Source organism: Cannabis sativa, chromosome 9 (genome assembly GCF_029168945.1).
Source record: "Cannabis sativa cultivar Pink pepper isolate KNU-18-1 chromosome 9, ASM2916894v1, whole genome shotgun sequence".
Classification (NCBI taxonomy): Eukaryota; Viridiplantae; Streptophyta; class Magnoliopsida; order Rosales; family Cannabaceae; genus Cannabis; species Cannabis sativa.
In genome coordinates, this window is record NC_083609.1 from 48,795,702 (window position 1) to 48,867,790 (window position 72,089).

A 72,089-nucleotide genomic window follows, 5' to 3' on the forward strand; every position below is an offset into this window, starting at 1 on the left:
ATGGCTCGTTGAGTATTCCATTATGGACATGCCAGCGAGGCATCCTGCTCGGCATGTTGATCCAACCAGGTGCTTTAAGTAGATGCCACGTCTCACCATTCTTGTGATGCCACATCAGAGTGCCAATTTTGGGATAACATTTGCCCCCCAAGTCTGTGCGGGACCTCCGAGGTTGCGTATAGACTTATTCCGAGTTGGCTCTGCCCTTGAAAGGGGACACGTGTCGAGCATGACCGTTCGAGACTCGATGTGAAGCTGACTAGGCGTCCCTTCGATTTTTGGCTAATTAATGCTCTGACAATTAATATTTTGAAAATCCAAATTTCTCTCTCTACGGGTGACAGTTGCACTCGATTATTTTGATTTCCCATATTTGCTTTCAAGGCGGGAAGTCGAGGCGTCTAAGGTTCCTTTACGTACAGTTACCCTTTTTCCTATAAATACTTGGAGTACTGGCACATTATCTCATTTTATCACCCTTCGTTGTTAAGCAAACATCAGAGCAAAAAGAGAGAGCTTTTTGGCTTCAAAGTTGCTGAAGAGTTTACAGACGATTTCTGGCTTGCTTGAACCCGGACACTTGAATCTTTGAGTAAGTTTCTGATTCCCTTTATGTTTTTCCTTTGCATGCTTGTGCTTTGAATGTAACTTTGCTGTAGAAAGAACACTGTAGGAAACCCTAGGGTTTAAAACCTCTGCGACTCTTCTTTTCCATGTCCTTGCGTTAGCTTTCAGCCGTAAGGCTTGTTTTAGAACTACATTGCGTCTGTTTCCCATTCAGCTTTTTTCAAGCTTCATGAACTTTTTTGCCCTAACTCAAGAAAAACTTTATGGCTTCTTGAGTTTAGACTTTTCTCTGAACATGATCGTTCTTTAATCTGTTGGGTACTCCTGGTCGGCATATTTGCTTGTTTTTTCGCTTGATACTCCGTCCAACACTCATCTTGCGTGTTGTCTTTTGTAGATGAACCCAGGTGAGTCTTGGGAGCCCGAGCATCAAATCGACCAGGAACTGCTTCAACTTCTGGACGAAGTCCACCCTCGTCTTCGTGATAATCCTCCTTCAAGAGAAGGATATTCTTCTGATTCCGTACCCAGCCATAGAATGATGGCTCGTACTAAGAAAACTACGCGTCTGGCTGACGCTTCTGACCCCCAGGTGGCTTGGCTTGCCACTCTGCCCGATGCCGAACAGGATTTGGTGGTCCCAATGGAGGAGGACTGTGAGGGGGATGCTGAGGTCCAAGAGGTTGAGGAACTGGACGAGGCGCGTCCGGGTAGCCCTCTGTTGGAAATCATTTTACCAGGATCTTAGATCTACTCACAAGTATGTTGATTAACACCCTAAATATGAACTTCTAAAACGATTATAAATTAAACACATATAAAGTATGAGAAACCTTACATTGGGTGCAGCGGAATAAAATGTCTCCTTCTGTTCAGATCTCTAACCCTTGTATCCTTTCTGTCGCAGAGTATTATCAAGATCTGAACCTGGATCTCTTTCTCTCCTTTCTTTAGTGCTGAATCTCCTTCTTGTTGAATGTCTTTCTTCACGATCTTCATCACAATGATTGAGGTATCACTTGCTGTGTGTGGGCACTACTCTATCACTAAGAGGTTCGAAATTTACAAGAGAGAAGAAGAGAGTGAATGTGGCGGCTAGGTTTAGAGAGAGAAGGCTCAGGTTTTTCTCTGAAGGAAACAAGATGTGAAAATTGTGTCAATTTCCTGAAGCCTTCACTATCTATTTATAGCATTCCACATAGGGTTAGGTTTGAATTATTTGGCATTAAAATAATGAAAATATCATATGATAAAGCCTATAAAAGTGGCCGGCCACGGCTATATGGATTTGGGCCTCACTTTTTGCAATTTTGCAGTTTTATCATTTCTGCATCTCATTTTCTCAAAAACGCCAATTTTCAAATTCAACCATTTAAATGCCAATTCTAACTATTTCATAACTATAAATAATTATTAAATAATATTATCATTTATCATATTTATTAATTGAATCATACAAAGTATCTTAATTAACAAATATGCCCTAAAAACTCTTTCTTTACAATTTCGCCCTTACTTAGTGAAAAATTCACAAATAGACATAGTCTAATTTGAGAATTATAATTGATTAATCAAAACCAATTAAATGAGTCTTACAAGTAATATTATCTCAACTAGTGGGGGGACCATGGGTCTATATAACCGAGCTTCCAATAAGCAGATCAAGAATTTATAACCTAAATTCACTGAGTTATTAATTCTTCGTTGAATCCACGTATAGAACTTAGAATTGCACTCTCAGTATATAGAACGTTCTATATGTTCCACCATATAGACATGTCATTAGTTATCCATTGTTATAATCCTAATTTGATCAATGATCCTCTATATGAATGATCTACACTGTAAAGGGATTAGATTACCGTAACACCCTACAATGTATTTTATCCTTAAAACACTTAACCCCGTATAAATGATATTTCAACTATGTGAAATGAGTACTCCATCATTTATTTTCGTTTGGTCAAGGTCGAAGGAGATCATCCTTTACTTTCTATTCGCCAGATAGAAGCTATAGATTCTATATTTATGTTAGCGCTCCCACTCAATTGCACTACTGTGTTCCCAAAATGTACGTATCACCCTGACCCAAAAGTAGGCTTAACTAACAAATCAAAGAACATGAATAACACTCTTAAGATTGAACCTAATCATATCAGGATTTAGATCATTTGATCTAGGATCAACTAGGCGATATTGACTTGAATAGATATTACGGTAAGTTTGATAAATCTATGTCAAAGTTCAATATCGGTCCCTTCCGATGCATACTCCATACACCCAACCTGAGCTTTACTTTAACCAATGCTCTGGAAAGAACATAGCATTATACCAAATGCAAGTAAACTCTGTTGTACATTATCATATCAGTAAAACCCTGTGTCTGATAAATCTAGGAATCTTTATTCACCTAGTCATGTTTACTTTCCAATGTGTTGACAACACAATAAACAGGATCAAGTATGTGAAAAGGGTTTCAGATGAATTTATAAATCAAATAGACAAGCAATTGATAACATGAACTAAAACATACACAAATGAATGAAAGATACTTCTGTTTCTTTATTGATGTAGAATAAAATGGATTACATTAAAATAGAGTTTTATTTAGGGCATAAAACCCAACACCCTCCCGCTGCTGAGGGAGAGGAAGAGATTGAACCCCCTAACTTTGGGGAGTACAATGAGGCTGGGCAACCAGTTGATGCTGACGTGGACATCCTGGTTGCGGGCGTTGATTACGTCACTGAGGAGCTTGCTGAGGCGGTTCCTCACAGGAGGCAGGGTGCCTTGGGCGCTAGATGGGTGAGTCCTCCGTCCAAGATTTCGGAGGCACGCCTCCGCACTCTCGACCAGGACGGATACCTGGGCGAGCTGGACTGCTACATTCCCGCCCACGACAACCGCGCTACAAACCCTGATAAGGGGATGTGCGCCTGGTCGGGGGCTCACGACCAGCAAGGGACGCTGATGCCCTTGCACAAATACTTCCGGGATGTGGCGGACTTCTTTGGCCTTTGTCCGGCTCAGATTACTCCCAAGGGCATTAAGTATTTGTCCGCTCTCTTTGTCCTCTATGCTTCCTAGGGATGGGATGCTCCTTCTCCCCACGAGGTTGCTTGGTTCTTCGACCTGAAGTCTACCCCCAAGCAAGGCAGGTCGGGGTATTTTTACTTCTCTCAGCCAGGCTTCAAATGGTTGAGCAGGACGGACCACAAGGCCATCAGCAAAATAGGGCATTTTGTTGATGAGTACTTCATGGTGAAGGATCCGAACATCACCCGGACTCGGTTTCAGCACATTCCGACATATCACCGTCCTCCCCTCACCCTTAGTCTTAGGGATTTGGCTCAAAAGCTTGCCCGGTTGCCGGTGGAAGATAGGGATTGTTGGGTTTTGTGCCCTAAATAAAACCCATTTCAATATAATCAGATTTACTTATTAATAAAGATCAGAAATAACATTTTATGTTGCATGGTTCACATAATTTATTTCATGATTATATGTATATAATGTATGAATTCTTTTAAAATCCAAAACATATGAATTTGTTAAAGATTATAGTGTTGTCAGCACAGTGGAATATAATCTTAATTATATGTTCAAAAGTTTATTCCCTGATTTGTCAGAACACTGGATTTAGACTGACATGGTATAATCAACGATAGGTATTCTTACACCTTGTAAAAGTGTTATGTCCTTTCCAGGACATTGGCAAAGCTTACCTATCGGATGTATGGAGTATACATCGGAAGAGACCGATATTGAACTTTGATTAGATATATTAAAACTTACCGTAATATCTATTCAATTCAATATCACCTGTTGATCCTAGATCGAATGACCTTAATCCTGATATGGTTAGGTTCGATCTCAAGAGTACTATACATGTTCTTTGATTTGTTAGTTAAGCCTACTTTTGGGTCAGGGTGATACGTACATTTTAGGAACATGATAGTATAATTGAGTGGGAGCGCTACCATAAATATGGAATCTATAACTTCTATAGGAACTTAGAAGTGAAACGATGATATACTTCGAGCTTGGCTAAACAGAGATAAATGGTGGAGATCTCATTTCACTTTGTTGAAATATCATTTATACGGAGCTAAGTGTTATAAGGATAAAATACATTGAAGGTGTAACGGTAGCTTAGTGCCTTTTCAATGTAGATCATCTATTAGAGGGTCATTGATCACATTATGGTTATAACAATGGATAACTAATGACGTGTCTATATCATGGAACATATAGAGCGTTCTATATGACTGAGAGTGCAATTCCAAGTTCTAAGTGTGGATTCAACAAAGAATTAATAAGTTAGGGAATTTACTTGGTAAATTCAGTTCGACTTATTGGAAGCTCGGTTATATAGACCCATGATCCCCATACTAGTTGAGACCATACTGCTTGTAAGACTCAGTTAATTGATTTTAATTAATCAATTATAATTCTAAAAGTTAGACTATGTCTACTTTATGAATTTTCACTAAGCAAGGGCGAAATTGTAAAAAAAAAAAGAGATTCTAGGTTTATTTATTAATTATGAGACTTTACATGTCTAAATTAATAAATATATTAAATGGAAATATTATTTAATAATTATTTTTAAGTTATTAAATAATTAGAATTGGCATTTAAAAGGTTAAATTGGAAAATTGGCATTTTTGAGAAAATAGGAATGGAAAATAATAAAATGGAAAAATTGCAAAGTGAGGCCCAATTCCCTTTGTATGCCCGGCTACTATGCACAAGAAATACCATTTGTAGTTTCCATTATTTTAATGCCATACAATTCTAACCTAAGCCTAGAGGGTATTCATATAAATAGAAAGTGTTGGCTTCAGGAAACATACAACTTACACAACTTTGAACATTGGTTTGTCTCAGAAAAGCCTCACGCCTCTCTCTCTCTCTCTCTCTCTCTCTCTCTCTTTTCTTCTCTCTAAATTTCGAAATTCCTTGAGTGATGAGTAGTGCCCACACACATCAAGTGGTATCTCAATCATAGTATGTAAGACTATGGAAAATCTGCATCAAAGAAGGAGAAAAGAAGATCCAAATTCAAATCTTGATTATGCTCTGCTACAGAAAGGAATCAAGGGCTAGAGATCTGAATGGAAGGAGTCATATTATTCCGCTGCACCCACTGTAAGGTTTTCTAAACTTTATATGTGTTTATTTTCATTGTTTTATAATTCATATTAGGATGTTAATCAAACATACTTGGTAGTAAATCTAGATCCTAGTAAAATAATTCCAACAACTGGCACCAGAGCCATGGTAATGATTTACTTTCATGATATATGAATTAAAACAATGTTTATATGTTTTTGTGTTGATTTGGATGGCTTCATGTGGTTTATGTGTTAGTTGATGAATGTATATGCTGTACAATACCTTTTTCCATGAAAAATATTTTTTTTCTTTTTTTGAAAATATTTTATTTGGATTCCTTGTGAAAAATTAAGCAATTTTATTTTTTACAGAACTCGATTCTGATGAAAAACGAAAAAGTTATGATTTTTGGAAAAAATCAAATTTCGGGTGTCCATGGGTGCTCAATCGCACGTGTGAGCTGTGCATCCAGCCCGTGTGCACCCTGCACCTCCGCCCAGTCGCACCCTGCAGCTGACCAAGTTTTCTCGGTCAAGCATCCTGTAGGCGCCAAAGATTCTCGGCGTGAACACCTCCTCCGCGCGCGTATGGGCTGCTAGCAGCCTACTGGGCAGCCAAACCCAAAATTGCGATTTTTGGGATTTTTTCCCAAAAATCCAAATCCAATTTTTTCATGGGATTGTTTCCCAAAATTCATTTTTCCAATTTTAAATATTTCTAAATTGAAATATTTCTAATTTTAAATATTTTCAATTTGAAATTTTTTTCCAATTTTAAATATTTCCATTTTAGAATATTTCTAATTTTAAATATTTCCTATTATTGTCAGATTTAAAAATATGTTAACTTCCTTAATATTTATTTATTATTTAATTATAAGATTAGATATTTTGATATTTAACATATTTTAAATTAGAAGATAACTTTGTCTTTTTATTTAAAATATTATATTAAAATTATCTTATATGACAAATTAAATAATTAATAAATTTGAAATTAACATAGATATTTTTATAGATATACTTACCATAATATTTTCAAATTCAAAATTTGTTATTTTGTTAAATATTTAATTATTTATAAATTATAAGTTTAAAAATGATATTTTTTCTATATATATCATTTTTTTCCTTATTGGAAATTTATAAATCATATCTTAAATATTTAAATAACTTAGATATTTTTGTAGAAATTTGAATATTGCTTAATTTGAGATATTTTGACATATAATTATGGTAATTATTATTCATTTATTATTTTATTCCTAAAATAATAATTATCTAACCAAATCTATTTTAAATTAGTTTATTTTATTAAATTATAAGATCTGAAAGTGATCTTGAAGATTCTTTCTTTCAAATCATTGATCTTATTTGATATTTAATTTAATTTGATTCAAATAAACCTAGATATTTCAAAATTAGTTTCCTTTATTTTTAAATTTTTAAGGTTTGTTTTAACAACCCTAAATTTTTAGAATTTAGTTGGTTAGTTTAAGAATAATAATTTAATTATATTAATATCTTATTTTCCCATCTGTTACATGGACAATGTTTGTTTAATTTTATATTGTTTATTCAAAACTTTTTAACAAACCTATTATTTATCTGATCTAAATTGCTATGATTAACTTGTTGACAGATCCAATGATCTGATTTTAATCATAGTCCAATTGTCAATAGATCTTATAAATAATTTGTAACAAGTAAATTTTGTACTTCTTTCATCTGTGTAAACCTAGTAACATGATAGGGTCCATCCAAATCATTTAACCTGTGTGAGCCTATATGTTCGCTATTGGGCTTAGATGCATATAGGAAGCCCATTTAAGTTTTTACTAAGTAAATGGACTAGGTTGCTAAAATAAAATTTGACATAAGTAATTTTATTTAGGCCCAATTAGATTTGGGCTTATTCAATGAATAACAATTGTTTATTTAAAGGTTAAATTCCTCTCTTTTGGGCCTTGTGTGAGAGTTGGGGGCCAATAGAAGTGGGTACGACATACTGAACCCAGCTCCCCCTCACATGAACTACCCCAATTGTGAAGGCCCATTTGCCTTATTTAAATAATTGTATTAGGTTAATTATATTAGTATAACCTAATTAAAATTGAATTAGCAACATAATTAACTTTTAAAATATATGAAATTTATTTTTCATTTTAATATTTTAAAGTTAATTTTACAAAAACACTTAGTTAATGATATATATTCTAGATAGTTATTTCTGTACTAGTTATTATTTCTAATATTAAATAGGAAAATATCATTGATTGTGAAATTAATTGTTTAATAATTAATTTTGGTACAATCTAAGTTTAGTATATTTTCCTAGTATTAAACTAGAATTAATAATTAAGTTTCCTCTATACTTAATTATTTATTTCTTGAATTTAATACATTTAATTAAATTTAAAATTTCAATACCTAAGTTGATTTTCATCATGATACTTAAATATTGTTATTTTCATGTTATTTAATTAAAATTGGAAATTATTTTAAGTTTGGAATCTTAATTCAGAATAACTTAAGTTTGAATAATTTTCAAAATATATTTTATTTTATTTTATTAATCTTTTACCCACAATTTTGAAATTGCATTTCTTTAATGCAGAAATTTCGAATTTTATTTGAAAAATAGATTAAAGTTGAAAATTATTTATTTTAATTTTGGACCAACTTAAATCAATGATTTTTTCATTTAATGATTAATTAAAATAAATGAACTAAAATATATTATAATTAGAAATTGAATTAATTAGTCAATGAAAGTCTAGATAGTTATTATCTATTTTGCTTGAAGTATTTTTCTAGTGTATTTAATTAAATAGAAAATTAATATTTAAGTTGATTTTTAATCATGATACTAAAATATTTGAAATTTTTCTTGGATATTTAATTAAATAGGAAAATTATATTTTTGTGGAAAATTAATTTTTATTAATTTTGGGCCAACATAAAATTAGAGTAATTTCCCAGGATTTATTTTTATTTTATTTTAAAGCATTTTCAAAAGTAGTATTCCTATACACTTCATTTTTTGAAATGCAATATATATTTATAGAAAATTAAATTTGAGTTGTAAATTAATTTAAATTAATTTTGAAACAACTTAAATTGAATAATTTTCTAAATATTTATGGAAATTATTACTAAGATGGAAATAATTCATATTATTTTCATATCCATCTAAGTATAATTTATAAATATTACATTAAAATTTATATTTAGAATATTTTATTCTAAATTGAAAATTTTAATTACATAAATATATATTTAAAATAAATATTAGGAGAAAATACAACCTTCATTAAATAATGAGCTTATTATTATTAGGATATTCGATCTCCATTGTTGGTTTTACATAGCTATTGTTTTAGTGAGTAATCCTCCCTAATGGAGGAACGTTCATTAGCAAGTTAGCACCATTTAATCTCGAAAGATAAGTAATCTTGTAAGTTTTTTTATATAGTTTTGATCACCCTAATGGTGGCGATTGTATAAGACTTGCAAGATTATGAAACAATGGTGGAAGCTCATAAGATAGAATAGCCTTGACTATCGCCTAAACGGGACAACGCGAATTCCAATCTTGATCGAATAAAAGGTTGCTAGAATGTTTATCATTTTAGATGAGCTGACAACTCTATTCAATGGATGGTAGCTTTGACTCTCGCCTAAACGGGACACTGATATCAGTCTGTTGAAGACCTTAGAAATTATTTAGGATTGTATGTTTTAGTATTTTCACTTGTCATTCCTACTTCCTCTATGTGATTAATAATTTCTAAATTGTGTATGAATTTATATTGAACCATGTTATTTTCTGTTATTAAATTGTAGTTTAATTTCGAATCTTCATTGTTGGTCTAACTTGGTTTGTTTTTCTAATGAGTTGAATCCCTAATGGATTTCACCATTAGACTAACATAATAGTGTTAGATCTCGAAAGATAAATATTGTATATGCAACATCTAGCTGTTCACCAATTGATGACACCTTAGACTAGTATTTTACAATATGAAACAAGAAGATTGTATAAATAAGATTACTTTGATTCTCGCTAATCGGAGCATCGTTGGATTCTTATTTAAAACGAAATTATCCTAATTCCTCTTAGCTTATTCATTTCGAATCAGCTTAATAACATATAATTGGGTGAATGGTCTATAAATCATTTTATGTCAGTCTATATTAAATGACGCATATGATTATATTACCGGAATTCTATCCCAAAATGATATAAATCCTCAATCTTAGAAATCTTTTACTTGTATAGGCAAATCATAGAGTTAGATTAGTGGTGGTGGTCCAAGAAAGAATTACTAATTATACAGTTACACTTTCACAAGTGTTTCATAACCTTTTTCTTTCAATGGATTTAAACTGTATGAGTTTAGTATTATGTGACCAGAATCCACTTGCACTATTCTAAGAACTCTTTGTTGTAACTAAAAGATACAACCACATTTTATAAATCTATGGCATTTGTATCTTGTTCATAGTGGTTTTGACAAGATCATTCTTTGCAAAGAGTTAATATGCCTATATCCACATAAATTAAGTTCATCTCATTCGCAGATGGATGTACATTCAGGGGTGGATATGAGTTTTTGTTGTATTCTTAAAAAGATTACTCTAGATTTTACCTTATGCGAAAAGAAATTTGAAATGTTTGAAAAATTTAATGAATTTCTAGCAATGGTAAGTGGTTAAAGATCTTGCGAACTGATAGGGGTGGAGAAAAAGTTAGTAGATATGCAGTTCAAAGATCATTAATTTGATTTTTGAATTATATCCAAACTTACCTCCCCAGAAATTTGAGTTGCATATTGATGATTAGTTACTAGTTGTTGCCTAAATCCTTCTATGGTAATATAATTTCAGAATGATGCAATGGTTGTATACTTAATGTAAATAATTACTAGATTCATGGATGACCTAATCGAAATCTTAAGAAAAGCTAGAACTGCTAACCTTGGTTTGCATGTTTGTTAGCTATTCTAAGTGATTAGGGGTGGACCATCCCATAGTCATTAGATAAGAAAGTGTTTGTTAAAACAAATACTACTTTTCTAAGAAAATGACTAAGTTTGAAAATAAAGTAGCAAATAAAGGAGATATTTTTTCTTGATTCCATAAGTGTTCTATCATCTTATTCGTTACAAGATGATCCCACTGCCTCTGTTGTCTTAACACAGCCAAAGAGGTCAATACCATTTAGTTTTCTTAGACATAATTCACGGTACCTTGTCGTAGTGGGAGAGTTTCAAGGAACTTTACCTTCTTATGACTTGGAAGACACTAGTGATTAAAATCCATTGTCAGTTTAAACAAGTAATGGATTGTCAAGATAAGAAACTAAGAAGAAAGCCAAGAGAACTATGGTTTAATCCATCCACATGGAGTAACCTAAAGTTTTCAATTACAAGGACATAAAAGGAAATGTTCATTAATAAGTCTATTCAATGGACTTGACAAAACTTTCTGTTCCTAGTATTATAGGTTTGAGTTTATCTAAACCTATGGCTTGTGGTATACCTGGTAATTACTTACTTTAATGCAAGCAACTTACTTTAATAAGATGCTGATGCATTTTCTTTCCAACGGAAATCTATAGAAGCTTCACAACTTCTTAGATATAGATTTTATTTATCTAAGGAAAAGTCTCAACTATGCCAGAAAAGATAAAGCCATGAAAGAATTCTTAAATCAACAGTGAGAGGTCTCAGATATGCTTTAGTATGCCTTGGACCAGACACCTGTTGTTGAGTGGGAGTAATGAGTATGTATAAGATTAATCTAGGAGAGGAACATTGGAAGACAATCAAGTAAATTCTTAAGATTAAGAAGAGGAAATATATGTTAGTCAATAAGGGTGTGTTTAAAACTCATAGACTACACCACATCAGATTCCAAGACTTGCCTTTGTGCTAGAAAGTCTGCTGATAAGATGGTGATTACTTTGAGGGTGGAGTAGTGATTTTGGAGAAGTTTAAAAACCTATCTGAAGTCTCTTAGTCTACAAGAGAGAGACTGAATGTTAAAAGTTGCAGGAAAGATACTTATTCAGTCTAAGGAAAGTTCTATACAATTGTGGCACCGTTCCAACCTGTCTTAACTACTAGTGTTATTTCCTGAATAACCAAAAGTAGTTGCCAAAGGTATAGAATCCAGTATCCCAAAAGAGTAGACATATAGAGAGGAATTTCACAATATCAAGAATTTTCTGATTAAGGGAAAGTAATGGTGGAGAAAAGGTTGTTGTTAATTCAACATGTCAAATCCTATTACGAGGAGTTTACTACTACTACACTTGATTTGTATATCAAGGTGTTAATGATAATTTGAAATGCACATTTTGTTTTATATTAGTGCAAGGGGAGTTGTTGGGTATTGTGCCCTAAATAAAACTCATTTCAATATAATCAGATTTACTTATTAATAAAGATCATAAATAACATTTTATGTTGCATGGTGCACATGATTTATTTCATGATTATATGTATATAATGTATGAATTCTTTTTAAGTCTAGAACATATGAATTTGTTAAAGATTATACTGTTGTCAACACAGTGGAATATAATCTTAATTATATGTTCAAAAGTTTATTCCCTGATTTGTCAGAACACTAGATTTAGACTGACATGGTATAATCAGCGATAGGTATTCTTACACCTTGGAAAAGTGTTATGTCCTTTCCAGGACATTGGCAAAGTTTACCAGTATTGGATGTATGGAGTATACATCGGAAGGGACTGATATTGAACTTTGATTAGATATATTAAAACTTACCGTAATATCTATTCAATTCAATATCACCTGTTGATCCTAGATCAAATGACCTTAATCCTGATATGGTTAGGTTCGATCTCAAGAGTACTATACATGTTCTTTGATTTGTTAGTTAAGCCTACTTTTGGGTCAGGGTGATACGTACATTTTAGGAAAATGATAGTATAATTGAGTGGGAGCGCTACCATAAATATGGAATCTATAACTTCTATAGGAACTTAGAAGTGAAACGATGATATCCTTCGAGCTTAGCTAAACAGAGATAAATGGTGGAGATTGTTGGGTTTTATGCCCAAAATAAAAATCATTTCAATATAATCAAATTTACTTATTAATATAGATCAGAAATAACATTTAATGTTGCATGGTTCACATGATTTATTTCATGATTATATGTACATAATGTATAAATTCATCTGAAACCCTTTTCACGTACTTGATCCTGTTTGTTGTGCCATCAACACATTGGAAAGTAAACATGACTATGTGAATAAAGTTTCCTAGATTTATCAGACATAGGGTTTTACTGATATGATAATCTACAACAGAGTTTACTTGCATTTGGAGAAGTGCTATGTTCTTTCCAGAGCATTGGGTAAAGTAAAGCTCAGGTTGGATGCATGGAGTATGCATCGGAAGGGACCGATATTGAACTTTGATTTAGATTTATTTAACTTACCGTAATATCTATTCAAGTCAATATCGCCTAGTTGATCCTAGATCACATGATCTTAATCCTGTTATGATTAGGTTCAATCTGAAGAGGCTATTCGTGTTCTTTGATTTGTTAGTTAAGCCTACTTTTAGGTCAGGGTGATACGTACATTTTGGGAACACGGTAGTGCAATTGAGTGGGAGCGCTATCATAAACATGGAATCTATAGCCTCTATCTGGCGAATAGTAAGTAAAGGATGATCTCCTTCGAGCTTGACCAAACGAAAATAAATGGTGGAGATCTCATTTCACATAAGCTGAAATATCATTTATACGGGGTTAAGTGTTTTAAGGATTAAATACATTGTAGGGTGTAACGGTAATCTAATCCCTTTACAGTGTAGATCATTCATATAGAGGATCATTGATCAAATTAGGATTATAACAATGGATAACTAATGATGTGTCTATATGGTGGAACATATAGAGCATTCTATATACTGAGAGTGCAATTCTAAGTCCTATGCGTGGATTCAACGAAGAATTAATAAGTTAGTGAATTTTAGTAATAAATTCTTGATCTACTTATTGGAAGCTCGGTTATATAGACCCATGGTCCCCGCACTAGTTGAGATAATATTTCTTGTAAGACTCATATAATTGGTTTTTATTAATCAATTATAATTATCAATTTAGACTATGTCTATTTGTGAACTTTTCACTAAGTAAGGGCGAAATTGTAAAGAAAGAGTTTATAGGGGCATATTTGCTAATTTTGATACTTTGTATGGTTCAATTAATAAATATGATAAATGACAATATTATTTAATAATTATTTATAGTTATTAAATAGTTAGAATTGGCATTTAAATGGTTGAATTAGAAAATTGGCGTTTTTGAGAAAATCAGATGCAGATAAGATAAAACTGCAAAATTGCAAAAAGTGTGGCCCAAATCCACTATGCATGGCCGGCCACTTTTGTAGGGAATTTAAGCTGATATTTTCATTATTTTAATGCCAAATAATTCAAATCTAACCCTAGTGGAATGCTATAAATAGATAGTGAAGGCTTCAGGAAAATTACACTTAAATTTTCTACTTTTTCATTCAGAAAAAACTGAGCCTCTCTCTCTCCCTATCTTTGGCCGACCCCACTCTCTCTCTCTTCTTCCTTGAATTTCGAAATTCTTAGTGTTAGAGTAGTGCCCACACACAGCAAGTGATACCTCAACCATAGTGAGGAAGATCGTGAAGAAAGACTTTCAGCAAGAAGGAGTTTCAGCACTAAAGAATCAGAGAAAGAGATCCAGGTTCAGATATTGATAATGCTCTGCTACAGAAAGGAATCAAGGGCTAGATATCTGAACAGAAGGAGTCATATTATTCCGCTGCACCCAATGTAAGGTTTCCTAAACTTTATATGTGTTTATTTCATCGTTTTAGAAAGTTCATATTTAGGGTGTTAATCAACATACTTGTGAGTAGATCTAAGATCCTGGGAAAATAATTTCCAACAATTGGCCTCAGAGCCATGGTAATTGATTTTCTTGCAAGAAATTTTGACTTTAAAATGATTGTTTGATGTTTTGGATGGTATCATGTTGTATTGAGTGTTATTTGATGATTGATTGATGTTTGTGAATTTTCGTGAAAAATAATTGAATATCTGTTTCTGGAATTATTTTTATTGGATAGTATGGAAAAAATTAAGCAAGTTGCTTTTTTACAGAACCCAATTTCGATTTAATTTGAATTAGTTATGATTTTTTGAAGTTTTGAAAAAATCGGGGTTGAGAAACAAGGCACGTGCGCGCGCGGAGAGGCTGCTAGCAGCCCCCTGCGCCGAGGTTACACGCCCATGCAGTTCCTTGCGCGCCCATGGACAGTATGCTTGGCATACTGTCCGTACAGCTCGTAATTTTTTCGTTTTTCTTCTATTTTTCATGCTTTTTCATGGAATTAACTTCCGATTTTTTGTGTAATTCTATATTTATACATTTACTATTCCTAATTCAATTCTAATTATCATAATTAAATTTATTAATATTTTTTAAATTTAATTCATGATATTAGTGTAATTTGAATTTAAAAATAGTAAGTATCTATCTTTTTTGCTTAATTATCTATCTTATTTTTAAATTTGATTATATCTTATCTTATTTTTAAATTTAAGGTGAGAGTTTAAATTTTTTAAATTAATTTTTTTTAAAATAATTTGACCTTATTTATATTTAAAATAAGATAACTATAATCATATAATTTTAAATAGATGTAAGATATTTTGCTAACTTTTAAATTTTGTTATTTTATTTATTTAAATTACATTTAAAATCTGAAAAAGATATTCATTTATCTTTTTTAATTTTTTATTTAATTTTTATTTATAAAATAACATTAAATTTTTGAAAGTAGTTAGCAAATTTTGAAATGATATTTAGGTTGGTTGAAACCTAATTTTTCAAAATTGTAGGTTTAATTTTAAAATTTTTTTTTAATTTAAATTTCGATTTTTTTTTTAAATTTTTAAATTTTCAAAAATAAATTATTTATTTATTTAATTAATTATTTTTCTAAATTATTTATTTAAAATTAAATAAATCCTACATCCAACTATCCAGTTAACCTTGTTGCAGGAGTATGTGTTTTAGCTTGTTTGTAAGTTTTCAAAACCTATTATTGCTTGATTGCAAATAGCCATGGTTAACTTTTTGCCAGATCTAATGATCTGATGGCTCCCTTGGTCAAGTAAATAATTTGTAACAGGTATATTTACAATCTTCTTTCATCTGTGTATGACCTAGCAACATGATAGGACCCATCCAAAGTGTGCCTGTGAGAGCCTATGTGTTTAATTTCATTATAGATGCATATAGGTTGTTGTTGCTAAATAAATTATCATAGTTCTTGATAGATTTTATTTAGGCCCATTTAGTTTTTGGGCCTATTCAATTAATAACAGTTGTTCATTTTAAGGTTAAATTCCTCTCTTTTGGGCCTTGTGTGAGAGTTGGGAACCATAGTAGTGGGTACGACATACTGAACCCAGCACCACCTCACGTGAACCACCCCAATTGTGAAGGCCCATTTGCCTGATTTGAATAACTGTACTAGGTTAATTAAACTAGTTTAACCTAATAAAATTGATTAGCAACATAATTAATTTCATTTATTTTGAAATTAATTTAAGAAAATTATAGTTTAAAGAATTTTTTATTCTAAGCTAAACTATATGTATTTTCTTGTATTTAATTAAATATAGAATTATAACCATCTAGATTCCTTCTGAAGCTTAATTTAAATTTTTCATTAAATATTACTATTTAAGTTGACATTTAGTTATCTATAACTAACCAACTTAAATCTGAATATCTTTTGGATTTAAAATTTCAAAATTAAGTTGAGGAATTTTAGGCATTGGTTATTAAGATTCTTTTGATATTTTTTTTTTAAGTTAATATCTTTTCGAATATTAACTTAAAATGGAATATTTTAGATATTTTTTAAGTTAATATCTTTTCGAATATTAACTTAAAATGGAATATTTTCAAATTAAGTGGTTATAACTTAATTTTTGATATTTAATTAAATTTAAATTTGAAAATATTTAAGTTCTTTTTTAATACAACTTAAATTAGATATTTTTTCAAATTTTGTGGAAAAGATACTTAGTCAAATAAGATATTTTCTAGATAGTAATCTCTAGACTACTTATTATTTCTAATATTAAATAGGAAAATATTATACATTGTGAAATTAATTATTTAAATAATTAATTTTGGTACAATTTATTTTAAGTATATTTTTCCCAGTATTAAACTAGAGATTAATAATTAAGCCTTCTCTACACTTAATTATTTATTTCTTGAATTTAATACATTTAATTAATTTGAAAATTAAATATCTAAGTTGATTTGCATCATGATACTTAAATATTTCTTTTTCATGACACTTAATTAAATAGAAAATTATTTTTAGTTGAAATTTATTCTTTCAACTAAATTTAAATAATTTTCAATATATATGTTTTTCCTTTATTTTATTAATCAAATTTCGAAATTGCATTTCTTAAATGCTGGAATTTCGAATTTTATTTGAAAAATAGATTAAAGTTGTAAATTATTTATTTTAATTTTGGACCAACTTAAATCAATAATTTTTTCATTTAATGATTAATTAAAATAAATAAAGTAAAATATATTTTATTAGAAATTTAATTAATTAGTCAAAGGAAAATCTAGATAGGTGATATTTTTTGCTTGAAGTATTTTTCTAGTGTATTTAATCAAATAGAAAATTAATATTTAAGTTGATTTTCATCATCATATTTAAATATTTGAAATTTTTCTTATATATTTAATTAAATAGGAAAATTAAATTTTTTTGTTGTAAATTAATTTTATTAATTAATTTTGGGCCAACATTAAATTAGAATAATTTTTCCAGGATTTATTTTAACATGCATTTTCGAAAATTGTATTCTTAAATACTTTAATTTTTCGAAATGCAATATATATTTATAGAAAATTAAATTTGAGTTGTAAATTAATTTAAATTAATTTTGTAACAACTTAAATTGATTATTTTTCTAAATATTTATTGGAAATTATTACTAAGATGGAAATAATTCATGTTATTTTCATATCCATCTAAGTAAAATTTATATATATTAAATTAAAATTTATATTTAGAACTTTTCATTCTAAGTTGGAAATTTGAATTAAATAAATATATATTTAAAATAAATAGATTAAATAAAGAGAATCAAAGAAAATACAACTCTCTTTAAATAATGAGCTTTATTATTAAGATATTCGATCTCCATTGTTGGTTTTACATCGCGTTTGTTTTAGTGAGTAATCCTCCCTAATGGAGGAACGTTCATTAGCAATTTCGCACCGTTTAATCTCTGAAGATAAGTAGTTTGTAAGTGTTTTATATGGTATGGATCACCCTAATGGTGGCGACTATATTTGACTTGCAAATTGCGAAACAATGGTGGAAGCTCATAAGATAGAATTGCCTTGACTCTCGCCTAAACGGGACAACGCTGAATTCCAATCTTAATCGAATAAAAGGTTGCTAGAATGTTTAACATTTTAGATGAGGTGACAACTATATTCAATGGATGGTAGCTTTGACTCTCGCCTAAACGGGACACTGATATCAGTTTGTTGAAAACCTTGGAAATTATATAGGATTGTATTTTTTAGTATTTTCACTTATCATTCCTACTTGCTATATGTTTAATAATTTCTGAATTGTGTATGAATTTATATTGAACCATGTTATTTTCTGTTATTAAGTTGTAGTTTAATTTCGAATCTTCATTGTTGGTCTAACTTGGTTTGTTTATCTAATGAGATAAATCCCTAGTGGATTTTCACCATTAGACATACATAATAGTGTTAGATCTCGAAAGATAAATATTGTATATGCGACATCTAGCTGTTCATCAATAGATGACACCTTAGACTAGTATTTTTACAATATGAAACAAAAAGATTGTATAGTAAGATTACTTTGACTTTCGCTAATCGAAGCATCGTTGGATTCTTATTTATAAACTAAATTATCCTAATTCCTCTTAGCTTATTCATTTCGAATTAGCTCAATAACATATCATTGGATGAATGGTCTATATATCATTTCACGTCATTCTATATTTTCTCTTAAGAAATCAAATGACGCATATGATTATAATCCCGAAATTCTATTCCCAATTGATATAAATCCTCAATCTTAGAAATTTCCTACTTGTATGGGCAAATCACACTTAGAATTAAATTAGTAGTGGTGGTCCAAGATAGAATTAATCATTATATTTGGTATAAATTTAAGTCTTTGACTTTAATTTTAGATTCCAAACAGAAATTTTCTTATATTTCTAATTCCAGGATGCAATACAGTTACACCTTCACAAGGGTTTAATATCCATCTTCTATTAATGGATTTAAACTGTATGGAATATGAGTTAGGTATTTTGTGACGAGGATCCACTTGCACTATTCTAAGAATTCTTTGATGTAACTAAACCTAAGTCATCAAAAGACACTACCACATTTTTTTTTAATCTATGGCATTTGTATCTTGTTCATAGTGGATTTGACAAGATCAATCTCTGCAAAGAGTTAATGTGCCTATATCCACTGAAAGTAGTTCATCTCATTCGCAGATGGATGTACATTCAGGGGTGGATATGAGTTTTTCGTTGTATTCTGAAAACGATCACTCTAGATTATACCTTATGCAAAGAAATTTGAAATGTTTGAAAAATTTCATTAATTTCTAGCAATGGTGAAAACCATTAAGGTAAGTGGTTAAAGATCTTGCGAACTGATAGGGGTGGAGAAATAGTTAATAGATATGCAGTTCAAAGATCATTAAATTCATTTTTGAATTATATCCAAACTTACCTCCCCAGAAATTTCGAGTTGCATGTTGATGATTAGTTACTAGTCGTTGCCTAATTCCTTCTATGACAATACAATTTCAGAGTGATGTAATGGTTGTATACTTAATGTAAATCATTACTAGATTCATGGATGACCTAATCAAAAATCTTAAGAAAAGCTAGAACTGTTAACCATGGTTTGTTAGCTATTCTAAGTGATTAGGGGTGGACCATCCCATTGTCAATAGATAAGAAAGTGTTTGTTCAAACAAATACTACTTTTCTAAGAAAATGACTAAATCTGAAAATAGAGTACCAAATAAAGGAGATATTTAATTCTTGATTCCAAAAGTGTTCTATCATCTTATTTGACATATGATGATCCCACGGCCTCTGTTGTCTTGTCACAACCAAAGAGATTAATACCATTTAGTTTTCTTAGACATAATTCACGGTACCTTGTCGTAGTGGGAGAGTTTCTAGGAACTCACCTTCTTATGACTTGGGAGACACTAGTGATTAAAATCCATTGTAAGATTAAACAAGTAATGGATTGTCAAGATAAGAAACTAAGAAGAAAAGCCAATAGAACTATGGTTTAATCCATTCACATGGAATAACCTAAAGTTTTCTATTACAAGGACATAAAAGGAAATTTTAGTTAATAAGTCTATTATATGGACTTAACAAAACTTCCTGTTCCTAGTATTATAGGTTTGAGTTTATCTAAATCTATGGCTTGTGGTATACCTGGTAATTACTTACTCTAATGCAAGCAACTTACTTTAGTAAGATGCTGAAGCATTTTCTTTCTAATGGCAATCTATAGAAGCTTCACAACTTCTTAGGCATAAATTTTATTTATCTAAGGAAAAGTCTCAACTATTCCAGAAAAGATAAAGCCATGAAAGAATTTCTTAAATCAACAGTGAGAGGTCTTAGACATGCTTTTGTATGCCTTAGACCAGACACCTGCTGTTGAGTGGGAGTAATGAGTAGGTTTCAGATTGATCCAGGAGAAGAACATTGGAAGACAATCAAGTAAATCCTAAGATTAGGAAAAAAGGAACTATATGTTAGTCTATAAGGGTGTCTTTAAAACTCATAGACTACACCACATCAGATTTTGAAATTTGCCTTTGTGCTAGAAAATCTTTCTGATAAGATGGTGATTACTCTTGGGGTTGAATAGTGATTTTGGAGAAGTGTAAAAACCTATCTGAAGTCTCTAGGTCTACCAGAAAGGGACTGAATGTTAAAGTTTCAGGAAAGGTACTTATTCAGTCTAAGAAAAGTTCTATACATCTTTGGCACCATTCCAAATTGCCTTAACTACTAGTGTTACTTCCCTATTAACAAAAAGTAGTTGCCAAAGGTATAGAATTCAGTATCCCAAGAGAGTAGACATGTAGAGAGGAATTTCACATTATTAATGATTTTGTGATTAATTAAGAGTAATGGTGGAGAAAAGGTTGTGTTTAATTGAACCTTTCAGATCCTATTACGAGGAGTTTACTACTACTACACTTGATTTGTATATCAAGGTGTTGAGATTATTTGAAATGCACATTTTGTTTTATATTAGTGCAAAGGGGAGTTTGTTGGGTTTTATGCCCTAAATAAAACTCATTTCAATATAATCAGATTTACTTATTAATATAGATCAGAAATAACATTTAATGTTGCATGGTTCACATGATTTATTTCATGATTCTATGTACATAATGTATAAATTCATCTGAAACCCTTTTCACATACTTGATCCTGTTTATTGTGTCGTCAACACATTGGAAAGTAAACATGACTATGTGAATAAAGTTTCCTAGATTTATCAGACATAGGGTTTTACTAATATGATAATCTACAACAGAGTTTACTTGCATTTGGAGAAGTGTTATGTTCTTTCCAGAGCATTGGTTAAAGTAAAGCTCAGGTTGGACGCATGGAGTATGCATCGGAAGGGACCGATATTGAACTTTGACTTAGATTTATTAAACTTACCGTAATATCTATTCAAGTCAATATCGCCTAGTTGATCCTAGATTACATGATCTTAATCCTGTTATGATTAGGTTCAATCTCAAGAGGCTATTCGTGTTCTTTGATTTGTTAGTTAAGCCTACTTTTAGGTCAGGGTGATACGTACATTTTGGGAACACGGTAGTGCAATTGAGTGGGAGCGCTATCATAAACATGGAATCTATAGCTTCTATCTGGCGAATAGTAAGTAAAGGATGATCTCCTTCGAGCTTGACCAAACAAAAATAAATTGTGAAGATCTCATTTCACATAAGCTGAAATATCATTTATACGGGTTTAAGTGTTTTAAGGATTGAATACATTGTAGGGTGTAACGGTAATCTAATCCCTTTACAGTGTAGATCATTCATATAGAGGATCATTGATAAAATTAGGATTATAACAATGGATAACTAATGATGTGTCTATATGGTGGAACATATAGAGCATTCTATATACTGAGAGTGCAATTCTAAGTTCTATGCGTGGATTCAACGAAGAATTAATAAGTTAGTGAATTTTAGTAATAAATTCTTGATCTACTTATTGGAAGCTCGGTTATATAGACCCATGGTCCCCGCACTAGTTGAGATAATATTGCTTGTAAGACTCATATAATTGGTTTTGACTAATCAATTATAATTCTCAATTTAGACTATGTCTATTTGTGAATTTTTCACTAAGTAAGGGCGAAATTGTAAAGAAAGAGTTTATAGGGGCATATTTGCTAATTATGATACTTTGTATGGTTCAATTAATAAATATGATAAATGACAATATTATTTAATAATTATTTATAGTTATTAAATAGTTAGAGTTGGCATTTAAATGGTTGAATTAGAAAATTGGCATTTTTGAGAAAATCAGATGTAGATAAGATAAAACTGCAAAATTGCAAAAAGTGAGGCCCAAATCCACTATGCATGGCCGGCCACTTTTGTAGTGAATTTAAACTGATATTTTCATTATTTTAATGCCAAATAATTCAAACCTAACCCTAGTGGAATGCTATTAATAGATAGTGAAGGCTTCAGGAAAATTACACTTAAATTTTCTACTTTTTCATTCAGAAAAAACTGAGCCTCTCTCTCTCTATCTTTGGCCGACCCCACTCTCTCTCTCTTCTTCCTTGAATTTCGAAATTCTTAGTGTTAGAGTAGTGCCCACACACAGCAAGTGATACCTCAACCATAGTGAGGAAGATCGTGAAGAAAGACTTTCAGCAAGAAGGAGTTTCAGCACTAAAGAATCAGAGAAAGAGATCCAGGTTCAGATATTGATAATGCTCTGCTACAGAAAGGAATCAAGGGCTAGATATCTGAACAGAAGGAGTCATATTATTCCGCTGCACCCAATGTAAGGTTTCCTAAACTTTATATGTGTTTATTTCATCGTTTTATAAAGTTCATATTTAGGGTGTTAATCAACATACTTGTGAGTAGATCTAAGATCCTGGTAAAATAATTTCCAACAGAGTTCTCATTTCACTTTGCTGAAATATCATTTATACGGAGCTAAGTGTTTTAAGGATAAAATACATTGAAGGTGTAACGGTAACTTTGTGCCTTTTCAATGTAGATCATCTATTAGAGGGTCATTGATCACATTAGGGTTATAACAATGGATAACTAATGACGTGTCTATATCATGGAACATATAGAGCGTTCTATATGACTCAGAGTGCAATTCCAAGTTCTAAGTGTGGATTCAACAAGGAATTAATAAGTTAGGGAATTTACTTGGTAAATTCAGTTCGACTTATTGGAAGCTCGGTTATATAGACCCATGGTCCCCATACTAGTTGAGACCATACTGCTTGTAAGACTCAGTTAATTGGTTTTAATTAATCAATTATAATTCTAAAAGTTAGACTATGTCTACTTTATGAATTTTCACTAAGCAAGGACGAAATTGTAAAGAAAAGAGATTCTAGGTTTATTTATTAATTATGAGACTTTACATGTCTAAATTAATAAATATATTAAATGGCAATATTATTTAATAATTATTTTTAAGTTATTAAATAATTAGAATTGACATTTGAAAGGTTAAATTGGAAAATTGACATTTTTGAGAAAATGGGAATGGAAAATAACAAAATGGAAAAGTTGCAAAGTGATTTGTATGGCCGGCCACTATGCACAAGAAATACCATTTGTAGTTTCCATTATTTTAATGCCATACAATTCTAACCTAAACCTAGAGGGTATTCTATAAAAAGAAAGTGTTGGCTTCAGGAAACATACAACTTACACAACTTTGAACATTGGTTTCTCTCAGAAAAGCCTCACCTCTCTCTCTCTCTTTTCTTCTCTCTAAATTTCGAAATTCCTTGAGTGATGAGTAGTGCCCACACACATCAAGTGGTATCTCAATCATAGTATGTAAGACTATCGAAAATCTGCATCAAAGAAGGAGAAAAGAAGATCCAGATTCAGATCTTGATTATGCTCTGCTACAGAAAGGAATCAAGGGCTAGAGATCTGAATGGAAGGAGTCATATTATTCCGCTGCACCCACTGTAAGGTTTTCTAAACTTTATATGTGTTTATTTTCATTGTTTTAGAATTCATATTAGGATGTTAATCAAACATACTTGGTAGTAAATCTAGATCCTGGTAAAATAATTCCAACAGGGATATCAACCAGTTTTTTTATGATGCAAATCTGGTGCACTACGGGCTTCTCCCAGAGGACTTTTCTTCTAAGTCCGTGATGGGGAAGAAGGGGAAATCTGCTCCTGCTCGACCTGAAGGAGCTCATAAGGAGGATGAGCTCATTCAACTTAAGCGAGAGGCTAAGTTGAAGGGAGGTGCTCGGGCAAAGCAGTATGCTCAAGAGTGTATGAATCTTGAAGATGAAGTTGAGGCTGAGGCTGAGCAGGTGACTCCTTTGAAGAGGAAGAAGAAACTCCCGACCACGCCCAGGCCCGTTGAATATGCCATTCGCATAAGGGAGCCCATTTCACCTGTTCGTCCATCCAATCCCTTCGCTGGAAAAGGGAAGGCCGTTATGTCTGAAATAAAGTCGATGTCAGGTGATGATGGACTTCTGACTTTCTGGGTGGGCAGTCACTCTGCGCTTTACTTCTTTTTCAGCTTCTTGACTTTCATATTTTGTATTTTTGCTAACCACGCTGTTTTTGTTCTGTGCAGACATGTCTCGGCAGATGATCAACGCCTTAAGGAAGAGGATGAGCGGAAGCTCTAGCGCCTCCCCTCCGGCCAAGAAGTCTAAGGGTGGAGAGGGGTCTTCAAAGAAGAGGCCTTCTGGGGAGGTCATTGACCTTTCTGAGGAGCTGACTACTGCAAATACTTCCACTCCCATATCTGCCAAGTCTAAGGAGTCTGGGCCACCAACATCTGTGTTCGAACTGGCCAGGAGGATTCTTGAACGGGTGCAGGCACCAACTCCACCCATGCCCGTGCTGCCTGAGGTCAAGAAAGGCAAGGAGGTGATGGCTCACCACATGAACCGGATGGTTCCTGAGGTCGGTGATCAACTGGCTGATGCTGACGACTCATCTCTGGATGTGTTGGTGGGCGGAGTTTTGAAGGAGCTTACCAGGGTTAGTCTTTTCTTTTCGACACTTCCCTTTTATCTTTTCATACTTAGCTTCATATACTCATTTCTTCCTTTATGGAGGCCGGTTTGAAGTTGGCTTATACTTACTCCGGGGCTAAATCTGCTACTTCCAAGAGTACGGCTCTGTCCGACACCTTGAGGGCAGAGGCGGACTTGGCCAAGAAGGAAGCTGAGGAGGCCAGGGCGGAGACTGCAGCTGTTCGCCATGAGTTGGGTGAGGCCAACAAGAAGCTGTTTGTCGCTGAGAAGAAGATCACCATGCTGACCAAGGACCTCGAGGCTGCTGATATCTTTGAGGAAACCACCAAGACCTTATCTGCTGAAGTTGATCGTCTTCAGGATGAGAGGACTTCTCTGCGGCAGGTCCTTCTTCGGCTTAAGGAAGATAAGGACGCTCAGGCGGCCGGGGCGGACTGCTTGAAGGAGAAGGTCAATGCTTTGGAGACTGCCGACCTCGAGCTCTTCTTTGAATTTTGGAAGGCTAATCCCCAGGCCAACTTCGACTACTTGGGCGACGCCAAGGACATGTACCTCGAGTACTGCGCGGCCGAAGTTGCCTATGGTGGGAAAGAGGTGGCTGCTTCAACCTCCGACCAAGCTTCTGACCAAGCTGCTAATGCTTCTCCTGCTCGAACAACAGATCCTCTTGTTGGAAGTTATTTTACCAAGAACTTAGATCTACTCACAAGTATGTTGATTTAACAACCTAAATATGAACTTCTAAAACGATGGAAAATTAAACACATAAAAGTATCAGAAATGTTACATTGGGTGCAGCGGAATATATGTCTCCTCCCACTCAGATCTCTAACCCTTGATTCCTTTCTGTCGCAGAGTATAATCAAGATCTGAGCCCGATAGTCCTTCTTTGTTGTTTCTGAATTCTACACAGCCTTCCTCACTATGATTGAGGTATTACTTGATGTGTGTGGGCACTACTCTATCACTCATAGATTTCGAAACAGAGAAGGTAGAGAGAGAGAGGGTGGCGGCTCAGAGAGTTTTTGAGTGAGAAAATTCTGTCAGAATAATGTGTGTTCAAAAACTGAAGCCTTTGCCTTCTATTTATAGAAGACCACCTAGGGCTATGGTTGAATTAATTGACATTTAAAAATTGAAAAATTAATGTGAAAAGGGAAGCATAGTGGCCGGCCTAGGCATTGTGGAAACAAGGCTTGCCACTTTTCCAACTTTCCTTTTCATACATTGATAGTTTCCTGTTTTGTCAAAAACTGCCAATTCCTTTGTTCAACCACATAAATGTCAAATCAAATTATTTAATAATTAAAATTAATTATCAAATAATATATTGTCATTTATTTATTAATAATAAAACTAATTAAAGTTTCCTAATTAATAAATATGCCCTTCAAAATCTCTATTTATTGTTTTGCCAATAATAAGTGATAAATTCTCAAATAGACACAGTCTAACTTGAGAATTATAATTGATTAATTAAAATCAATTAAATGAGTCTTACAAGTAATATTATCTCAACTAGTGGGGGGACCATGGGTCTATATATCCGAGCTTCCAATAAGCAGATCTAGAATTTACTACTTAAATTCACTGACTTATTAATTCTTCCTTGAACCCACGCATAAAACTTAGAATTGCACTCTCAGTATATAGAATGCTCTATATATTCCACCATATAGACACATCATTAGTTATCCATTGTTATAATCCTAATGTGATCAATGATCCTCTATATGGATGATTTACACTGTAAAGGGACTTAATTACCGTAACACCCTACAATGTATTTTATCCTTAAAACACTTAACCCTGTATAAATGATATTTCAGCTAAGTGAAATGAGTACTCCACCATTTATCTCGTTTGGTTAAGCTTGAAGGAAATCACCCTTTGCTTACTATTCGCCAGATAAAAGCTATAGATTCCATATTTATGTTAGCGCTCCCACTCAATCGCACTACCGTGTTCCCAAAATATACGTATCACCCTGACCCAAAAGTAGGCTTAACTAACAAATCAAAGAACACGAGTAACACTCTTGAGATTGAGCCTAACCATATCAGGATTTCGATCATGTGATCTAGGATCAACTTAGAGATATTGAATTGAATAGATATTACGGTAAGTTTTATAAATCTATTTCAAAGTTCAATATCGGTCCATTCCAATGCATACTCCATGCATCCAACCTGAGCGTTACTTTAACCAATGTTTTGGAAAGAACAAAGCCTTTCTCCAAATGCAAGTAAACTCTGTTGTAGATTGTCATATCAGTAAAACACAGTGTTCTGATAAATCTAGGAATCCTTTATTCACATAGTCATGTTTACTTTCCACTGTGTTGACAACACAATAAACATGATCAAGTATGTGAAAGGGGTTTGGATGAATTTATAAATCAAACAGAAAAACAATTGATTAAGTGAACCAAAACATACACAAATGAATGAAAAATATTTATGTTACTTTATTGATATTGAATAATCTGGATTACATTGAAATAGAGTTTTATTTAGGGCATAAAACCCAACACCTCTTACTCCAGTCGGCTCAGAAGAACCAAATCCAGAGCCTGGGACTCCAGCCGTTTGAGCATTTATCTTTTTATCTCTCCTTTATATATATATATTATATATGGCCTTAAGGCCTTTAAGACATCATGACCGGCCAAGTAGTCTTTAAACTTGGAATTATTTTTCATTTTTTGGACAACGGGCTGACTGGGCAGCTTTTAATCCCGGTACTTTATGCTCTTATTATCCTTAATGAATTTCATTCTCTGTTTGTAATTGCAGTGCAATTGTGATTGTTTTATGTTTACCAAATGCTTTGTACAGGTATAGGTGCCTCCCAAGTGACCGAGCAGATGTATGACTCTTGGTCACTTGTCTTTCACAAATATATTGCTTTTCTGTTCGGGGTTTTGGGTTCGACTGAACCTTTTGTACGCACTTTAGGTAAATTATAATCATGCTGATTTTTTCGACTCAATAGAATTGGAAATACTATCTTTATTCTTTTATTGATCGAAAATGTATTTGTTACCGGAGTAACTTACTTCAGAGCTAGTGATTCAATGGATCTTTTTAGCTTAACATGACATAAAACAAATAAGAAACTGTACTTTAAAGTGGTCTACCCGACCTGAGTACTTTTGTTTCTGAAGCCTTTGCGCGGAGTCTGCCCAAGAGGCCATTCACTTATAAGCAAATGTTCAATAGTACTTTAACGTGGTCTACCCGACCTGAGTACTTTGAAATGGTCTATTTGACCTGAGTACTTTGAAGTGGTCTACCCGACCTGAGTACTCATTGGTAGTATTTCCTTAAATGTTCTCCATTCCAGTATCATGGTACTAAAATGAGATGCCTTTTTTTGTCATACTTACCCAGTTCGTATGCTCCGGAGTCGAGAACTTCGACCACCTGATATGGTCCTTCCCAGTTGGGTCCTAGTACGCCCGACGTGCTGTCTTTGGTGTTTAGGAATACCCTTCTTAGGACCATATCTCCCACAAAGAATTTCCGAGCTTTCACTTGTTTGTTGAAATACCGAGCTACTTTTTGTTGATGAGCTACCAACTTTAAGTTTGCAGTTGCTCGTTTTTCTTCGATTTCATCAAGTGATTCTGCAAGGAGTATGTGATTGGTACCTTGATCATACGTCAATCTTCTGTGGGATGGCGGTTCGAGTTCGACGGGCAGCATAGCTTCATAACCGTACGCCATTGAGAATGGTGTCTAACTGGTTGCTGTTTTTTCCGTTGTACGGCATGACCATAGAACTTCAGGGAGTTCTTCCGGCCGATTTCCTTTAGCATCTTCAAGCTTCTTCTTTAGTGTGTCCTTCAGGGTCTTGTTGACTGCTTCAACTTGACCATTTGCTTGTGGATGTGCCACTGCGAAGAAGCTTTTGATGATGCCATGGTTCGCGCAGAAATCAGTGAAAGATTGGCTGTCACACTGCTTGCCGTTGTCCGAAACTATTTTGTACGGTAGTCCGAACCGGCATATGATGTTCTTCACTATAAAGTCTTGAACCTTATTTGATGTGATAGTTGCGAGTTGTTCGGCTTCAGTCCACTTAGTAAAGTAGTCGACTGCTACCACCGCGTACTGCACTCCGCCTTTACCTTTAGGTAATTGTCCGAATAGGTCATTTCCCCAGATGGCAAAGGGCCACGGACTTTGCATTTGTGTCAGCTCGTTGGGCGAAGCTCTTGGTATCTTTGAAAATCCCTGGCATTTTTCGCACTTCTTGACATAAGCTTTCGAATCTTCAATCATCGTCGGCCAGAAGTAGCCTTGCCTTAGAATTTTCTTTGATAAGCTCTGTCCAGCTGCATGATTTCCACAAAATCCGTCGTGAACTTCATATAGAAGTCGTGCAGCTTCATTTGATGTGACGCATCTGAGTAATGGCATTGAGAATCCTCTTCTGTACATGATCCCGTCTACGATGATGTACCGTGCTGCCTTTCTTCTCATTTTCCGAGCTTCATTTCAATTATCTGGGAGTTCCCCAGAGTTGAGATAGGCTGCTATTGGCGTCATCCAGTTCGGAGACGTGTCTATCATTTCGATTTCTTCTGTGCCAGTGATGCTAGGCTCTTCAAGAAACTGGATCGGGACCAGGTTCGCCTTGTCACTTACATTGCTGCTAGCCAAACGGGCTAGCGCATCTGCAGTTGTATTTTCCTCTCTTAGAATCTGCTTGAGACTATAGCTTTTTAATTGTGCGAGTAGATCATGTATTTTGCTCAGATATGCTATCACTTTTTCTTTCCGAGCCTCGTATTCGCCAGATACATGATTTACCACTAGCTGTGAGTCACTGCAGATCTCGATGTGCTCGGCTTTCATCTCCTTTGCTAGTTTGAGTCCAGCGATTAGGGCTTTGTATTCAGCCTCATTGTTGGAGGCTTTGAATCCGAATTTGACCGTTGCATGTAGGTGTTGCCCCCCAGGTGTGACAAGGAAAATTCCTACGTCGGATAGCTGATCCGTGGCCGATCCATCCACATGAAGCTTCCAGGTCGGCTTGTTTTCATTGCTGTTCGGCTGTGGTGTTGGCTCGGGATCGCCTTCTAGGATGCTTTCAGTTTTTCCTGTGCATTCCACCATAAAGTCGGCCAAGGCTTGGCCTTTAATAGTTGTCCGGGGTTGGAAGTTGATTTCGTACTGCCCCTATTCCACCGCCCACTTGAGTAATCGCCCAGAGGCATCTGGCTTTTCCAGTATTTGCCGTAGAGGTTGGTCGGTGTACACCGGAACAGGATGAGCTTGAAAGTAAGGTCTTAGCTTTCTTGTTGCTAAGATGAGGCAGTAGGCGAGCTTTTCTATCTACGGATATCGGCCTTCAGCCTCAACGAGTCTTTTACTGATGTAATAGACTGGATGCTGCACGCCATCTTCTTCTCTCATCAGTACGGCGCCTATGGCATGCTCCGTTACTGCCAGGTAATCCCCAGTTCCTCACCGTCTAGAGGTTTAGAGAGGTAAAGACGGGAGGTTTTGCGAGCTGTGCCTTTAGGTCTTGAAAAGCTCTTTCGCATTCTTCTGTCCATTCAAACTTTTTGTTTCCTCGCAGGATGTTGAAGAATGGGACACATTTATCCGTTGATTTTGACACGAATCTGCTAAGTGCGTCGATTCAAACAGTTAGGCTTTGTACCTCTTTGGTTTTTGTTGGCGAGTCCATATCCAGGAGGGCTTGGATTTTTTCCAGTTAGGCTTCAATTCCTCGAGCGTTGACGATGAAGCCTAGAAACTTTCCCGAGCTGACTCCGAAGAAGCATTTTAGGGGATTCAGTTTCATGTTGTATTTTTTGAGGACTTTGAAACATTCATCCAGGTCATCTATGTGCCCCCCAGCCTTTTTGAATTTGACGAGCATATCATCCACGTACACTTGCATATTTCTACCGATCTGATCTTTAAACATTTTGTTGACCAGTCTTTGGTATGTAGCTCCGAAGTTTTTAAGACCAAATGGCATGACTTTGTAGCAGTAGAGACCCATATCTGTCCGGAAACTTGTATGTTCTTGGTCTGACGGATGCATCTTGATTTGATTGTAGCCCGAGTAAGCATCAATCAAGCTTAATATTTCGTGCCCGGCTATTGCATCGACGAGCTGATCGATTCTTAGAAATGGGAAACAGTCTTCCGGGCATGCTTTGTTGAGGTCTGTAAAGTCAATACAGACTTGCCATTTCTTGTTTGGCTTAAACACGAGTACGGGGTTCGCAACCCAAGCCGGGTAGAAGGCTTCAATGATGAAGTTGTTGTTGTGCAGCTTTTCAACTTCGTCTTTCAGGGCTACTGCTCGTTCTTTATCCAGCAATCTTCGTTTTTGCTGAACTGGTTGGATATTAGGATCGATATTCATGACGTGCGAAATAATAGAAGGATCGATCCCGACCATATTTGCATGTGACCAGGCAAAAACATCTAGGCTTGCTCTCAGAAATTTTATCAATTCCGATTTTACTCCGAGCAACAAACCCATTCTGATTTTGAGCTTTCTGGCCGGGATATCTGGATCGACCTCGATCTCTTCTAATTCTTCCACAGGTCCAACATTGCTGCTTGGGCAGTTTCCTGTTGGGTTTTATGCCCTAAATAAAACTCATTTCAATATAATAAGATTTACTTATTAATATAGATCAGAAATAACATTTAATGTTGCATGGTTCACATGATTTATTTCATGATTATATGTACATAAATGAATAAATTCATCTCAAACCCTTTTCACATACTTGATCCTGTTTATTGTGCCGTCAACACATTGGAAAGTAAACATGACTATGTGAATAAAGTTTCCTAGATTTATCAGACATAGGGTTTTACTGATACGATAATCTACAACAGAGTTTACTTGCATTTGGAGAAGTGCTATGTTCTTTCCAGAGCATTGGTTAAAGTAAAGCTCAGGTTGGATGCATGGAGTATGCATCGGAAGGGACCGATATTGAACTTTGACTTAGATTTATTAAACTTACCGTAATATCTATTCAAGTCAATATCGCCTAGTTGATCCTATATCAAATGATCTTAATCCTTATATGATTAGGCTCAATCTTGAAAGGCTATTCGTGTTCTTTGATTTGTTAGTTAAGCCTACTTTTAGGTCAGGGTGATATGTACATAAAGGAGATAAAGGAGATATTTAATTCTTGATTCCAAAAGTGTTCTATCATCTTATTTAACATATGATGATCCCACTGCCTCTGTTGTCTTGTCACAACCAAAGAGATCAATACCATTTAGTTTTCTTAGACATAATTCACGGTACCTTGTCGTAGTGGGAGAGTTTCTAGGAACTCATCTTCTCATGACTTGGGAGACACTAGTGATTAAAATCCATTGAGAGTTTAAACAAGTAATGGATTGTCAAGATAAGAAACTAAGAAGAAAGCCAAATAGAACTATGGTTTAATCCATTCACATGGAGTAACCTAAAGTTTTCTATTACAAGGACATAAAAGGAAATTTTCGTTTATAAGTCTATTCAATGGACTTAACAAACTTCCTGTTCCTAGTATTATAGGTTTGAGTTTATCTAAACCTATGGCTTGTGGTATACCTGGTAATTACTTACTCTAATGCAAGTAACTTACTTTAGTAAGATGTTGAAGTATTTCTTTCTAATGGCAATCTTGTAACGCCCTTACTTACGTAAAATAAGATGCCATAAATAAACTGGCGTTAAGATACTAATGTTGCCTCTATTTAAAAAAAAAACACTTTTCAAAACATGGGTACCCAGTTGAAAATAAAGTATTACCACTTAGGGAAAAGTAATAGAAAATTTAAACGACAACATCCTCGATAAGTTTAATAAATTAAAAAAAAACTTTCAGCGGAAGATGGCCAAGACCACACGTAGTTACATGATCACACGAGATACACCCCATGCTTCCCAGACTCAACTTGTCACCGAAAGCTTACAGGCTTACTTATCTGCACATAGGGGGTAAATAAGGGGTGAGCTGCAAAGCCCAGTAAGGAAAAAACAAAATACTATGTACCAGCATTCAAACATCATAGCACAAACATATACATCAAACATACAACAACCTAATCATAAGTATAAATAGAGGCAGCCACACAAATACTGAAATACCACACACTCACACTCACAATCACACTCCAGCTTCCATACAAATCTGGAGTGTCTTACGTTCTTAACCAGAACGCAGTACCAATAACCAGTGCACCCTTACGTACACTGCCTCACTTACCACATCACCATACATGTGTGGTTTCCAACCACTTCCAAGTACCTGGAACATGATTAAACAGCCATATACAATTCATCGATAAAACACTATTTCACCGAAACTATCACATTCCACAGTTTCAATACAATTTATTCAAGCAGTCATACTAGATACTCAAACCATATAAAAAGCAAGTATAAAGTATAATTATTTTTCCTTACCTCAACTCCGCTGTAATTAACTTTTACGATACCTTCTAGGCCCTATAACAATTAGTGAAACCCTTAGTCCACCGATAAACTCAATATATTTATTACTCTTACTGTACAGCAAGTTTAACCTAGAATTTGACATATAAAACGTTTGAATTAGAAGTCCTACTGTTCACAAAGTTTTTAGTTAATTGAAAGACCTTTCTAACGGTATAAAGATCATCAAAATCGGAGCTATAATCTAGGAGTTATGCATGTTTTCTCAAAACAGTTTCTTTAAAATCCTGGATCATGCCGATTTCTGAATACAGCCTAAAAATAAAAGTTTTAAAAATAGTTACACCCCGATCTAGACAATACTTTCTTCATAAAAAATGTAGCTATTTTCCTAAGCTTTAAAACGAGATAAAGATCTTTTAAAATGGATCAAAATTGAGAGAGATATTGAATTTTTACTGAAGACACTTTTTCTGAAACAAAACTTAAAACGAAATACCATAACCGAGTAAAGATCCTAACTTTTGACTGGTAAGAACTCCGAACTAGGGAAAGGTTTCTTCAAAGAAAATATAAATTATTGAATTATCTTTCTAACAGTAGAAGAATCGCTGTAAAATAATAGATATCGAGAGAGATATCACACTTTTACTAAGGTAATATCGGAAAGAAATTTAAAAAAAAACTGTAAATCAACAGTCTGTAAAACATGAATTTTTGACATCGAAATACTCAGAATTAGGAAAGAGTTTCTTCATAAAAAATATAGATCATTAAATTATCTTTAAAACGGTACCTAGATCACTGAAAACGGACCTATGGGGAGAGAGATATGATAGTTTTATGAAAGCCTATTTCTCTGAAAACGAAAATAAAAACAAGTACGAATTTTACCTGAAGATTTCGAAGACACGGAACGATGATCGGTTGATTGCTAACCCCGAAACTCTTAAGATTAAAACAATTGATTTGGTTCAATAGAGAGAATTAAAAAAAAGAAATTGAGAGATGGTGAGAATAAAGGAATACGATACTATCTGGCTGCTAGGGTTCTAGAGTATATACGTATATAACATATCGTATAATAGGTTTAAATTTAAAAGTAAATATCTAACTAATCAGATAAAATTATGCTGATTTAAATTTAAATTTTAAATTTTAAACTAACTAACTAATCTAATGCTTCACTATTTATTTATCTCACTATTTAATAAATATATATATATATATATATATATATTTTTCTTTTCTAGTTACACACGCACAACAACAACAACAACAACAACAACAACAACAACAACAACAACAATAATAATAATAATAATAACAATATAATTGTATCACACTTAATATACCAAATACCAATATATGTATATAAACTGGATATTACATTCTACCCTCCTTAAAGGAAATTTCGTCCTCGAAATTAGACTTACCAAAAAGTTCGGGGTACTGTTCTTTCATGTCTCCCTCCATTTCCCACGTTGCCTCCCTTTCTGAACGGTTGCTCCACAAAACTTTTACTAGAGGAATACTTTTGGACCTTAACTCCTTCGTTCCTCTCTCTATAATGCGAATTGGTCGCACTTCATAACTCAAGTCCTGCTTTAGCTCCATTCTTTCATAGTTCAGCACGTGTGATGGATCCGACACGTATTTTCGTAGCATAGAAATATGGAACACATTATGCGTCTCAGCTAATACTGGTGGCAATGCCAGTCGATAAGCTACCTGTCCCACTCTGTCCAATATCTCAAAAGGACCTATAAATCTTGGACTTAGCTTTCCTCGCTTTCCAAAACGCATAACCCCTTTCATAGGTGACACTCGAAGGAACACTTTATCACCCACTGCAAATTCAACATTCCGTCTCTTTGCATCGGCATAACTTTTCTGGCGGCTTTGTGCAGTTACCATTCTATTTCGAATCTTTTCTACCGCTTCAGTGGCCTCTCTTACTAGGTCTGGGCCTAAGTATCGCTTTTCGCCAACCTCATCCCAGTGTAGTGGTGATCGACACTTCCTCCCATACAACATTTCATAGGGTGCCATCCCTATTGTAGATTGATAGCTATTGTTGTACGAGAACTCCATTAGTGGCAAATAGTTGCTCTAGTTACTTGGGAAATCCAACGCACAAGCTCGTAGCATGTCTTCTAGTATTTGAATAGTTCGTTCCGATTGTCCATCAGTTTGAGGATGGAATGCTGTACTCAACTTCAGTTTTGTGCCCAAAGCACTTTGCACACTTTCCCAAAACTTAGAAGTAAAAACTGAACCTCTATCAGATACAATGGTCTTTAGGACTACGTGTAGCCTTACAATTTCTTTTACATACAGTTCAGCATATTGCTCTGTATTGTAATTAGTGCGCACAGGCAGAAAATGTGCTGATTTAGTGAGTCTGTCGATAATCACCCAGATGGAATCCTGTTGTTTGCTGTTCTTCGGTAACCCTGTCACAAAATCCATAGCAATATCTTCCCATTTCCACTCAGGAATATCAAGAGATTGCAACAGCCCTGCAGGTCTCTGGTGTTCGGCCTTAACTTGCTGGCAGGTAAGACATTTCGCTACAAATTCTGCTATATCATTTTTCATTCCCGGCCACCAATACCTACCTTTCAGATCATTGTACATTTTGGTTGATCCTGGGTGTAAAGAATAGGGTGTAGTGTGCGCCTCTTGTAAGATTTTTGATTGCAACTCCGCTTTCTTAGGTACACACACCCTTGCCTTGTATAGTAGAATACCCTCTTCATTAACTGAGAAGTCCCCGACTTTCCCATTTTGTAGTTCGACCCGCTTCTTAATTAAAAACTCATCTTGGGCTTGTTCTTCTTTGATATTCTCTAATAAATTTGATTCAATTGTGAGGTTAGCTAGCTTTCCTGTTACTAACTCTATTCCAGATCTCTCGATTTCCTGTTGCAACGGCACTTTTAATGCCCTTAACATTGATAAGCTTGCATAGTTGCGTACGCTAAGTGCATCCGCCACTACATTAGCCTTTCCGGGATGGTACGGTATCTCACAATCGTAATCTTTTACCAGTTCCAACCACCGCCTCTGTCTCATGTTGAGCTCTTTCTGCGTAAAGAAGTATTTTAGGCTTTTGTGATACGTGTATATTTCACACTTCTCTCCATAGAGGTAGTGCCTCCGCATTTTCAATGCAAAGACCACCGCCGCCAACTCTAAGTCATGAGTTGGGTACCTTGTCTCATACTCCTTTAGCTGCCTAGAGGCATAGGCTACCACCTTCTCATTCTGCATCAACACACAGCCGAGCCCTTGCTTTGATGCGTCGCAATATACTACAAATTTGTCTTTGTTAGTTGGAACACACAGGACAGGTGCTGTTATGAGTTTATCTTTCAATGTCTGAAAGCTTTCCTCACATTTATCTGTCCATGCAAATTTTTGTTGCTTTCGAGTCAAATTCGTCAATGGTGTGGCTATTTTTGAGAACCCTTCAACGAATCTCCTATAATATCCAGCTAGTCCGAGGAAACTCCGAACCTCACTTGCGGTTTTTGGTTTTGGCCAGCTCTTCACTGCTTCAATTTTCGCAGGGTCCACCTCTACCCCATCTTTGGACACTATATGGCCTAGAAACGCCACTTTCTCCAACCAGAACTCACACTTTTTGAATTTGGCGTACAATTGGTGCTCTTTGAGTCTGCTTAGAGTTAGCCTTACGTGCTCCTCGTGCTCTTCCATTGTCCTTGAATATATGAGTATGTCATCAATGAATACCACCACAAACTTGTCAAGATATTCCTTGAATACTCTATTCATTAAATCCATGAAGGCTGCTGGGGCATTGGTTAACCCAAATGACATCACTAGAAATTCATAATGCCCATACCGTGTTCGAAATGTCGTCTTTGCTATATCTTCCTCTCGGACTTTCAATTGGTGGTACCCAGATCTCAAGTCGATCTTTGAGAAGACGATCGCCCCTTGTAACTGATCAAACAAATCATCGATGCGAGGCAAGGGATACTTGTTCTTTATAGTCACTTTGTTCAGCTCTCGATAGTCTATACACATCCGCATACTACCGTCCTTCTTCTTGACGAACAACACTGGCGCACCCCAAGGTGAGTAACTTGGTCTAATGAACCCCTTGTCTAAAAGATCTTGTAGTTGAGCCTTCAATTCCTTCAATTCATTGGGAGCCATGCGGTATGGAGCCCTCGAGATTGGTGCTGTGCCTGACGCTAACTCAATCACAAATTCTATCTCTCTATTTGGGGGTAGCCCTGGTAGGTCTTCCGGAAAAACTTCTTGGAATTCACATACTATGTGGACATTCTCTGGCTTGAGGGTGGTTTCTCTTGACTTGTCTACTATGCTGGCCAAGTATGCTTGACATCCCGCACATATCATCTTTTGTGCCTTCAGGGCTGTAACTAGCGGTAAGCTTGACTTGACTTTGATTCCTTCAAATATGAATGCCTCTCCAGATTCAGGGGTGAAAGTCACTGTCCTCTTTCGGCAGTCTATTGTTGCTCCATGTCGTGATAGCCAATCCATACCCAAGATAAGATCGTAATCCCTCATCTCCAGCTCTATCAGATCTCCACTAAGTTCCTTGTCTGCAATCCTTATTGGCGCATCCCGCACTCCTCTAGATGATATCATAACCTCGCCCGAGGGCAACTCCGTCATGAACTTATAACTAAAGTTTACATACGGTAGTTCTAACTTATCTATCATCTTTAAAGCAATAAATGAGTGCGTAGCTCCAGAATCAAATAAAACAGTACATAGTTTTCCAAAGATAGAAATCGACTCGCAACCACAAGTGTTACTAGTCTCGGCCTCCCTCCGGTTAGTGCAAATACTCGAGCCGGGACAAGTTTGTCATCCTTGAGTTGATCACCCTTTTGTGGACGAGTCCTTCTTATAGTGGCTCGGTTGCCCACACTTGTAACAAGTCTTGCCTTTCGGTCGACATTCTCCCGGATGCTTACGACCACATGTTGGGCATAGGGGTACTCCACATATGGCTTCTTCCCTTTGTAGTTATTGGACCCTATCTTGTTTATCTTGTCGGCTTCGTTGTGTTGGTTACTTGGCGAGTTTTCTTTTGTTATCACCACCTCCATTACCGGCCTTTACGGCCTCCCACCTTGCCGTATTGTCTTTACGTATACGACTTTCACACAACTCGGCTTCTAGGGCTTTTTCCGCACCTCGGCATACGTGGTTGCCCTTACTCCCGACATCGCTATGTCCCGACTTATTCGGGAGTCGAGCCCTTCGTAAAACGATGAATCCTCGAAACTCGGTAGGAACCGGATCCGTGGCAAACTTTGCTAATCCGTCAAATTGGCGAGCATACTCGTAATCGTAGACTTACCCTGCCTCAGGTTCGTGAACTCATTAACTCTAGCTGAGCGTATTGCTTCACTGTAGTATTTTTTGTTAAAAACTTGTACAAAGTCAGCCCAGGTCATTGCGGCCACATCCCGTGTTTGTTTAATAACATCCCACCAGATGCGGGCATCCTTTTTCAATAAACTAGCAGCACAAGCTACACTATCTCCGTTACCGAGCCGCATGTACTCAACAATACCTTCCACTGTTCTTAACCATTCCTCAGCTTCCATTGGATCTGAGCCCCCTTCAAAATTTGGTGGGTGTTGCTTGCGGAACCTTTCATATATTGGTTCCCATCGACCCTCCGGCACAGGCATGTATTGCACCGGCAAAAATTGATGTTGTCCTTGATTGGGTTGTTCCTGACGGTTGTGAGCCTCTTCATCTCGCTTCCTAATTTCTTCCTTGAGACGAGCAACTTCTTGCGCCAAATCTTCTTGTTGTGGTGGCACCACTACAGGGGCGTTTTGGTGTTCTTGACCAACTACCCCAGCAGGGACTTCGTGGTTACCCCCACCTTGACCTGGTTGTTGTCCATTTACAGGGGCATTTTGATTCTCCTGGATCACCGCCTCGGCAGGGACATGCTGGTTTCCCCTGCCTCGACCGCGAGCACTTCCTCGCCCTCGACCTCTAGCTCGGTCTCTTACAGCCGCTCTTTCATTCAACCGGGTTGATCTTCTAGGTTCACCGTTTTCCATCAAATCCCTTAACTTGTTCTTCAAAAGAAAGGAGATGGTAGCGGTAAGAAAAAAAAATAACCAAAGATGTATCTCGCTCAAAAAGGAAATATCTATACACTAAATTATATAAACTTAAAAAAAACGTAAATCATCAAGCAACAATTCACCATGTAAAATAAATAATCTTCACTCATAAAAAAATTACACTAATAAGAAAATTGTTTGAGTTATACTAAAATTCTAACTCCGAAGAATCAGTTAATTGTTTCGATTAACCATACCCTGAACTTCTAGCTAACTAAAGGAAAATCAAAAGATAAAGACTAAACCAAATTTAACATATAAGACATAACATATATAAAGCATACATACTAGATGACAAGTTGATCCTTTGCAGCGATGGTGTGTATGTCGCGTGAATTTAAGATCAATGTAACTGTGGCTCTGGTACCATTTGTAACGCCCTTACTTACGTAAAATAAGATGCCACAAATAAACTGGCGTTAAGATACTAATGTTGCCTCTATTTAAAAAAAAAACACTTTTCAAAACATGGGTACCCAGTTGAAAATAAAGTATTACCACTTAGGGAAAAGTAATAGAAAATTTAAACGACAACATCCTCGATAAGTTTAATAAATTAAAAAAAAACTTTCAGCGGAAGATGGCCAAGACCACACGCAGTTACATGATCACACGAGATACACCCCATGCTGCCCAGACTCAACTTGTCACCGAAAGCTTACAGGCTTACTTATCTGCACATAGGGGGTAAATAAGGGGTGAGCTGCAAAGCCCAGTAAGGAAAAAACAAAATACTATGTACCAGCATTCACACATCATAGCACAAACATATACATCAAACATACAACAACCTAATCATAAGTATAAATAGAGGCAGCCACACAAATACTGAAATACCACACACTCACACTCACAATCACACTCCAGCTTCCATACAAATATGGAGTGTCTTACGTTCTTAACCAGAACGCAGTACCAATAACCAGTGCACCCTTACGTACACTGCCTCACTTACCACATCACCATACATGTGTGGTTTCCAACCACTTCCAAGTACCTGGAACATGATTAAACAGCCATATACAATTCATCGATAAAACACTATTTCACCGAAACTATCACATTCCACAGTTTCAATACAATTTATTCAAGCAGTCATACTAGATACTCAAACCATATAAAAAGCAAGTATAAAGTATAATTATTTTTCCTTACCTCAACTCCGCTGTAATTAACTTTTACGATACCTTCTAGACCCTATAACAATTAGTGAAACCCTTAGTCCACCGATAAACTCAATATATTTATTACTCTTACTGTACAGCAAGTTTAACCTAGAATTTGACATATAAAACGTTTGAATTAGAAGTCCTACTGTTCACAAAGTTTTTAGTTAATTGAAAGACCTTTCTAACGGTATAAAGATCATCAAAATCGGAGCTATAATCTAGGAGTTATGCATGTTTTCTCAAAACAGTTTCTTTAAAATCCTGGATCATGCCGATTTCTGAATACAGCCTAAAAATAAAAGTTTTAAAAATAGTTACACCCCGATCTAGACAATACTTTATTCATAAAAAATGTATCTATTTTCCTAAGCTTTAAAACGAGATAAAGATCTTTTAAAATGGATCAAAATTGAGAGAGATATTGAATTTTTACTGAAGACACTTTTTCTGAAACAAAACTTAAAACGAAATACCATAACCGAGTAAAGATCCTAACTTTTGACTGGTAAGAACTCCGAACTAGGGAAAGGTTTCTTCAAAGAAAATATAAATTATTGAATTATCTTTCTAACAGTAGAAGAATCGCTGTAAAATAATAGATATCGAGAGAGATATCACACTTTTACTAAGGTAATATTGGAAAGAAATTTAAAAAAAACTGTAAATTAACAGTCTGTAAATCATGAATTTTTGACATCGAAATACTCAGAATTAGGAAAGAGTTTCTTCATAAAAAATATAGATCATTAAATTATCTTTAAAACGGTACCTAGATCACTGAAAACGGACCTATGGGGAGAGAGATATGATAGTTTTATGAACGCCTATTTCTCTGAAAACGAAAATAAAAACAAGTACGAATTTTACCTGAAGATTTCGAAGACACGGAACGATGATCGGTTGATTGCTAACCCCGAAACTCTTAAGATTAAAACAATTGATTTGGTTCAATAGAGAGAATTAAAAAAAAGAAATTGAGAGATGGTGAGAATAAAGGAATACGATACTATCTGGCTGCTAGGGTTCTAGAGTATATACGTATATAACATATCGTATAATAGGTTTAAATTTAAAAATAAATATCTAACTAATCAGATAAAATTATGCTGATTTAAATTTAAATTTTAAATTTTAAACTAACTAACTAATCTAATGCTTCACTATTTATTTATCTCACTATTTAATATATATATATATATTTTTCTTTTCTAGTTACACACGCACAACAACAACAACAACAACAACAACAACAACAAAAACAACAACAACAACAACAACAACAATAATAATAATAATAATAATAACAATATAATTGTATCACACTTAATATACCAAATACCAATATATGTATATAAACTGGATATTACAAATCTCACTACTAGAAAATTGGGTTTTAGTGACACACATTGCGAAACTCTAAAAGTCTATAGTCACACTTCAACGCGCGTCACTAATGAGGCTGACTGGAAAAGCAGTTTTTAGTGACGCGCCAAACGTGTCACTGAATGCTTTTGCCCTCAGTGTCTGCGCGTCACTGTAGAGGTACAGTGTCATGTTTTGTCAGACTAGAAAAGCAACAGCCACTTACATGGAGTGTCACTATATCCTATTTTTTTTTTATTAATATCTTTAGAGATATAGTGACACACCAAAAATGCCACTACATTATATATTTTTTTAAAAAAAATATAATAATTATTTATTTTAATTCAAATTTGATATATTATAAATAATAATTTATATTAATTATATACAAATACAATTAAATATAACAATAATAATTTTAATTAACTAAATGTAAAATTTATATAAATTAGACTATTATAATAATTCACGTTAACACAACTAATAAATATTACATATTAGTTCATTATACCAATAAATCCATAACTATAAAATTATATAATAACTATTGGTCTATTAAAAGAAAAAACAACTAAATAACCGATAACATATCACTTGCCCATTAGTCTATTAAAACAAAAAACAACTAACGTCGGTAAGCTTGAATAACCGATAACATCTCACTTGCCCAATGCTCTTTAACTTCATCAATTTCTTCTTCTGTATAATTTGCATCACTTAACTACAAAATTTAAAGATAAATAATATATTAATTAAAGTTATCATCATATACATTAATAATAATAATAATAATAATAATAATAATAATAATAATAATAATAATAATAATAATAATAATATATGACATATTTATATAGTTTATATGTTATGTACCTCGGCCAAAAAGTGTTTCCGGTTCGAAGCTTGAATTAAATCTTTCATCATCTTCATTACATAATATCCACATTCGGTGTCTTCCGGTTGATGTGGACACTAAAGATTTTTCTTTAAATTAATAAAAATCTTAATAAAAATATAATTGAAATTTAAAAAAAAAAGAATACGTACAGTTGGGCGTCGAACTTTTAGCTTCGGTGGAATTTCTTTCCTTATCACCCTGTAGTAAGTTTGAAATGCCAATGTGACCGTCTCTCTAATATCAGGTCGATTACTCAAGTGTGAGTTTTTAGGATCCATGAAACATAACCAATAAGAGTCGGGCACTAATAATATCAACATCCAATGCTCACTATATAATCCAAAAAAAAAAAACAAAATAAAGTTAATTAGATTGAGTATTAGATCACAATTTTATTTATCATACATAAAACTAAATTTAAATTTACCCATTGAACAGGATTTCTATCTTTCGAAGTAGATATTTGAACAGTTCTAGCAACAAGACTAACACCGCTGTTTTGTGTAGTTTTATCATTATCATACTCTGCTGTATTAAACTGAGTACCATTCACCATATATGTTAAAAACTTTGTCACACTGAAAGAAGGACCTCTGGAAATCCACTTGACAATATCAGTGACATTAGTAGATGTTTTGCTCATTTCATTCACAACCTATTCACAAAATACTTAATTAAAATCCATATAACACTAAGAAACATCAAAACTACTTTAAGATCATGTATTTTTACCTTGTTCTCTAACCAACTACTAAATGTTCGATAATGTTCATTCTGTAGCCATCTTTGATTCCTAGCTTTAGATGGGTACTTTGCCTTAATCCAATTAAAATGTTTCCTTCAAAGTTAAATCAATTAATTAAACTTATTTTGCAAGGATTCATAATGCAATCATAAAGATTATGAATATAAACTTACTCAATGTAAGGCTCAATTTCAGTTACATTCTGCAACACAAGACGATGTGCTTCATCTCGTTCATCTCGGCTAACAGTGCATACAACACTACCTCGACGACTTTGAATCCCATCATTGGTTACATCACGAACTCCAATGCTCTGTAAACCCGATATGTATTCACAGCAAAACTCAGAAGCCTCTTCTGCAATATAGCATTCAATAATACACCCTTCTGGTCGAGTTTTATTCCTAACATAGCCCTTCAGAATCTTCATGTATCTCTCAAACGGATACATCCATCTAAAGTAAACTGGACCACACCATTTCACTTCTCTAACTAAGTGAACTGTCAGATGAATCATTATATCAAAGAATGCAGGAGGAAAGAATTGCTCATACTTACACAAGATATAAGAGATTTCATCTTGTAGCTCTTGTAGGTTTGACATATCCACCACCTTAGCGCATAGTGACATATCCATATTTTTCTTCCTACATCATCCGTATGAAATTATAAAAAAATTAAAAATAAAGCACATAAAATTTCATTAACAATACGATCAAATCAAACAAGCAAACATTTATCAATAATAACAGATAAAATTCTTAAAAAAATTGGACAGCATTACCCCTATAATATTAACCTAACCATCTGTTATAGCGAACAAATAATTCAAACAATTCAATCAACGTGCAATAAGTTTTCATCCTTATACCACCGCAACACAATCAAATTTTCGCAGAACCTACTTCACTAAGGGACACAAGTTAGAAACCTTCCGTTATCACCGCAACATACAATTATGAAAACCTACTTCACTATGGATGAATATTTAGGATATTCAAACTCCTCTAACATTGGTATAATATTAATTAACATAAAAAAAAATAAATATGCACACGTACCTCTTCTAATTTAAAATGATCACGTTAACTTTGTAACAATCCTTGCTAGTATCCAAAACACTAATAATAACATTGAAAATAAACTATTAAAATAGGTAATAGAAATGACAATCATCATGATCAAGCTAATAATAATAATAAAAAGTATAGTTTACTTTGCTTATTATTCTCTTTCTTATGTTTGAGATTTGAAAATGCCACTAGAAAATTATTATTTTCCAATAAAGTAATGATTTAGAGAGTAGACAACATAGTATTAAAAAAAAAGTTTCATGTAAACTTTGACTATCAAAAAGGTCAAAACTTCTATTAAAACTAAAAATATAATTTATAATATTTGTTTTTTAAAAGATTTTTATCATGCTAAAAAGTATTTTAATTTTCATATTTAGATTAAAGCTCTAGATACAAAATAGAGTATACCCAAATTTTAATAAATTTTTTACTCTTTCAATTTTTTTGAGCTTGTACTCAACAAATTTTATTTTAAAAAAAATCTAAAATAACAAAAAAAAAATATTGATAAAAAAACAACAATAAATAATCTGAAATTAAAAAAAAAATTATATTTAGATTCAAATTTTAAATAAAAATTTAGGGTATAACTAAATTTTCTATTTTAAAATAATCTAAAATAACAAAAAACAAAAACATAAATAAAAAAACAACATCAATAATCTGAAATTAAAAAAAAAAAATTATATTTACATCCAAATTTTAAATACAAAATTAGAGTATACCTAAATTTTAACTAATTTTTTTATCTTGCAATTTTTTGAGGTTATACACAACCCACATTATTTTAATATAATCTGAAATGAAAAAAAAATTAAAAAAACGAAAAATGAAAATTGAAAAAAAAAATTACCTGAGATGGAGGAGATCGCTGCGTCTAAGATGGAGGAGCACCGGTCGCCTGAGAGGGAGGAGCTCCGCCGGCCTGAGATGAAGAAGAAAAATAAAAACTAAATATTTATAAAAACAAACTAAAAAAAATCAAAAATCATCATACTTACCTCCTTTGATCTTTGGAAGAGACTCTTTGATGTTGGAGGGTGTCGCCGGCAGCAGGGGAGTGCTATTTGGTGGCTGGTATGAAGTGTGGGAGGATTGCAGGGGGTTCAGGCGTCTGGGCGTCTGGTAGGGGAGAGAGTTTGGGCGGGATGAAGAAATGAAGATGATGAATTTTTAGGGCTGATAATCGATTTATGATATTTTTCTTTTTTATTTTTTTTATAAATAAAGGGGTACAGTGACGCGCAACGCGTGTCAGCAAACTTGTTTCCCCACGTTTCCTGCGCGTCGCTAAAGCCACGTGAGAATCACGTGGCTTTAGCGACGCGCAGGAAACGTAGGGAAACACGTTTGCTGACACGCGTTGCGTGTCTCCATAGGCCTTGGTTTTTTTTTTTAATTTAATTTTTATAAAATTATATATTTTAGGTTTTAGTATTTAGTGACACTCCATATTTTTAGTGACACACATTTCGCGTAATAAACACTGAACATTTAGAATCGAATCTTGTGTGTCACTAAAAGCCACTCTTAATTTTTTAGTGACCCACATTTTTATGAGTGTCACTATATGGTGTCACTATAAAAGCCTAATTTCTAGTAGTGTCTATAGAAGCTTCACAACTTCTTAGGCATAGATTTTATTTATCTAAGGAAAAGTCTCAACTATTCCAGAAAAGATAAAGCCATGAAAGAATTTCTTACATCAACAGTGAGAGGTCTTAGATATGCTTTTGTATGCCTTAGACCAGACACCTGCTGTTGAGTGGGAGTAATGAGTAGGTATCAGATTAATCCAGGAGAAGAACATTGGAAGACAATCAAGTAAATCCCAAGATTAAGAAAAGGAACTATATGTTAGTCTATAAGGGTGTCTTTAAAACTCATAGACTACACCATATCAGATTTCGAAATTTGCCTTTGTGCTAGTAAATCTTTCTGATAAGATGGTGGTTAATCTGGTGGTGGAATAGTGATTTTGGAGAAGTGTAAAAACCTATCTGAAGTCTCTAGGTCTACCAGAAAGGGACTGAATGTCAAAGCTGCAGGAAAGGTACTTATTCAGTCTAAGGAAAGTTCTATACATCTTTGGCACCATTCCAAATTGCCTAAAACTACTAGTGTTAATTTCCTGATTAACCAAAAGTAGTTGCCGAAGATATAGAATCCAGTATCCCAAGAGAGTAGACATATAGAGAGGAATTTCACATTATCAATGATTTTGTGATTAAGGAAGAGTAATAGTGGAGAAAAGGTTGTGTTTAATTCAACCTTTCAGATCCTATTACGAGGAGTTTACTACTACTACACTTGATTTGTATATCGAGGTGTTGAGATTACTTGAAACGCACTTTTTTTTATATTAGTGCAAGTGGGAGTTTGTTGGGTTTTATGCCCTAAATAAAACTCATTTCAATATAATCAGATTTACTTATTAATATAGATCAGAAATAACATTTAATGTTGCATGGTTCACATGATTTATTTCATGATTATATGTACATAATGTATAAATTCATCTGAAACCCTTTTCACATACTTGATCCTGTTTATTGTGTCGTCAACACATTGGAAAGTAAACATGACTATGTGAATAAAGTTTCCTAGATTTATCAGACATAGGGTTTTACTGATATGATAATCTACAATAGAGTTTACTTGCATTTGGAGAAGTGTTATGTTCTTTCCAGAGCATTGGTTAAAGTAAAGCTCAGGTTGGATGCATGGAGTATGCATCGGAAGGGACCGATATTGAACTTTGACTCAGATTTATTAAACTTACCGTAATATCTATTCAAGTCAATATCGCCTAGTTGATCCTAGATCAAATGATCTTAATCCTGATATGATTAGGCTCAATCTTGAAAGGCTATTCGTGTTCTTTGATTTGTTAGTTAAGCCTACTTTTAGGTCAGGGTGATATGTACATTTTGGGAACACGGTAGTGCAATTGAGTGGGAGCGCTATCATAAACATGGAATCTATAGCTTCTATCTGGCGAATAGTAAGCAAAGGATGATCTCCTTCGAGCTTGACCAAACGAACATAAATGGTGGAGTACTCATTTCACATAAGCTGAAATATCATTTATACGGGATCAAGTGTTTTAAGGAATAAATACATTGTAGGGTGTAACGGTAATTTAATCCCTTTACAGTGTAGATCATTCATATAGAGGATCAGTGATCACATTAGGATTATAACAATGGATAACTAATGATGTGTCTATATGGTGGAACATATAGAGCATTCTATATACTGAGAGTGCAATTCTAAGTTCTATACGTGGATTCAACGAAGAATTAATAAGTTAGTGAATTTTAGAAATAAATTCTTGATCTACTTATTGGAAGCTCGGTTATATAGACCCATGGTCCCCGCACTAGTTGAGATAATATTGCTTGTAAGACTCATGTAATTGGTTTTGATTAATCAATTATAATTCTCAACTTGGACTATGTTTATTTGTGAATTTTTCACTAAGTAAGGGCGAAATTGTAAAGAAAGAGTTTTAGGGGCATATTTGTTAATTATGATACTTTGTATGGTTCAATTAATAAATATGATAAATGACAATATTATTTAATAATTATTTATAGTTATTAAATAGTTAGAATTGGCATTTAAATGGTTGAATTAGAAAATTGGCGTTTTTGAGAAAATCAGATGCAGAAAAGATAAAACTGCAAAATTGCAAAAAGTGAGGCCCAAATCCACTATGTAGGGCCGGCCACTTTTGTAGGGTTTTTCCCTCTGATATTTTCATTATTTTAATGCCAAATAATTCAAACCTAACCCTAGTGGAATGCTATACATAGATAGTGAAGGCTTCAGGAAAATTAGACTTTTCTTCTGACACTTTCTGAATCAGAAAAACCTGAGCCTTCTCTCTCCCTATCTTTGGCCGAACCCACTCTCTCTTTCTTCTTCATTGAAATTTCGAAATCCTTAGTGTATGAGTAGTGTCCACACATAGCAAGTGATACCTCAATCATAGTGAGGAAGATCGTGAAGAAAGACATTCAGCAGAAGGAGTTTCAGCATCAAAGATTCAGAGAAAGAAATCCAGGTTCAGATATTGATAATGCTCTGCTACAGAAAGGAATCAAGGGCTAGATATCTGAACGGAAGGAGTCATATTATTCCGCTGCACCCAATGTAAGGTTTATTAAACTTTATATGTGTTTATTTCATCGTTTTAGAAAGTTCATATTTAGGGTGTTAATAAACATACTTGTGAGTCGATCAAAGATCCTGGTAAAATAATTTCCAACATTTCCTACTTGGGAATATTTATTCCCTTGTCCGGGCTTTGGCGGGAGGATACTTCCTTCTTAGCCTTGGCCACTGCAAGGTTGTAACATTCCCGAGCAGATTGTTGGTTCCCTCTAAGACACCCTACCCCGTTTTTGGTTGGGAACTTCAGGCACGAATGGAATATTGATGTGACAGCTTTTAAGTCATACAAGGCTGGTCGGCCTAGCATTACGTTAAAGGCTGCAGGAACATCGAATATCAGGAATTGTGCCATGATAGTTATGCTCGTTGGAGCTTGTCCAACTGTGAGGGGTAGGCGGATTTGTCCCAGAGGTGCAACTCCTTGATCGGAGAAACCATAGACGGGCTGAAGGCATGGAGTTAAATCCTTGAGTTGGAGCCCCATCTTCTCGTACGCAGTCTTTAAAAAAATATTTGAAAAAGCCCCATTATCGATCATGGTTCTGGACACCATTTTGTTTGTTATCTGGACTTCCAGGACTAGCGGGTCGTTGTGCAGAAATTTTATCTAGACATCATCTTTGTCGTTGAATGTTATGGTTGGCTCTCCTGCTCGTGGAACTTTGGGCTTCCTTTCTTCCACGGCCAGGATGACTTCTTCTTGCACGTATTAAGCTGTGCGGGCATATCGTTCTCAAGCTTTGCCCGTGTCTCAAGCGATGTGCAGGCCTCCAATGATGACTTGCAAGTGTCCATCTATTGGCGAAGGCATCAGATCCTGGTTATTCTGACCTTGGTTGGCCTTGACATACTTCTATAAGTGCGGGTTGTTCTTCTTGATCAGAAGTTCTATTTCCCGCTTCAAGTTGTAGCATTCGTTGGTGTCGTGGCCGTAGTCTCCATGGAACCGACAAAGCTTTGTCATGTCCCTTTTGCTGGTATCTTTCTTCATGGGCCCAGGCTTCTTGTACGAAATTAACGACTGAGTCGCTATGTACACACTTTCTATATCCTCAGTTAGGATAGTGAATGCAGTGTGTTTGGCGCAATCGCGGGGAGTCTGTCTGGGCTTTTCGGTGAACTTTCCCTTCTTCCTGTTCCCTTGCTTGTGGTTGTTGCCTGAACGCTTGTCACTTGAATTGCTGGAATATTGGGGAAGCTGGGCGGACGTTCAAGTAGAAGGAGCCTTCGTTTTGTTCGGCTTTTGCTCACCTTCTGCTCGCTGAATGGCTTCTTCGAGCTTGATGAAACCTTCGGCCCGGTCAAGGAAATCACTCATTGAGTCGACCGGTCCGTTTTTCTTTATGTCCTTCCATAGTTCGCCAAGGACTTCAATGCCCCCCATTATCGCCGATAACTTTCCATCCTCGGTTACCCATGACACCTTGGTCGCTTCCGTCATGAACCTGCTGATGTGTGCCCGGAGTGGCTCGCCTGGTCGCTGTTTTACTTCGACTGAATCTCCCAGATGCAATGGGAGTTGGCGTGAGGAAGAGAATTGTGCATGGAATTCCGAAGAGAAGGTTTTCCATGAACTAAACTTTCATGGAGCCAACTTGAAATACAATTGCTATGCGGCCTCTGACAGAGTTGCGGGGAAGATTCTGCAACATACGTCTCCTCGTACCCCTTGTAAATCCATCTGCATCTCGAAATACTTGAGATGGGAGAGAGGATCTTCTCTTCCAGTGTACATCTTCCACGTTGGCATCTTGAACTTGTGAGGTAGTGGCAGGAGGTTGATTTCTGGTGAGAAGGGAGTTCCGCGTGCACGGTCTAACTCAAGATCATTGTTACGCTGCCCGACCATGCCATGAAACATATTCTTCAGTTCGTCAAGCTGAGCATGTACGACTGGGCTGACTTGATTGGCATTCTGGTCGGGTTGTGCTATGTCAGCGTCTTTCTAAGCGGGGATTTGAGTATGGGCTCTGGACTGCACGTTCGTCGTAGTATTCTGCTCGTCTGTTCCCCTTCTTCTGTTTAGGTCGTCCCTTAGGTCACGGGTTGTTCCCAACCTTTCGAACACAGAAGAACCTAGCTGCCTTTGTGATTGGTTCGCTTGGTTGGCAGGTGGAATGGCTCCATTATTTTGCGTGGATCCATCGAGCATGACTCCTCCTGATGAATTCCCAGACAAGGTCTTTCTGCCTACCTCTTGGCCCACGAGTGGAACTCGTGACCGGGGATTGGACGGCTGACCGTTGGTTGTCTGGGAAGCATTCACCGTTGGGTCATCCTCGGTTTCTCCAAGGGGGATGACGCTCTGCGCTTGCTGGCCTACAATCTGATAGGCTCTTCGTATTAGCACAGTGGCTTGCCAACTATGATCTTTGATCTCTGCATGTTAAGCCCTTAATGCCTCCATCTCTTTGTCCCTCCACTCGGCGAACATACGCCTATGTTCGTCAAACGCGAGGTTTATTGCGGCACGTAATTCCTCCTAATCGTGATGCAGGGTATTGTTGTGACCCTGCATGAGTCCAAGCACAGCGCGGAGGTTTTCTAATTCGGTTGCATCTCCGATGGTCGTCTGGGCGTTGATGCCTGGCGGAACAGTCATGTTAAGAACGTCCTGGCTGTGTGCGGAACCATTGTTTCCGGTCTCTTGCACACCAAGCGCAATTTCAGTAACAGCGGGTGGAATCCTCGAACTCCCTGGCTCCTACAACATCGGATCCAGCGTCTCTGAGTTTGATGGGTCGGACAAGCCTCTACAAGTTTGCACTATCGTGTCAAAAGAGCGATCTGTGATTCTTCTCTCAATGAAAGCACCAAAATGTTGACTTCGCTTTTAGCCAACGACAATGAGTCTTTTTGATAAGCGATAAACGATATGTCGTAATATGAATATGTAAATAAAGCAATAATAAGAAGACACTGAAATTTTATAGAGGTTCAGCCCCGAGCAGTTCGGTAATAGCCTAATCCTCGTTAATTGTATTGACTTAAGAATAAGGACGAAGATTCCTTTTCTTATAGCTCTTACAATAATATCTCTGAATATATAATTCTTAGATAGCCTTAGCTTATAGCGTTTCGGCGTATAATATCTCTGTTTACAGTTTTTCGATCGATCCCTTGCCCAGTGAACATTCCTCATTATTTATAGGGCAGGAAACTTGAGGAGGAAGAGTTTTCTCTCTTGTTACAATGCGCATAAATAGAAAGATCGTGTGATCATTGCTGAATGCTAGGATCGTGGGATTGAGGCTGAATACACCGATAGTGGGATCGTGTGTATGCCACATCCACGTAAGTTGATCCCTGAGTTATAGGGATTGAGCTGGTGACTCACGATGTGCTTGGTTGAATTCGCTAAGTGTTGCTCATTCTGCACGGCTTGTTGAGTATTCCATTATGGACATGCCAGCGAGGCATCCTGCTCGGCATGTTGATCCGACCAGGTGCTTTAAGTAGATGTCACATGTCACCATTCTTGTGAGGCCACGTCAGAGTGCCAATTTTGGGATAACATGAGTAATTACTCCTGAAACCGCAGATAGGTTTCTTACATATCGTTTGCTTCATCAGGCAACGATAGTGACATATTCAGCTCGTGGTTAGCGAGTGGTAAAGGGGTACTTTATAAAGTACCAGGATTGTGTATTTATGATATTGTGTAAATGTGTAAGCATGTTGATATGAGATTGAATTGATGATTATTACCAGTTATTATTTTATTTACTTTTCTTGCTGAGTCTTGTGACTCACGGGTGCTTTATGGTGCAGGTAAAGGGAAGGCAAAGGTTGAGCAGCCATGAGTTCAAGGTTGTAGCAGCAATGTACATATCAGCCGCAGTGGCACGGCCCAGTGAACAGGATGCTCTATTTTGAATGCATTTTGGAAATACAAAGTTTATGTTGTAAAAAATATTATTAAACTAGTTTGTAAATATTTTGAAAACAGGGAGACCCCGTAGTTAATATCACTTATCTTTTATCATATAGTTTTATATGTCTATTTTTAATTATCAAAATTTAATTACCCACACTTTTAGTATAATTATATAGTATATAAAATAAGAATTTTATAAAAACACACACACGTGGCGTCCTTGTTGGACAGGGTGTTACATTTAATCTTTCCATTCTTATAACATTTGATTAGATACATATCTCATATATTTATCGTATTTATCTAGATTTGAGGTTTTTTATTGCATTTCTTTTAAATTTTTTAATTATTTTTTCTTATCATATTTCTTTCATTTGAATTTGGTGTTGTATGGTAAGTTCTCTACATATTTCTTAGTTTTTTGTTCGTTCATTTATTTAGATCTCTTAATTTTATGTGCTTTCTTTATAAATTTTTTAATTTTAATCTTTTCTTTCTTATAAAGTTTTAACACCATCTCTTATTAATCTTGCTTTTATATGGATATGATATTGCAGTGTTTAATTTTTTTGTTTTAACTTTTGATCTTTTCATTTCCACTAGCACTTCATTATATTATTTATTTGTATTATTATGTATCAAGTAAACTTTTGGAAATTACAACTGTAACGACTAAATGTGGGATATGGTGATAGCAACAGGTGAGATACAATGATTCACAACGACTTTGAATAATTGAGATATAAATTATTGATTACAGGAAATAGTTTTACTTAAATAATAATAATAATACTCTAATTTTTCTTTGTACTACCCTATTTTATATCTTTTTATATTAATAATTTTTCATAGAAAATTTTAAAATTCCATATATATACATTATTCATATAAATTTTAAACTTCTTAATATATAAAATATAATTTATCCAATTTTATGTTTAATAAATAATTCGATAGTATAATTTTAATATTATTATATATTTAATTAATTTTAAAATTATTATTTATTATTTTCATAAGTAATTCTTTTTTAATTATTATACTAAAACAAAATTAAATAGCCACGCGAAGAGCGACTATATTGCCTAGTTGCATATATACAAAATGTTTTAATTTCAGTATATTTTTTATATGTATATCGTTATCTTATATAATAAAATAGCTGCAATGTGTAATTTTATTTTCTTTTTATTGAGGCAATATACTTGTATTGATATCTCTGATATTGTTGATGAGCATGTGTTTGTTTTAAGTTCAATCAGCTTACTATATAATTTTTTTTGTTAATATATTTTTTTCTTCATTTATTTAAGTGAAAAGGACTAAATGTTTAATTATGTGAACCAATTAAAGTCCATAAAATGCAGACATATCCACTCGCTCACATATCTGTTCAGCTTTTAATATGGTCGAAGCCACTGCAGGCAGTCTTTATCTTGGCCTTCCCAATGTTATTGGCCGCAATAAAAACACAATTCTTGGTTTTATCAAGAACAAAGTCATTTCCTGTATCAATAGTTGGGAAGGAAAGTTTCTTTCTCGTGCTGGCAAAGAAATCCTCATTAAAATCGTCCTCCAATTGCTGCCTACATATGCAATGAGTGTTTTTCTTCTTCCTATTGGGACTTGTAATGAAATTGAAAATCTAATGGCAAATTTCTGGTGGAAGACTAAGTCTAGTAAAGGTCGTGGTATTACTTGGATGACTTGGGATCAGCTAGCTTCCTCTAAGAAGGATGGTGGTATGGGATTTAGACATTTGCATGATTTCAATCTTGCTATGCTTGCAGAGCAAGGTTGGAGGTTGTAGTGTAATCCAAATTCTCTTGTGGGAAGAGTGTTCAAGGCAAAATATTTTCCTAATTCGAATTTTCTTTCAGCGGATCTTGGTTATAATCCAAGCTTTGTTTAGCGAAGCATTTGGGGTGCACAAGATTTGGTTCGTTCAGGTGCTATTCGTATTATTGGTGATGGAGCTACTACTAACATTACTGGCAATCCTTGGTTACCCCATTCGAGTAACAGACATGTTAATTCTATTCACCCATCTCTGCATAATAACACAGTCAATTCACTCTTCTAAGTTGGAGTTTGTAGATGGGATTGTGATGTTATTCATGATCTGTTTTTGGCTCATGAAGCTGAATTAATATTAAGGATGCCCCTTTGTGATACTGATACTGCTGACTGTTGGTCTTGGGTTGAGAATCGAACTGGCCTCTTCACAGTTCGTAGTGCTTATTTACTGCTATAGCAGCAACGCCCCAAAATTCAAGGCTCCAACAATTCTGGTTTTTGGAGAAAACTTTGGCACCTGAAAATCCCACCTAAGGTTATTAATTTTTTATGGCGTGCAATCACTGGATGTCACCCTACATGTCTTAATCTTGTTACTAAACATGTCCAGATTTCAGTCAAGTGCCCTGTCTGCAAAGTTCATCCGGAATCCACCACTCACGCATTGCTGCATTGTAGCTTTGCTAAAGCCTGCTGGAATGTTTCAGTGCCCCTGTAAGCACTGATATTTCAGCTTCTTTTGGCACCTGGGTCGATGCTCTTTTGCACATTGGTGATGCTGATATGGTTTGTCGTGCTACTGTACTTTGTTGGGCGGTGTGGAAAGCTCGCAACCAAACCGTTTGGGACAAACGACCTCTACTGTGAATGGTGTTATTGTTTCTGCTTCAACTACTTTTGATCATTGGAAGAAATCTCAGGACAAATCAACTCTTTTATCATTGTTAATAGAAATAATGAGGAAGGGTCTAAGCAGTGGTAAAACCAGATTTAAATCACATCAAAATAAATGTTGATGCGGCTCTTTTTCATTAAGAAGATTTCGATGGCTATGCGTTGGTTGCAAGGGATAGCTCAGCAAAACTCATAGAAGCTAAAACATGTTTTCAAGGTGGTCATTATACTGCTGAAGTTGTGGAGGCTTTGGGCTTTAAAGAGGCTCTTAGTTGGATTAAGAATCACAACTAGAATAATGTACAAATGGAAACTGATAGCTTGCTCTCGTTTCAGGCCATCCGAAGTAACCAAACTTTCTCCTCAAATTTTGGCTTACTTATTTAGGATTTCCAATTATTATTATCTTCTTTACAATCTGTGCATTTACGTTTTGTTAGACGATCAGCAAATTGTGTCGCTCATGCTATTGCTAGGCACTCACGATTTTTTTTTTCTAGTTGTAGCATTTTTAAGCATAATGCGTCTGCTGATTTAAAAGCCCTTTTGTATTCAGAATGATAATATTTCAATGAAGTTTAGATTTCATAAAAAAAAAAAAAAGTCCATAAAATGCTTCTAACTAAATTATTTTTGTTTCAAAAAAAATAAATATAAAAATCAATGTACAATCATCCCACTTGCCACCAACCCTACCAAAAAATGGGCAATATAGGTGAAGATTTTAACAAATGATTCTCTTCGACACACTAGACGCTCTCTGGGACCATCCTCATAAAGGATAGTTTGACATTTGATTTATTTTTGCAACTTTAAGAACCTTAATTTTTTTTTTGTCATTCTCACTATTTTTGAAAAGTTTGTCTTTCTCTCTTCTTTATTATTATTATTTTTTTGAAAGTTTGTCTTTCTCTTTTCATCACTTAAAAAGTTATACAGTAGAACCTCTATTTAAGAATACTCTATTCAAGAATAACCTCTAATTTGTTATAGAAAAATGAAGTCCCAATTTGGGCCAGTTATAAATAAGAATAACCTCTATATTGTAATTAGTTTTACATTTTTTAAGTCCCGTATTAATAAAATATACCTCTATATAAGAATAATTACATCTTAAAAAAATATATACATATATTTTATAAATTTACTTATGTAGAATTAATAATTTTATTTCAAATTATAGTACATGTATAAATATTATATATACTCGAAAATAATTTTAATATAATATAGTATTAAGAATTGTTTATTGGTATTTTTGTTACATTGATATTTTTTGATATTTTGATTTTTTTTTTCAAGTGTAACTCTATTTAGTTATAACCTCTCAATTAGAATGTTATTGTCTTAGTCCCAAGTGTATTCTTGGATAGAGGTTCTACTGCTAAGCCACTGTAGTAGCACTGTAGTAGGAATGTAGCAAAATTAATCTTTGATTATTGTTGAACAAATTGACCTTTAATTATTTTTGAGTGAATGTCACTTTGAAGACACCCTCCATAAAAAGAAATAAAGAAGACATCGATTGAAACATTTGCATTAGAGACAGTGTAAGCTGAATTAAGTTCGAAGTGACAATTTTATCATATGTATAAGTGACAAAATATTATTGTATGTTATGTATTTTTGATGATGATGATGATGATTAACTTGAAGAAATATATTATTTCATAAAAATAAACAAAAAGATAATACATGTGAGTATTCCTAAGAATGAGGGGGACAGAGAGAGCCCTACAATAAACCAAGACCCAAGTATAAAAGTAGAGACAAAGGATGTAAGTTCCCATGCCAAATAATAAAGTAGAGGATTTTGTCACTACATATGACAAATATAAATGATTAGTTTATAATGTGATCTAGATTACAGTGAACATTAAACTCAAGTACGAGGCTGAGTGAGTGTTTCAATTACTTCTTCTAAAAACAAGACAACTTCTTCTATGTACATGTCAGTGGATTAAACTATAAAGTCTTATTTGACTCACACAATAATATTTATTTGGCCTTGTCCTAATTAATAGTAAAATTATTTCATACACAAAGAAAAGAAAGGGGTTCGAATGTTTTATTTTATTAGCGCCTAAAACATTATATATGTTAGTGTCACACATCACACATCAGACAGTCTTATAACACTTAATAATCTTATTGCTAGTACAAAGACTATTGTAGCGTTTGGTTGGACGTAATGAAATGGAATGGAATAGAAAGAAAACAATTTTCATTTCATTCATTTGTTTGATTGTATTTTAAAGTATTGAAATGACATTCTAATAGAATGCTCTTTCCACCATTTTGGTGGAATAAAAAAGAAGGAAAGACCATTTCAATGTAACAAGAGAAAAAATTTAATGAATTTTTTATCAATTTTTTTATGCATTTTAAATTTTATTCCATTCCATTCCCATTACAATTTCTATTCATATTCCCATTCCCGTTGCTAATCCTATATTTTTTAAGGTCGATAAGAGAGATGACTTGTGATACAGATAAAAAGAGATATAACGCTAATCCATATAGTCAGGATCAAACTCAAGCTTTCCCTAAAGTTGGCTTTTCCTCTTAGCCTTTGTAGGTTGTGCTTTTGAGATTAACACTTACTATATAGACTTTGCTATTATATATCTTCTGGGTGGTAATCTTTGAGCTAATGATAATATTCTTATGATCTATCCTAATAAAGAAATAGCCCGACGAGAAAATTTAGAAAGACATGTTTGGAAAGATAGATAAGATTTTTATTATTTAAAAACTTGTGCCCTTAACAGAAAATGAGAGGCCATATATATAGGCCCTAAACAAACAGAAAATATTACACACTTTAATTATTACAGACAGAAAAATATTAAAGACTTAAATTACATCTTTCCCTAGATAGGAAATCTCTGACATACAAGACTCTTTTTTTTTTTATAACCACAAACAGACAAAATTTTCAGATGGCCAGAGGAATCTCTGTTGTCTGAATGATTTCTTGTCGTTAGTTGTCATTTTGTTACGAGAAGGAATCTTTATTGGTCTTGTGAGTAGTTACTGGTCAAGGCACACGAAACAATGGACTCACTTTTTAGGAGTCACATGTCCACTTCATTATTGACATAAGACAAATACATCATAAACACAGATGGACATCTTTCCAGTGGTTCAGGAGTTTTACCAATTTTTTTTAATGGGCTCATGTGAGGGACTGAGATTCATGTACTCCTCTATGTCACTATCGTCTTCTTGCCACGATGATGAAGGACTTGCTCTTTTGTTTCCACTTGTTGATGCAGTGGGTTTGTTGTTGACAGGTGGAGATATAGACAATCCCTACATATTTCTTCATCAAGGTCATTGAGTGAGAATGGGCAGTTACAAGTAGTATCTGGGTATTGAAAATCTTGGATGATTGGATCATTATAGTCAACCTCGTTTTCCTCAGCGTAGTTTTTTTTATAATGATTCATATCTTCTTCTAGTCGTTGGAGATACTCTAGCGGATAATATTCCCATGGTATGTCATCTTCGGGTTTTGGCTAGATGGCATTTGGAATTACCATGCTAATGGCAAATAGGTGTTTTTCCAGCTGTCTTATTTCTGAGCTACCTATCACAAAAAGTGCGTGTTTGCTTGACTTGTGTATTTTGACACTTACCGTAAATAATAAATCAGGATTGACCTGTAGCCTGAGTAGCAAGACTGTAAAGCAGCGCAATGGACTTGCCATATTTTTAGTGGCTGGGAAATTGAGTCCCACAGGTCTCTTGTTGCGGACCTTTTCCCACTCTAGTGTAAGGAGTGCGTCCCATTAGCCATTGGATGTTGGTAGGCAGGTCTAAGGTCAGGGCGTTGGATATAGCTACGGACTGATGTCCGGAGCCCTATTGTGTGGATTTTGACCGCAATAGTGTATGAGCTTGCCAGATACCAATAGAGATCTGTCATCTTTTTTGGCATAAATATGTTGTTTTTCATGTGTAACAGTTTGGCAAATGGGTAGTCTGGGTAGAAGCCAAATTCTTTGGATATTATCTTTCCATATCCCATGACGAGAGTGGAATGAACTTCTAGGGCTCTTTGAATTGGTTTAACCATTGGGATTTTTCTTTTGATAATTATTTTAGCCTTACTGGGAAATGTAGGGATGATAAGCAATAAGTTGGCCATGTAGATCAATAGGATTGGATTTTTTGTGTGTGAGTTGATCATATTTATAATAGGTTTGCCTGGTCGAGAGAGGAAATCAGAAATCACATTTGTTTTTCCTTTTATGTGTTTGTGCTAACGCAGATTTTCGTTAACTAAATTTGAACCTCACAATAGTGATTTAACATAGAAAAATAAAAGAAAATGAAAAGAGTCAGCCTGAAAGCTCACATTCCAAAGACTCGGTTGAAAAAATGAGTCAAACTTTGTCATTCATTCCAAAAGCTCCATTCCCACAGAGATTGATCCCAATCAAAAAAGGTAGTCAATATGGTGACATCTTAGAGGTATTCAAGCAAGTAAATATAAATATCCCTTTCTTAGATGTCATTAAGCAAATACCTGCCTACTCAAATTTTTTAAAAGATCTGTGTACTGCAAAAAAGAATCACCAATGTTTCGAAAAAGGCATTTTTAACGGAACAAGCCAGCTCTATAATTCAATATAAAAGTGTTGTTAATCACAAAGATCCAGGGTGTCCCACAATTCCATGTATTATTGGTGATCATGTGATTAACAAAGCTTTACTTGATTTAGGAGCTAGTGTGAATTTGTTGCCTTATTCTGTTTATAAGCAACTTGGTCTAGGGAAATCGAAACCAATATCTATGACACTTCAGTCAGCTGATCGATCTGTGAAAATTCCTAGAAAATCACAATCACTCCCTGGACCACAAAAGTTATTTCAACCTCCTGATTGGGACATTCCTTTTGATCCAGGTAAGTTACGTTCTAAATGGACTGGCCCATTTACTATTCGTACTGTTTTTTCTCACGGAGCTGTTGAAATTGAAAAATTCTAAATCTGGTAATGTATTCAAAGTCAATGGTCAAAGTTTGATACCATTTTTAGAATTAACACCACCTGAAGTGGAGGAAACGCTCTTTCACGACCCGATTTATCAAGGTTTTTGAATTCTTTCACTATTAGTCCTATCTTTAATTGATTTATTTATTTTCAGTATTTTACAGGGAGCTAGAGTGAGATATGAGAGCTCAATATCCAGAGTTGTTCAGGTTAGATTTCGAGGACGAAATCCTTTTAAGGGGGGAATAGTGTTGGAAATTATTTTACCAGGATCTAGATTTACTAACAAGTATGTTGGATTAACAACCTAATATGAATTCTAAAACAATGAAAATAAACACATATAAAGTTAGAAAACCTTACAGTGGGTGCAGCGGAATAATATGACTCCTTCCGTTCAGATCTCTAGCCCTTGATTCCTTTCTGTAGCAGAGCATCACCAAGATCTGAACCTGGATCTTCTTTTCTCATTCTTTGATGCAGAAATTCCATAGTCTTCCATACTATGATTGAGATACCACTTGATGTGTCTGGGCACTACTCATCTCACAAGGATTTCGAAATTTCTCTCTATTTTTCTCTCTTAATTTCGTGGCTTTTCATCCATACAAGAGAAGAGAGCAAGGTTGCTTTATATAGGGAAAAGGGAGAGCACAACTTTCCAAATAAAACAGTTTCCTTAATTACTGTGTAATCAATTAACTGCCTTATTTAGTGTGATCCACCACTTTCCTATTATAGCTAGGCTTTGATTAGCAATTACATGACAATCAAAAAATAAAAATAATAATTGGGAAACACAAAGGGAGTGCTCGGCCATAGAGGGAATATGGGCCTCACTTGGATTTTGCAGTTTCCTCAATTTTATTTCAATTTCTCCAAAAATGCAATTTTTCCAATTCTAATCATTTAAATGCCAAAACTAATTATTTAATAACTAAAATAGATTATTAAATAATATTGTCATTTAAAATAATTATTAATTAGACATACAAAGTCTCTTAATTAATAATTAAACCTAGAAACCCTTTTCTTTACGATTTCATCCTTAAACTGTGAGAATTCATAAAGTAGACACAGTCTAACTTTTAGAATTATAATTGATTAATTAAAATCAATTAACTGAGTCTTACAAGCAGTATGGCCTCAACTAGTATGGGGACCATGGGTCTATATAACCGAGCTTCCAATAAGTCGAACCGAATTTACCAAGTAAATTCCCTAACTTATTAATTCCTCATTGAATCCACACTTAGAACTTGGAATTGCACTCTCAGTCATATAGAAACGCTCTATATGTTCCACGATATAGACACGTCATTAGTTATCCATTGTTATAACCCTAATGTGATCAATGATCCTCTATATAGATGGTTTACACTGTACAGGGATTAAATTACCGTAACACCCTACAATGTATTTTATCCTTAAAACACTTAACCCTGTATAAATGATATTTCACCTAAGTGAAATGAGATCTCCACCATTTATCTTCGTTTGGTTAAGCTCGAAGGAAATCATCCTTTACTTCTATTTGCCAAATAGAAGCTATAGATTCCATATTTATGTTAGCGCTCCCCCACTCAATTGTATTACCGTGTTCCCGAAATGTACGTATTACCCTGATACAAAACTGGGCTTAACTAACAAATCAAAGAACACGAGTAATACTCTTGAAATTGAGCCTAACCATATCAGGATTTCGATCATGTGATCTAGGATCAACTTATGATATTGAATTGAATAGATATATACGGTAAGTTTCAAAATCTAATTCAAAGTTAAATATCGGTCCATTCCAATGCATACTCCATGCATCCGATACTGGTAAACTTTGCCAATGTCCTGGAAAGGACATAACACTTTTCCAAGGTGTAAGAATACCTATCGCTGATTATACCATGTCAGTCTAAATCCAGTGTTCTGAAAAATCAGGGAATCAACTTTTGAACATATAATAAAGATTATATTCCACTGTGCTGACAACACTATAATCTTTAACCAACTCATATGTTCTGGACTTAAAAAGAATTCATACATTATATACACATATAATCATGAAATAAATCATGTGAACCATGCAACATAAAATGTTATTTCTGATCTTTATTAATAAGTAAATCTGATTATATGAAATGAGTTTTATTTAGGGCATAAAACCCAACAAACTCCCACTTGCACTAATATAAAACAAAAAGTGCATTTCAAATAATCATTAACACCTTGATATACCAATCAAGTGTAATAGTAGTATACTCCTCGTAATGGGATCTGACAGGTTGAATTAAACACAACCTCTTCTCCACCATTACTCTTCCTTAATCACAAAATCCTTGATAATGTGAAATTCCTCTCTATATGTTTACTCTTTTGGGATACTGGATTCTATACTTTTGGGCAACTACTCTTTTGTTATTCAGGAAGTAACCCTAGTAGTTAAGGCAAGTTGGAACACTGCCACAAATGTATAGAACTTTCCTTAGACTGAAAAAGTATCTTTCCTGCAACTTTTAACATTCAGTCTCTCTCTGGTAGACCAAGAGATTTCAGATAGGTTTTTACACTTCTCCAAAATCGCTACTCCACCCCCAAAGTAATCACCATCTCATCAGCAGACTTTCTAGCACAAAGGCAAGTCTTGAAATCTGATGTGGTGTAGTCTAAGAGTTTTAAACAAATACCCTTATTGACTAACATATAGTTCCTCTTCTTAATCTTAAGATTTACTTGATTGTCTTCCAATGTTCCTCTCTTGGATTAATCTGATACTTACTCATTACTCCCACTCAACAGCAGGTGTCTGGTCTAAGGCATACTAAAGTATATCTGAGACCTCTCACTGTTAATTTAAGAAATTCTTTCATGGCTTTATCTTCTCTGGAATAGTTGAGACTTTTCCTTAGATAAATAAAATCTATATCTAAGAAGTTGTGAAGCTTCTATAGATTTCCACTGGAAAGAAAAATGCTCCAGCATCTTACTAAAGTAAGTTGCTTGCATTAGAGTAAGTAATTACCAGGTATACCACAAGCCATAGGTTTAGATAAACTCAAACCTATTATACTAGGAACAGGAAGTTTTGTTAAGTCCATTGAATAGACTTATGAACGAAAATTTCCTATCATGTCCTTGTAATAGAAAACTTTAGGTTACTCCATGTGAATGGATCAAACCATAGTTCTCTTGGCTTTCTTCTTAGTTTCTTATCTTGACAATCCATTACTTGTTTAAACTCACAATGGATTTTAATCACTAGTGTCTTCCAAGTCATAAGAAGGTAAAGTTCCTAGAAACTCTCCCACTACAACAAGGTACCGTGAACTATGTCAAAGAAAACTAAATGGTATAGACCTCTCAGTTGTGTTAAGACAACAGAGGCAGTGAGATCATCTTATAAAATAAGATGATAGAATACTTTTGGAATCAAGAAAAAATATCTCCTTTATTTGCTACTTTATTTTCAGACTTAGTCATTTTCTTAGAAAAGCAGTATTTGTTTAAACAAACACTTTCTTATCTAATGATTATGGGATGCTCCACCCCTAATCACTTAGAATAGCTAACAAACATGCAAACCAAGGTTAGCAGTTCTAGCTTTTCTTAAGATTTCGATTAGGTCATCCATGAATCTAGTAATGATTTACATTAAGTATACAACCATTACATCATTCTAAAATTATATTACCATAGAAGGATTAGTAACTAATAACTAATCATCAATATGCAACTCGAATTTCTGGGGAGGTAAGTTTGGATATTATTCAAAATCAAATTAATGATCTTTGAACTGCATATCTACTAACTTTTTCTCCACCCCTATCAGTTCGCAAGATCTTTAACCACTTACCTTCACCATTGCTAGAAATTCATGAATTTTTTTTTTAAACATTTCAAATTTCTTTTGCATAAGGTAAAATCTAGAGTGATCGTTTTAAGAATACAACGAAAATTCATATCCACCCCTGAATGTACATCCATCTGCGAATGAGATGAAATTACTTTCAGTGGATATAGGCATATTAACTCTTTACAGAGAATGATCTTGTCAAAACCACTATGAACAAGATACAAATGCCTTAGATTTATAAAATATGTGGTTGTATCTTTTGATGACTTAGGTTTAGTTACATCAAAGAGTTCTTAGAATAGTGCAAGTGGGTTCTGGTCACAGAATACTAAACTCATACAGTTTGAATCCATTGAAAGAAAATGGTTATGAAAACACTTGTGAAAGTGTAACTGTATAATTAGTAACTCTTTCTTGGACCACCACTACTAGTCTAACTCTATGATTTGCCTATACAAGTAGGAGATATCTAAGATTGAGGATTTATATCATTTTGGGATAGAATTCTGGGAATATAATCATATGCGTCATCTAATTTCTTAAGAGAAAATAAGACTTTATATGATTTATAGACCATTCATCCAATGATATGTCATTAAGCTAATTCGAAATGAATAAGCTAAGAGGAATTAGGATAATTTCGTTTTAAATAAGAATCCAACGATGCTCCGATTAGCGAGAGTCAAAGTAATCTTATTTATACAATCTTCTTGTTTCATATTGTAAAATACTAGTCTAGGGTGTCATCAATTGATGAACAGCTAGATGTTGCATTTATAATATTTATCTTTCGAGATCTAACACTATTATGTTAGTCTAATGGTGAAAATCCATTAGGGATTTATCTCATTAGAAAAACAAATCAAGTTAGACCAACAATGAAGATTCGAAATTAAACTACAATTTAATAACAGAAAATAACATGGTTCAATACAAATTCATACACAGTTCAGAAATTATGAAGCACATAGCAAGTAGGAATGACAAGTGAAAATACTAAAACATACAATCCTAAATAATTTCCAAGGTTTTCAACAAACTGATATCAGTGTCCCGTTTAGGCGAGAGTCAAAGCTACCATCCATTGAATAGAGTTGTCAGCTCATCTAAAATGATCAAACATTCTAGCAACCTTTTATTCGATCAAGATGTGAATCCGCGTTGTCCCGTTTAGGCGAGAGTCAAGGCTATTCTATCTTATGAGCTTCTACCATTGTTTCATGTTCTTGCAAGTCTTATACAGTCGCCACCATTAGGGTGATCATAAACTATATAAAAAACTTACAAGATTACTTATCTTTCGAGATTAAACGGTGCTAACTTGCTAATGAACGTTCCTCCATTAGGGAGGATTACTCACTAAAACAATAGCTATGTAAAACCAACAATGGAGATCGAATATCCTTATAATAAAGCTCATTATTTAATGAAGGGTTGTATTTTCTTCTAATATTTATTTTAATCCATTTATTTTAAATATATATTTATTTAATTAAAATTTCCAATTTAGAATGAAAAATTCCAAATATAAATTTTAATTTAATATTTATAAATTATACTTAGATGGATACGAAAATAACGTGAATTATTTCCATCTTAGTAATAATTTCCATAAATATTTAGAAAATCATTCAATTTAAGTTGTTTCAAAATTAATTTAAATTAATTTACAACTCAAATTTAATTTTCTATAAATATATATTGCATTTCGAAAATGCTTTAAAATAAAATAAAAATAAATCCTAGAAAATTACCTTAATTTTATGTTGGCCCAAAATTAATAAAAATTAATTTTCAACAAAAAATATAATTTCCCTATTTAATTAAATATCTAAGAAAAATTTCAAATATTTAAGTATCATGATTAAAAATCAACTTAAATATTAATTTTCTATTTAATTAAATACACTAGAAAAATACTTCAAGCAAAAACAGATAATATCTATCTAGACTTTCATAGACTAATTAATCCAATTTCTAATTATAATATATTTTAGTTCATTTATTTTAATTAACCATTAAATGAAAAAATCAATGATTTAAGTTGGTCCAAAATTAAATAAATAATTTTCAACTTTAATCTATTTTTCAAATAAAATTCGAAATTTCTGCATTAAAGAAATGCAATTTTGAAATTTTGGGAAATGATTAATAAAATAAAATAAAATATATTTTGAAAATCTTTAAGTTATTCTGAAATAAGATTCCAAACTTAAGATAATTTTCAACTTTAATTAAATAACATGAAAATAACAATATTTAAGTATCATGATGAAAATCAACTTAGATAGTGAAATTTTCAATTTAATTAAATGTATTAAATTCAAGAAACAAATAATTAAGTAAAGAGGAAACTTAATTATTAATTCTAGTTTAATACTAGGAAAATATACTAAACTTAGATTGTACCAAAATTAATTAGGAAACAATTAATTTCACAATCAATGATATTTTCCTATTTAATATTAGAAATAATAACTAGTACTAGAAATAACTATCTAGAATATATCATTGACAAAGTGTTTTTCTAAAATTAACTTTAAAATATTACAATGAAAAATAAATTTCATATATTTTAAAAGTTAATTATGTTGCTAATTCAATTTTAATTAGGTTAGACTAATATAATTAACCTAATACAATTATTTAAATAAGGCAAATGGGCCTTCACAATTGGGGTAGTTCATGTGAGGGGGAGCTGGGTTCAGTATGTCGTACCCACTTCTATGGCCCCCAACTCTCACACAAGGCCCAAAAGAGAGGAATTTAACCTTAAAATAAACAATTGTTATTCATTGAATAAACCCAAATCTAATTGGGCCTAAATAAATTTCCTTATGTCAAAATTTATTTTAGCAACCTAGTCCATTTACTTAGTAAAAACTTAAATGGGCTCCCTATATGTATCTAAGCCCAAAAGCAAACATATAGGCTCACACAGGTCAAATGATTTGGATGGGCCCTATCATGTTACTAGGTTTACACAGATGAAAGAAGTACAAAATTTACCTGTTACAAATTATTTATAAGATCTATCGTCAATTGGACTATGATTAAAATCAGATCATTGGATCATGATCTGTCAACAAGTTAATCATAGCAATTTAGATCAGATAAATAATAGGTTTGTTAAAAAGTTTTGAATAAACAATATTAAATAAACAAACATTGTCCATGTAACAGATGTGAATCAAGATATTAATATAATTAAATTATTATTCTTAAACTAACCAAATAAAGGAAACTAATTTTAAAATATCTAGGTTTATTTGAATCAAATTAAATTAAATATCTAATAAGATCAATGATTTAAAAGGAAAGAATCTCCAATATCACTTTCAGATCTTATAATTTAATAAAATAAACCAATTTTAAAATAGATTTGGTTAAATAATAATTACCATAATTATATGTCAAAATATCTCAAATTAAACAATATTCAAATCTCTACAAAAATATCTATGTTATTTAAATATTTAAGATATGATTTATAAATTTCTAATAAGGAAAAAATGATATATATATATATATAGAAAAAATATCATTTTTATACTTATAATTTATAAATAATTAAATATTTAACAAAATAACAAATTTTTGAATTTGAAAACATTATGGTAAGTATATCTATAAAAATATCTATGTTAATTTCAAATTTATTAATTATTTAATTTGTCATATAAGATAATTTTAATATAATATTTTAAATAAAAAGACAAAGTTATCTTTTAATTTAAAATATCTTAAATATCAAAATATCTAATCTTATAATTAAATAATAAATAAATATTAAAGAAGTTAACAAATTTTTAAATCTGACCATAATAGGAAATATTTAAAAATTGGAAACAATCCAAAATAGAAATATTTAAAATTGGAAAAAATCCCAAATTAAAATATTTAAAATTGGAAACATTTCAATTTAGAAATATTTAAAATTGGAAAAATGAATTTTGGGAAACAATCCCATGAAAAAATTGGATTTTTGGGGAAAAACCCCAAAAATCGCAACTTTTTGGGAAACTGCCACAAAGGCTGCCCAGTAGGTTGCAACTGCAGCCCAGGAGGGCTGCTAGCAGCCCATACGCGGGCGGACAAGGGCACCCAGCAGGGTGCATGTGCGGCAAACGTGGGCGCTGGCAGGGTGCACACGGGCGAGGCTCACGGGCGGATGCAGGGTGCACTCGGACGTGTCACGCGCGCGCGATTGAGCACCATGCATACCCGAAATTCCGATTTTCCAAAATTCATAACTTTCTCAATTTTTATCGGAATCGAGTTCCGTAAAAAAAATTGCTTAATTTTTCACAAGGAATCCAAATAAAATATTTTCAAAAATTGAAAAAATATATTCATGGAAAAATTTCATACAACATTAACATTCATCACATAATCACATAAACCAACATGAAACCATCCAAATCAACACAGAAACATGCAATCATCGTTTTAATTCATATTACATGAAAGTAAATCATTACCATGGCTCTGGTGCCAGTTGTTGGAAATTATTTTACCAGGATCTAGATTTACTAACAAGTATGTTGGATTAACAACCTAATATGAATTCTAAAACAATGAAAATAAACACATATAAAGTTAGAAAACCTTACAGTGGGTGCAGCGGAATAATATGACTCCTTCCGTTCAGATCTCTAGCCCTTGATTCCTTTCTGTAGCAGAGCATCATCAAGATCTGAACCTGGATCTTCTTTTCTCATTCTTTGATGCAGAAATTCCATAGTCTTCAATACTATGATTGAGATACCACTTGATGTGTGTGGGCACTACTCATCTCACAAGGATTTCGAAATTTCTCTCTATTTTTCTCTCTTAATTTCGTGGCTTTTCATCCATACAAGAGAAGAGAGCAAGGCTGCTTTATATAGGGAAAAAGGAGAGCACAACTTTTCAAATAAAACAGTTTCCTTAATTACTGTGTAATCAATTAACTGCCTTATTTAGTGTGATCCACCACTTTCCTATTATAGCTAGGCTTTGATTAGCAATTACATGACAATCAAAAAATAAAAATAATAATTGGGAAACACAAAGGGAGTGCTCGGCCATAGAGGGAATATGGGCATCACTTGGATTTTGCAGTTTCCTCAATTTTATTTCAATTTCTCCAAAAATGTCATTTTTCCAATTCTAATCATTTAAATGCCAAAACTAATTATTTAATAACTAAAATAGATTATTAAATAATATTGTCATTTAAAATAATTATTAATTAGACATACAAAGTCTCTTAATTAATAATTAAACCTAGAAACCCTTTTCTTTACGATTTCATCCTTAAACTGTGAGAATTCATAAAGTAGACACAGTCTAACTTTTAGAATTATAATTGATTAATTAAAATCAATTAACTGAGTCTTACAAGCAGTATGGCCTCAACTAGTATGGGGACCATGGGTCTATATAACCGAGCTTCCAATAAGTCGAACCGAATTTACCAAGTAAATTCCCTAACTTATTAATTCCTCATTGAATCCACACTTAGAACTTGGAATTGCACTCTCAGTCATATAGAAACGCTCTATATGTTCCACGATATAGACACGTCATTAGTTATCCATTGTTATAACCCTAATGTGATCAATGATCCTCTATATAGATGGTTTACACTGTACAGGGATTAAATTACCGTAACACCCTACAATGTATTTTATCCTTAAAACACTTAACCCTGTATAAATGATATTTCACCTAAGTGAAATGAGATCTCCACCATTTATCTTCGTTTGGTTAAGCTCGAAGGAAATCATCCTTTACTTCTATTTGCCAAATAGAAGCTATAGATTCCATATTTATGTTAGCGCTCCCCCACTCAATTGTATTACCGTGTTCCCAAAATGTACGTATTACCCTGATATAAAACTGGGCTTAACTAACAAATCAAAGAACACGAGTAATACTCTTGAAATTGAGCCTAACCATATCAGGATTTCGTTCATGTGATCTAGGATCAACTTATGATATTGAATTGAATAGATATATACGGTAAGTTTCAAAATCTAATTCAAAGTTAAATATCGGTCCATTCCAATGCATACTCCATGCATCCGATACTGGTAAACTTTGCCAATGTCCTGGAAAGGACATAACACTTTTCCAAGGTGTAAGAATACCTATCGCTGATTATACCAAGTCAGTCTAAATCCAGTGTTCTGACAAATCAGGGAATCAACTTTTGAACATATAATAAAGATTATATTCCACTGTGCTGACAACACTATAATCTTTAACCAACTCATATGTTCTGGACTTAAAAATAATTCATACATTATATACACATATAATCATGAAATAAATCATGTGAACCATGCAACATAAAATGTTATTTCTGATCTTTATTAATAAGTAAATCTGATTATATGAAATGAGTTTTATTTAGAGCATAAAACCCAACAAATAGTTATAAAGACCGCTTAGTTTAATTTGGAAATTAGCAGTTAATTATGTTTAATTATGAAAATTATTTATAGATATTTAAATAATTATTTATGCTGTTATTTTTGAATTCAGAATGTATTTTTATGTCATATAGTGAAATTTCATAATTTTGTATTTTCGGTGTCCGACAACATTGAACTCGGTGTATGGATCAGTAGAATCACAATTTAGTATTTCAGTATAGTGGGATGGTTTATTTAGACATTGAGATTGTCGGGATTAGTCGGGAATTTAGAGTTTTCCCAAAATACCCCTTAGTACCCTTTCTTGTCGTTTTATTGTGTGAGGGCAAAAAGGTCATTTGTCATTTATAAATTTTATTTAAAGTTTATAATCTGATTTTATTAGTTATTTTATGCTGAATAAAAGTATGTAAAAACCATTTTATTATTCACTTTGCAAAAATAAGAAAATTAAAAATCAAAGAAAAGAAGCAACTTTTGCATTTTCTCTCAAGAGCTCTCTCTCTCTCATTTCGGTTTTGATTGGGGCTGCTAGGGCTGGGATTTTGCTCTGAAATTCTTGATTCTTTCAGATTGTTGGTAGTGATCTCAAGCTAAGAAGGTATGGTTCTTGAAACCTTCTTGGTGTTCTTGATTTGTTTGAAGAAAAATAAGTGCATGCTTGGTGATTTAATGTTGATAGTTGCTTTTGGTTGTTGTTGTTGTTTTCTATAGTTTAAAAATGTTTAATTGAATGAAATAAAATAGGTTTTGATGCTTGATTAGTTGATTTTAAGAAAGTGTGGAGTTTTAACTCAAAACTAGGGTTTTTATGGAAATATGTTGTATTTTGTTGCTCTGCTTGCTGTAGTTGTTTGCTGTTATCTTCAGAGGCTCATTTATGCATATTTGAGTAGGTTCTAGCAGGTTTTGATGCATGTGATTGGGGTTTATCCAAGCTTGAGTTTTGAACTCAAAGCTTGGAGCTTTAATGGCGTTTTTTGTATTTGTGCATGAAGCTTTATTTTATCACTTGGAAAATGTTTATTAGGGTCTAATTAGCAGGTCTGGAAAGTTTGGTTGAGTTTGGAAACGTTTTGGTTGGAGATTTGATTTTTGGTCGTTTTCTGGG

The 72,089-nt window shown here is 34.0% G+C and overlaps 1 protein-coding gene across 3 annotated transcripts; it reads right to left on the reverse strand.

Moving 5' to 3' along the window:
• Positions 1 to 42,405: 42,405 nt before the first annotated feature.
• LOC133030954 (uncharacterized) lies at positions 42,406 to 56,205 on the reverse strand. 3 transcript variants are annotated; one of them, XR_009684495.1, is made up of 7 exons: positions 45,963 to 56,205; positions 45,815 to 45,886; positions 44,947 to 45,006; positions 43,568 to 44,532; positions 43,290 to 43,470; positions 43,116 to 43,214; positions 42,406 to 42,963 (listed from the first exon to the last, which is right to left on the reverse strand). XR_009684495.1 is itself a non-coding variant. In XM_061104060.1 (6 exons), exons 1-4 carry the CDS (start codon positions 44,520 to 44,522, stop codon positions 43,468 to 43,470), a joined length of 801 nt encoding a protein of 266 aa, XP_060960043.1. In that variant the 5' UTR covers positions 44,523 to 44,931; the 3' UTR covers positions 42,407 to 42,963; positions 43,116 to 43,214; positions 43,290 to 43,467. The 3 variants fall into 3 exon arrangements, 1 of the variants encoding a protein (XP_060960043.1); XM_061104060.1 differs by lacking the exons at positions 44,947 to 45,006; positions 45,815 to 45,886; positions 45,963 to 56,205 and having other exon boundaries at positions 42,407 to 42,963; positions 43,568 to 43,795; positions 43,873 to 43,978; positions 44,059 to 44,931; XR_009684496.1 differs by lacking the exon at positions 43,568 to 44,532 and having other exon boundaries at positions 42,413 to 42,963; positions 45,963 to 56,190.
• Positions 56,206 to 72,089: the final 15,884 nt, after the last annotated feature.

Bases quoted from the DNA above. Each gene is read 5' to 3' on its own strand.
- LOC133030954 (XM_061104060.1), bottom strand. From the start codon at position 44,522: ATGGATATGTCACTATGCGCTAAGGTGGTGGATATGTCAAACCTACAA. The intron at 43,979-44,058 runs GTAAGTTTATAT...TTAACTTTGAAG, and splicing joins GAAATTGAGCCTTACATTGA to GAAACATTTTAATTGGATTA. The intron at 43,796-43,872 runs GTAAAAATACAT...TTTTGTGAATAG, and splicing joins GTAGTTGGTTAGAGAACAAG to GTTGTGAATGAAATGAGCAA.